Below are 72,089 nucleotides of genomic sequence, written 5' to 3'. Positions count from 1 at the left end.
CGGATTTAGTTACTTTTTTTTGTTACTTTATTTCAGTTTTAGGGTTATGTTATTTAATTCTTTTGGGGGAGCCAGCCCCCTAGGGTTCGAGGGGTCAAACCCCCCAAAATGCATAGAAAACTATGCATACCTATAACACAATACAAACACAATGATCTTACACCTGCATTAGGCTACTACATCACATTGTATATCAGCATGTTCAAATCGGATAGGTGGGCACTAGGGACTCTGGGCACCTCGATGTACAATTGGCATTTCTACGTCCAAAATGTTAAAAAATAAATATTTGAAAAATGGTATTAAGTAATGCAAAGTATACATGATGTGAACATGCACGGTACATCATTATTAGACTTAATGTTATCCTTCAACCAACCATTTCCCCAGCATTTTCCCATCAATCAGCTGACACTCACACACACACACACACACACACACACACACACACACACACACACACACACACACACACACACACACACACACACACACACACACACACACACACACACACACACACACACACACACACACACACACACACACACACACACACACACACACACGTTCTCACTCCCATCCCGTCATATATTGACGGACGGTCAGGCTGACATGCCACACAAACAATGATGCCGCGCCCGCGGCCCACCAGAGAAAATCTCACATACACATGTGCGAGCATTGTGCCTGCCCTGTCAACTGAGCGGTCCTAGCGCCCTTCTCATAGAGCACACAAACACACAGGCACGCAGCCAGACACACTGCATTGCGCGCAAACAGAAAAATATATATTTTTTTCCCTTTACACGGGAGTCCGGGACAAACAATGTCCCATACGGGACACGCCCCTTTTGGCTCAAATACGGGACGGTTGGCAACCCTATACTGATCATACAGTCAATAACGTTGTTGTTATTAGCATCTGGTTAGCTAGCTATGCTAACGAATATAAGAAGCTTGTTCTCCAACCAGTGAGGTAAAGGCACATCTTTATATGAACATTATAGTTAGAATAAAGTAAACAGGTATACAATACTATATGACAGTAAACAAAAGTTGTTATTAATAAACAAGAATACATTTTGAAAGGAGAGTGATTTGTAAAATATCCATAAAGAAAAAGTAAATCTGCTTACAGTTCTGTTTCATATGGGTGTTGAAAGATGTATCCATAGATCTCTTCATTTTGCTCTCAAAGTGCACCAGATTGATGCTTTTAACTTCAACATTTAAGAAAAAAAAAATCTTCCCGGGGGAGCATGCCCCCCGTACCCCCCTAGAGGAGGTTAGGTCCCCCCCCCCCACTTAAATCATGTCCACATGGATAGGAAACTAAATACATTTGCACACATCTTGTGTCCATATCTTTCTGTTTGGTGGTCATACCCAACACACTCTCACTCCCTAAGCGTCCAATAGTGACGTTTGGTCAGTGTCCGTGGCGTCCAATTGTGACGCTCCTAGGCTCCTTCAGCGTCATAAAGGGACGCAAATAGCTTTCAACTGATTGCAATGTATTCCCATCTGCGTCGGGATTTGACGCTCATGGAAGCACGGCATTCGTTTATGCCGGCTGCCCTTAAAGGCAATGTGAGCGTCCATTCCCATTGGATAACGGAGAATTGTACACCCGGAAGTAAGTATTCCCCTTACTGTCTATTGATTTTACAGTGATATCTGCACTACTCATCGACTAAATAACACCAGATTATCCTTGTTAATTACACAACATTGATTGGTTTAAATTGTGTGCAATGCTTTTGTATTTTTCCCCTTCGATTCGGAGAAACACTATTTTTTCTGAGTAAAGGATGGCAGAAGACACTACACTACGCTATCATTTGGACTACACCATGTGCTCTGTTTGACAAACCCCGTTTTTTTCACCATTCATTCCGATGGCTGGCGTCTATGTCACATGATCTTCAAATTTCTCCCTGCAGAAAAAGAAAACATGGCCGAAATTCGTTTTATTCTCAGTAGAAAATGCCTATTTTAAAGTTAGTTTGGCCATTAAAATGCGTTTTGATGTCATTTGATGCGAAAAATATGAGTTGTTATTTCAGATTATGTGTGCAGTGGATGTACATGATCTTTAGTTTGCTAGTTATTACGAAGATTACTTCAGGAAATCGCGACGTTTTCATTGTTACCAAGGTGGTTGCTAGGGACGCTGCTATCGATATTATTTCTGTTATGTTGTGTAACTGTTTAATGGTGTTATCTTTATTGCTACCCCCTTCCCCGTCAATGTATAGTGTTGGTCCACAGCCTAAACATATTAGTTTAACAAAATCCGCATCTAAAGATAGCCTACGTTATTTTCCCCCTGTGCAATTCCAGTCTCACATCTCATCATTTAAAAAAATAAATAATAATACCTTATTCCGAGTGTGCTTGCTTTTCTCTTTGAAAGTCATCACATAACGGCATTGTAATACACGGTTCGGCTGCATTACATATTACATATCTGCTGTAGTTCTGTATTTATAGAGCCCTGATGAGAAGACAAACATGAGGAACTGAAAACGTGACGTGGATCATAAATATATCAGCCATTAAACAACATCTTACATTTCTTTTTACACAATACGTCTCCTTGCAGTATCAACACTAATTCGGCTCACTTTTATATTTGATCCAATTGGTAGATAGGCTGTATTTACACCATAAAGGTGCACAGCTGATATAAAGGGACACCTGGTGGTTAAAGCATGTTATTGAATTTAATTATTTTAATTATTAGATATTAATACGATCCCTATAAAGTATATTCATTACTCGTTATTATCTACTAATAGTTAATTAAAGACTGTATGTAATGACTATTTTGCACATCCCTTTCAAGATTTCAAGATTTTCTAAGGTTTATTGACATATCATATAGGCCTACACAACTATGGTGTAGTTCTGCACTGAATGAAAAACTTGGGTTGCAGGTTCCTCAATAGTGCATTACAAGACATCTATCAATATTTGTGCATACCTCCAGCAATGTTAACTATGTTGAAGCACTTATTTTAACTGATATTATACATAATGTATTATACTCTTATAGATGTATGTAGATATTTCATCTCCGGCCTTGTCAGGTATTGAACAATCAATAAATAAAGAACACCGAATTGTTGAATATAAAACACAGAATTTGTGTGATTATACTAAATGATTTTCAAATAAACACAACTGCATATTTAACTGCTACACATGCTGATGTAACGCAAATGTTCCAACTTGGGATCAATAAAGTATATCTTATCTTAAGCTGATCGATGGCTACTGCCATATTTGCAAAATGTGCCTCTGAACCTTGACAAGTGCATGTTTCAGGCTTATCAATTAATGTAATGTAATGTTATCACAGGGGTCACACACATAAGACCAGCTGTTAAATAAAGCTCTTCTGACCTTAGCTGGCATGTGGGTATATATATTAATACTGCCCAATGCCCACAAGCAATTTTCACCCATTTATTAATTATATGTTTTAAATGTGAGTGTTTCCTGTCCCCTAAACCTCCAGGGATGTACACAGTTTAATACTGGCAACTTCTTATTATGGGAAATACGAAAACGTCTTTTAAAACTACAACTTCCAGTAGAGACGTGCCATAGAGAACATGTTGCGAAACAGAATAGCCAGCATGTGTAGTTCTGGGGACGGGGTGGGGGCGGGGGGACGCGGTGGACCCGTTCAAATCCAGTTTTGGACAGTCTGCCGTGGTTCCATCCCATTTCAAGTGCTGTTCGAGAATCGGCTTAACCCTCGGAGCACACTCGGACGCAGATGGGAATACATTGCAATCAGTTGAAAGCTATTTGCGTCCCTTTATGACGCTGAAGGAGCCTAGGAGCGTTACAATTGGACGCCACGGACACTGACCAAACGACGCTATTGGACGCTTAGGGAGTGAGAGTGTGTTGTCATACCACACCTTGCACGTGCATGCATGCATGAGTCATGGCAAAATATCTGGATTAAGAGGTTGCTTTTTCTTTGCACAGCATGAAAGAAAGGCCAAATGAATGGGCTGTGATTTTTAAGCAGAGGTCATTAATTTGTACGGCCCTTGGAGGATGTTGAAAAAATTGAAATGGCCCTTGAGAGGAAAAAGGTTCCCCACCCCTGGACTAAGGGATTACTGCCTGACCTCAGCTTCATTCCACAGTAATACATAACAAATCATGAATCGGTCATTTTGATCATTATGGTTCCTTAAAAGGTTGTTTTCTAATACAAATATAGTTGCAAAATTCAAAGGAGATATGCTTTCTTTGCTCTAATCTCTCTATGAATCCGTTTTATGTCCCTTTTTATTCTCTCCACTTCTCTCTTGACTAATGTCTATTCATCTTCCTCTCTTTCCTGGAGTGATAGCTCAATTACCAATCCTCCCCCTCACGCTGTGAGCAAATGAAGCAGGATTTCTTGGCCGTGTAAAAAGACACACTTTTAATTTCTCATTCCTCGCCCTCTCTGTCTGTCAGAGTTCACTGTGCTCATTAGTGAATTGTGACACTTTTAATTTAAGGTGTTTCTGGCTTTTTAACGATTCAGTGAACTTAGTACTTAACAACAGAGGAGGGAACAACTACTGAATAAATGTATGAGGGAATCAATAACTCATAAACTTTGCTTCATATCAAAATTGATATTTACAATGCAATATCATGCGAGCTGGTTTGTATTAAAACATATTTTCAGCTGGTTTCAGCAGTACTAAATAATGGAACGTTAATTAAGCCCAACCTTTCTATGCATATTTTCCAGCTGCATGTTCTTCCTCTGCTCCACTCCTTATGTCTGAAGTCCTTCTTTCTCTTTCCCTTAATCCTCTCTTCCCCTAAGTGCTAGCTCCCAGCCTGGAGCCTCAGGGATCCACACAACTTGATTGTGTTTTGATGTTCTTGTGAAACCTACAAGTGCACTCAGCACTCAAGACCCATAACATACATTTTCAAGACCGTTCACCCAGAGGAAAAGAGACAGTGGGGAAGGGAAGAGTATTTACCATTATCCCTGTCAGTGCAGCGTACACACTCGCAGATTCATATATATACTCAATATCCTGTATTGCCATACATGTGAGGGCAACATAAAACATGTTGTTGGATGTTGTATGAACCGTAAATCCTCAATACTTCACTTCATATCATGACCACTGACCTGGAATGACTAAACGATATGCCCATTGTAATTCCTGTCGTGTTATCCATTTATTTTACTGTGTTTGGTAGCTTGAATTGAAACGTAATAAAACCTTTACTGGCTAATTATCGTTTTAGTCAGATGAATGTTGGGAGATGTCACCAGACTTTATGTGATAGCAAGAATTACATTTGTGTAGGCGCGAAACAAGGGTTAGGGAGGTGTCAATCAAGCACAGTTGGTACAAGCCCACAGCCCTGAGAGGAAGTTCAATTAGGCAACATAAGTGGAAACACTTGTGTGGGTTGGTGAGTCTATGTAGGGCTTTTAAAATGATTGACAGCCACTAAGCATTGCCACTGACTTAAACATTAAACCCAATTAAATAACACAATGTAAAGATTAGTAAATATTAACAATAAATAGTTATTAAACTCCACTGATGAGCAAATCTTATGTTGACTCAAGTAGCCCTCAAGTAAAACAGTGATTTCTTTATTTCTACTGGTGTTTTTGTAGATTTGACCATAATTTCTACCATTTTTAATATGTATTTATTTAATTTATATTCACCAAAAGAAAAGCCGTATTAAAGCAGATATCATGCCAAAAAACTTGAACAATGGCTTAAGCGATGTCAGTGTGACAGTGAGCCAGCATAAACACTATTAGGACCTTTTTAGAAACCATTCAATGAACTCAAGTGTTTAAATGAACACTGCTCTAAATGCTTAACCCTAACTGATTGTTCATTTAAGTAAAGTAATATTACTAAAATACTAACACATTTACAAACTAACACTCATTTGAAGGATAGATTGACTTTTTTTTTTAAAGGTCTCCTATTATACTGTTTTTCATCAATATATTATAGGTCTCGGATATATACAAAACATGTCTCTGAAGTGTTTGGCTCCAAATACCAAACAGATCACCCATTGTAGCATCCCATAAACCCCTCTGTTTCAGCCCTGTTTCAAAAGTGCTGATTCTCTGTCTGTTAATTTAGATGAAAAGAAGGAGCCACTCCCCACGCCCCTCTGAGAGATATGTGGTTAAAAAACACACAATAGGCACGTTCACACCGGAGTACTTTTACCCGTATTTTTCCCATTTAGTTCCGTTAGTGCCTGGAATTTTGCGGTCACACCAAAAAAGAGAACTTAGTTCCGAGAACTTTTACCCCCATTTTTAGTGCCCCCCCCCCCCCCCCATTGGCTGGGCGAATTGCAAACCACGCCCCGTAAAACTCTGAAAAGTGTTGTGAAGCCGCCATTGTATTTGCTGGCATTAGCATTATTAGCATTAGCATTAGCCCCGCGCACCAACGGAGAGAGAATAACTTATGGCAACACAAAATAAAACATGGGAGCGGTGGAGATGAGGAGGTGTCGGCGCTCTGGCGATTTACTCGGAAGGCTACTGAAGTCAGTCCCCAACTCCGGGGATTTCCGGCCAGGAACTTCAGGTGGCAGTATACGCCGTGAAGAGGTTTGCGGCCTGCGGGCTGCCAGTAAACGCAAAGCAGAAGAAGAAGAAGTGACGTCAGCGGCTTCATTTGCGTAATCTTCCCTCAGGGAACTTATTCCGGTGTGAACGTGATCTTTACTTAGTTACATGGGGGTATTACTAAGGGCTGGCACTAAGTAGGCCTACTGGGCACTAAGTACCGCAAAGTACTTGGAGTGAAAGCGGCTATTTTTGCTTTAGGAGGATATTAAGGTGATAAGGTGGGCGGGGGTTACCTTGGTTGGTCATTTGCTAATGGTTACAAGCCAAAAAATCGTTATGACATCATAAAGTGGCCAAAATCTGATCAGCTCATTTTCAGACAGGTTTTTATATAAATGGATCAGGACAAAAAGTGAGCTAATCTTTTTTCCTGAAACTTTCAGAATCTCTTTACAGAGGGGACACGTTTATAAATAAAAGACACGATAAAGTGGATTTTGCATAATAGGTGACTTTTAAGGACCATCTCAGGGTTAATTACTCACATGCATATGTGCAGTTTGCTGAACAGTTATATTGTTCTGTGTAAAAATGTATTCTAAAGTTCAGCTGAATACGATAATAGGCTTGAGCAGAAGTAGTTAGAGAAATGTATCCAGTATCTTCCATAGCCGTCCACTTTAGTGCATAGAGTCTATGCTGAGAAGACAGAAAGGAGGTGTTTGTGTTTTCATATTTCTCTTTCCTGGAGGTGGATTGCATCGATGTGACAGGCGGCTGTTGGCCAGAATATCAAAGCTGGACTGAACGAAGTTTTCTTTGTTGTACTCCTTGAAATCAATGAGTACTATATTTGAGAAATAAGGCTTCGGAAATTCAATATACTGCAGTGATATTTAATAAATCTTGTAATGGAGCGACTTTTAATGATTTTCTGGGAGTTTTATTTTGCTATTTACATTGTGTATTTCTGCTATGTAAATCAACATACAAACACAACATGGCTGATTGAGGCATGTTAGGTGCACTTGTTTCCTTGTTAACAAGCAGCAGGAGACTAACTGTTTGGGTTAATAAGGAGAATCATGACAGAATATTAACTGATCTACCGACCGTGAAACAGAAACAAATGTTTCATTTTCTAATGTCTCAGAGGGTATTTTTCGTCAATCTGTTGTGTGGTGTGTTAGACACATCACACACACGTATGCACCTTTGCTTATTAGGTTCAATGTATTGCTTTGAAACCAACCTAATTCCGTTATATGAAATTTGATGACATAATACATTTAATTAAAGTCAACGTTTCAGTTTTGACTTTAATTAAATGTATTATGTATGTATGGCAATTGAGTGACATTCCTTTTGTTTAACTCTTAAAGGTGGAGTAGGTAAGTTTGAGAAACCGGCTCGAGATACACTTTTTTATATTCCATGGAATGCTCTTAACATCCCGATAGCAATGAATATCTTAAGTGCTTTGACAACAAATCCATAAAAAATATCATCTGTGGAAGCCATAGTAGTACTGTAAAAAGCACGACCAATCATTTTAGCCGGCCCGGCTAAAATAACTGGATGGCCTACCTGCCTGTCAGCCTTCCATCTGTGCACAGACTTATCTCGTGCCCTCATTGGTCATGTTCGTGTGTGTTGGAGGAGGGGCTCTGTAAGGAAGTGGCAGATTTTTTCCCGGCTGTGTATTTTCAAATTCTAGCACACTCGAGCTGGTTTCTCCAAAATTACCTACCCCACCTTTAACTGATGAAAGAATGTGTGTTTATTATTTTAATAATATCAGTTAAAATATTCCAACTGCAAAGAAACGTGAATGTCAAAGCCTTGGAGGCAAAAACATAGGTCAAAGTGTGAAAACATAAAGAGTCTTTTGTGTTATTGCTGCTTTGCCACATTCATTATGCACAGCGAGTTTAAATGAATAATGCAGGTGACTAAATGGTTCGACAGAAGTAGTTCAATTATCACCATGAATTATAAATGTATTATTAAAAAGGTGCTCGGAGATTTTAGTCACACAGTGAGGCGGTGCATAATCACTTTGCCAGATTTGAGTGTAAAAAAAACTCCTCTTCAACATGACCTCATCGCAAACAACAACAACACAATATCTGTACTCAGGCCGAGAGAACCACTTCACAATATCGATATCAAGTATTTAATTTGAACAGAAAATAAATTCCCACTTGCTCAAGGTAACTGATGCCTCTTGATTGTTTACAATCAGAATTAGATCAAATTATCTCAAGAAGAAAATGGGACAACTGAAGAGTCATCAGTATGACAAACAAAACTCACATCTTTCCACTTGTGAAAAACTGTTATTCTTCATTTTCTTTTCACCAACTCTTCCTCTCCTAGTCTAATGGTCTGATAAAAATCTATCATTTCTACATTTTCTCCCTTCACCCCTTGTCCCCGGCCACGTTTCATCCACATGGATAACCATCATTCATCAGCTATACCAAGGAAATTACAGCGGAATTCAATTATTAATGTGCTTTAAGATCCAAATTAAGCCTTAAAGAGCCTGTGACAGCCTCCCAACAACTGTTGTGCAATGAAATATTGGGCTACTAGTCATCTCGAACCGTCAGTTTAAAAAAGAAGGTGCGATACCGTTCCGATAAATATCAATAATTTTGAACATCGCGGGGAAATTCATTTGACTCATTTTTAAGTTTTGGGGGAAGCCGGAAGTGACGTCAATGCGGGAACGCTTCACTGTGCGGCGAGAGAGCTAAACACGGACAAAGTGTGTTGTCATGCGTATAAATGGTGAATTACTGAGTGTAGGCACGTTAATAACGTTGTAATGAAGTTGACTACAGTATATTCATATTTGTCAGTGCTTTCATGTCAATTCGGCGAACATAAACATAAATGATCGTGGTGAAGATGATGATTACATTAGGATTAAAAATCGGTACTGAGAGCTGCTGAATTTCCTCCCGTGGGATGTGATATAAAAACAAATCGATTATTTTTGTAGTTGTAAACTCAAGTGGATGACACTACATTTATTAGTGCTTTCATGTCAATTAGGCGAACATATGATACATTAAATTATCGTGAGGATGATGATTTAAAAATCGTTTGTTTGAGCCGGTCTGCATTTCCTGATGAGAAAACAAACCGATGCTTTTTGTAGTTGTACACCAACATGGATTAAACGTGGTTTTTTTACCACAATGTTAGGAAAATTAATGGATAAAATGCACGGATTATTATTATTCCCACTCCGATCGGGACACTAGGCAAGGCAAGGCAAGGCAAGTTTATTTATATAGCACTTTTCAACACAAGGCAATTCAAAGTGCTTTACAAAAAACGAAAGACATTAAGAAAATGGCATTTAAAATCAGTCATTAAAAAGAAAATATAATAAGATAAACATTAAAAGAAAAAATACATTGATAAAAGTTAAAGTGCAATCTAAGATATGAATAGTTCAATTAAAAGCAGCGACAAAAAGAAAAGTCTTCAGCCTGGATTTAAAAGTAGTAAGAGTTGCAGCGGACCTGCAGGTTTCTGGGAGTTTGTTCCAGATATTTGGAGCATAATAACTGAACGCTGCTTCTCCATGTTTAGTTCTGACTCTGGGGACAGAAAGCTGACCAGTCCCTGAAGACCTGAGAGATCTGGATGGTTCATAATTTAGCAGGAGGTCAGAAATGTATTTTGGGCCTAAACCATTCAGTGCTTTATAAACCAGCAGCAGTATTTTGAAATCTATTCTTTGACACACAGGAAGCCAGTGTAAAGACTTCAGAACAGGAGTGATGTGATCCACTTTCTTAGTGTTAGTGAGGACTCGAGCAGCAGCGTTCTGAATCAGCTGCAGCTTTCACTAGGTCCACCGTTTCCCCGCAGCGAGGCTCCCCCGTTGACAGTTTACGTGGGCTGGGCTGGGTGCAGTGGCGGACTGGCCATCGGGACGAATCCCGATGGGCCGGTACCGAAGTGGGCCGGTCGGATAAGTCACTAGCACTTCCCCCAATCCCCCCGTTGACAATTTACTAGCGGTACCGAAGTGGGCCGGTCGAGAGTCCCGGGCTGATTTTTAGTCCCAGTCCACCACTGGCTACATGACCGTATTATCGCCCATATTGACGCACCTAATTCCTAAACTTCTAACAGATACAACATAAACCGATCCTTCAGCCTCATATGAGTTCTCAGACACGTTCAACATTAAACTGTCATCGCTGTCTGAGCTTGCTGCTGTGTGCACCATCGTGTGTTTACATGCAGAAGCTGGGATCCTGAACGGTGCAGCTGGAGCGCTGTGCCCGCAATGACGTCACACATAATTTGACGGGACTTGAAAAATCCCGAGAAGATCCAGAATATGGTCAACATTGAAGGGCAGATTAATGGTTATCAAAGGACAAATATCCAAAATCAGTTCAGTAACGATTTTCAAGGGGACAATATTTACTCAAATTGATGGGTTTGGATGATGGGGGAAACTCGTGTCACAGGCTCTTTAATATACACTTCAGATTTCCATCCATCCATCTTTATAACATACTGTACCTGCCATACATTCAGTGTCAGATCTGCAATGGTGCCCCTCTCTCTGCATTTGGTTAAAGAAAAGGGAAAACCCTTGTCATGCCATAGCCACGTCAAATTTCCAAACATATTTTTATTATTCAGATGAATCGACTTCATGACAGCTACATGCTTGAATTCTTTAAGAAATTACCAGAGTCTACACAGGGTCCGAGAAATCTGGTGTTAAACATGTCTGTGAGCCAGGATATTAACAAATAAACCAGAAAGATTCATAGTAAATGCAACAGTAAACTTTTTTTAAATTAAAAAGAGAATATAAAATATAAATGAAAACAATTACTTTCTTTTCTATAACACTTCTTGAAGAAAATGTGTAGGAAAGAAAGGTTAAGTATGTAGACTGAAAGGTAATGAAGTGAAGATCCATTGGAGATTGAATAACTGGCAGGAAGTATAAACACACAGCAGGTCAGATGAGGCTCTATCCCTTAATAGGATCAATGAGTCATAACTTGGAAAGTGAGAAAAAGGCATTAATTGGAATGAAGTCAGATCCAGTGTTGTAGTCAAGTCACCAACTCACAAGTCCAAGTCACTCTCGAGTCCCCACTTTTCGAGTCCAAGTCTGAGTCACCTAGGGAGAGTCGGATTCGAGTCCGAGTCATCATTACCTGTGTTCAGTGTTGGGCAAGTTACTTCCAAAATGTAATTTATTACATATGACTTATTACTGTCTTTTGAAAGTAATAAGTCACATTACAATATTACTGTCTCTGAAATGTAATGAGTTACACTACTTTCACCAAAATAACCGCAAAAGAATGGCTAGGTATTTTAAATGCTAAAATGTAGTTTAGTGCAGCTCATTATACATCCAGTGAAGGGCAATGTGGTATAGCATAACAACTGTGTAGGCCATTAAGGCTACTAACAACTTGTATAACACGGCTTAGTTGAATACTCAATTCTGATTGTAAATTCTTAACATGTGACACGTTGTTAATACAGTACAGACCACTGTCAAGGACTATAATGAAGGTTGCTAAGGAGGATCAAGAAAGAGAAAGGAAAAGAGGTTAAAAGACGGAGCGCTGGACGTCAGATGAATCACCAGAAGAAGGCAGAGAGGAAGTGAATAATAACAGGACACGGAATGGGCTCTGTAGTGTGTTTAGTATATGGCCGTGTACAGGCCCGGTTCCAGAACAAAATGACTTGGGGTGCATCTGAGATTACAGGGGGCGCAGCAGTAGTAGGTTTACATGAGCAATAGTGGCCGGCAACAGCAATGAAAAATAGCATTGATGGTCCCCAATGAACAGATTATGGCCTTTGTTATGTTTTGAAACCAAGCAAGTGAGAACATTTAAAGTGTGTTAAAAGTGCAATCCTGAAATATCTCATATAGTTCAAAGTGGACTATGGCAAAGCACAAAAGCTTCAAAACTGTAGGCTACTGATAAAACAAATGAGAACATATTGTAAATCAAGGCAAATATTATTTGAACCATGCTCATGGTTTGAAATGGCAAACATTGAAAAGCAAAAGTATTATTAAAACCATGTACTAAACATCACCTTGGCTTGGTCCCATCATATACTCTGGGAAGAGAATATTTACTGTGCTTGAAAACTGGCATCACATCATCATGTGAGGTTGACTTTGTGACCTGGAGATCATTTCAGCTGCAACATCAGCTCGTTGATAAGCTTGGGATATGAGATCTTTTTGTAGCCATTCGTGGTGAAGGCATCTGTGCTATTGTATGCATTATTTTTGACCCAACATTTCTACAGGCATGGCCGAATATGGCACTATTTTCACATGAATATTCTCGCCATTGTCTATTTTTATACCACGAAATGACCGCCTAACCCCACTGTACAGGCGGGTACTTGTTTAGATATACCTGGGCAGGCTCTGTTTTGCTGTGGTATCCTGACACCTGCGGGCCGCAGAGGGGCGGCGTAGTTTCGGATGACGAAGACTGCTGCTCCGGGGGCGAGGGTGGCGAGTCAGGCGGGAGTAAGCTAGTGTCCACGACGGAAGGTAACGTGATGTCCCCATCTGACCTGTTGCTACTGTCTGCAGTAGATGCAGTGTTGCTGGCGTTTAGTGATGGTTGCTTTAACCATTTTCGTATAAATGATTATCCACAGATCAGATGTGTGTCACTGCTGTGGAAGCACTTTGGAAATGATGCACGCGCAGCGGAGCAGGTCACGCGCAGCTGACACAATTTGTTGTTTGTATTTTCGCTCCGTTCTCTTTTTTGAATAAGTTGCATAACATTCAACTGCCCCGAAGCTCCCGACGCGAAGTCTGAAGGGTAAACACACCAGGTTTACTAATCTACCCGCACAATTTGTCTCTGGTGTCGGAATGTCTCGCTATGTTAGTACATTTTTAAAAAACAAAACACCATTTAATTTTGGGTTAAAATGTGTTGTAACTGCGTTACTGAGCATTGTAACGGGTAATATATTACCCACATTTCATTAGTAATGCGTTACATTACTTTGTTACAGCAAAAAGTAATATATTACTGTAACTCCGTTGTAAGGTTTCAGCGTTAGAGTCTGTGAGCTTATTGTTTTGTGTTTATTCTGGTGGCCTTGCAGTTTTATTTTGATGTTGACTCTGTCCTCTCGTTTCAGGTGTCATCACTTCCTGTGGTGGTGTGTCACTTGTCAGCTTGATAGTGATCTCCTGTTCTGGATTGTTTGCACCTGTGCCTCATTAACTGTTGTGTATATGTAGCCCTGTTTTCCTGTTGTCTTTTGTCGGTTCGTCTTGTCTCAACACTAAGTCCATGTCTGTATTTCCTCGTGTAACTTTGAGCAACCTAGTCGAACCTAGTGAACTTTCGAGTGGACTGCCCAGATCTGGGAACTTTAAACTGGCGTCAGATAGGGACAGTGTCACTTCTTCTAAACATTCTGACTTTCCTGACTTATCCAAAGTGCCAGAGTGTTACCTTGACATTAAGGAGGTGTTTAACAAGACACGAGCTACTTCCTTGCCTCCCCATAGACCGTATGATTGCCCCATAGACCTTCTCTCGGGCTCTACTATCCCCAAAGGACGGTTGTATTCTCTCTCTGGTCCTGAAAGGGAGGCCATGGAAGAGTATATCGGATCATCACTCAAAGCTGGCTTGATTCGGCCATCATCATCCCCAGCAGCAGCAGGTTTCTTTTTTGTAGGGAAAAAGGACGGTTCATTAAGGCCCTGTATTGATTACAGTCCACTTAATCAGATCACAGTTAAGAACAGATATCCCCTTCCACTCATCTCTACGGCATTCGATCTGTTACAGGGAGCCAAGATATTCACCAAGCTTGACTTAAGGAATGCATATCATCTTGTGCGCATCCGGGAGGGGGATGAGTGGAAAACGGGTTTCAATACACCTACGGGACATTATGAATATTTGGTAATGCCTTTTGGACTTTGCAATGCACCTGCTGTTTTCCAAGCCCTCATTAATGATGTGTTACGAGATTTCCTGAATGTTTTCTGTTTTGTGTATCTCGATGATATTCTCATCTTTTCCCCAGATAAGAAAACTCATGTTAACCATGTTCACCTTGTTCTTCAGAGACTCCTGGCTAACCATTTGTTTGTAAAGGCCGAAAAATGCGAGTTTCATGTGAACTCTGTGGCATTTTTGGGCTTTGTGATTTCCCCTAACAAGGTGGAAATGGACCCAGCTAAGGTCAGTGACGTGGCTAATTGGCCCACGCCAGACTCTAGAAAGAAAGTTCAGCAATTCCTGGGGTTTGCTAACTTTTACAGACGGTTCATACGCAATTTCAGTGCTATTGCCTCTCCTCTCCATGCCCTTACCTCTCCCCATGTTCAGTTTGTGTGGAATCCACAGGCAGAGAAATCTTTCCTGGAACTGAAGATGAGGTTCACCACAGCTCCCATCCTGACGGTACCTGATCGCCACCGACAGTTTGTGGTGGAAGTGGACGCCTCCAACGACGGCGTTGGAGCTATTCTGTCTCAGAGGTCAGCGGGGGACAACAAGCTTCATCCATGTGCATATCTCTCCCGTAAGCTATCTTCTGCTGAGAGGAATTACGACGTGGGAAATCGGGAACTGTTGGCGGTGAAGATTGCTTTGGAGGAGTGGCGGCACTGGTTGGAGGGAGCGGAGCAGGATTTCCTGGTCTGGACGGATCATAAAAACCTGCAATACATCAGGAAGGTCAAACGTCTGAACTCTAGGCAGGCCAGATGGGCTTTGTTCTTTAACAGATTTAGGTTCACTCTGTCATATCGACCTGGTTCGCAGAATGGAAAGCCTGATGCACTCTCCAGGATGTTTGATCCTGAGCCAGTCCCCAAGAGTCCAGATCCCATTCTGCGGCCAGACCGAGTGATAGGGAGGGTGACCTGGCCCATTGAAGCCAAGGTCAAACAGGCAAACGTTGGAAATCCTGTCCCAAGAGGGTGTCCTCAGAATCGCTTGTTTGTGCCGGAGCAACTTCGATCTCAAGTTGTTCATTGGGCCCATACGTCTGTACTTACCTGTCATCCTGGAAACAAGAGGACCCTGTTCATGGTGAGACACAGATTCTGGTGGCCGGGGATGTGGAAGGATGTTGCAGAATATGTGGCGGCATGTCCTGTGTGCGCCAGGAACAAAACTTCTCGGCAAGCTGCGGCAGGTCTTCTCCAACCTCTGCCCATTCCCAACAGACCATGGTCTCACATTGCGTTGGATTTTGTGACGGGATTACCAACATCGGCAGGTAATACCACCATACTCACTGTGATTGATCGTTTTTCTAAAATGGCACACTTTGTCGCCATGCCCAAGTTACCTAATGCCAAAGAAACAGCAGAGGCCATGTTGTCCCATGTGTTCAGGATCCATGGTTTCCCCAGTGATGTCGTTTCAGACCGAGGCCCTCAGTTCGTGTCACGATTTTGGAAGGAGTTTTGTCACCTAATCCAAGCCACTGTTAGTCTGACCTCCGGATACCACCCACAGTCGAATGGACAAGCGGAGAGGATGAATCAGGATTTGGAGACCTGTTTGAGATGTCTAGCGTCCGAGAAACCTACCACCTGGAGTAAGAGTCTGATTTGGGTGGATTATGCGCACAACACTTTACCCACATCAGCCACTGGTATCTCCCCGTTTCAATGTGTCCATGGGTACCAACCTCCATTGTTTCCGGAGCTCGAGAAGGAGGTCACCATACCATCAGCCCATGCTCTGGTTCGCCGCTGCCGTCGGGTCTGGGCGGGAGTTCGCCATATGTTGCAGAGGAGTGCCGTTCGCATGAAGGTATTGGCCGACCGGAAACGACGTCCAGCCCCCAAGTACCAGGCCGGACAACGAGTGTGGCTATCTACCAAGGATCTTCCTCTCCAGGTCGCCTCCAGGAAGCTGGCTCCCCGGTTCGTTGGTCCTTTTCCGATAGCCAAAGTGATTAACCCTGTTGCTGTCCGTTTATGTCTTCCAAAGTCCATCAAGGTCCACCCCACGTTTCATGTCAGCAAGTTGAAACCAGTCAAAGAGAGCAGACTGGTCCCCGCCTCCACGCCCCCTCCACCTCCCCGGATTGTCGACGGGGGTCAAGTATACACTGTGGACAAAATACTGTCTGAAAGGAAGAGGGGCAGAGGTAGACAGTTCCTGGTCGACTGGGTAGGGTACGGATTAGAGGAGAGGTGCTGGATCCCAGGCAGCTTCATTGTGGACAAGACCCTTATATCGGACTTCGATAGAGAACAGTCTCAGGCTTCAGGGACATCTGGAGCCGTCCGTAAGAGAGGGGGTACTGTAAGGTTTCAGCGTTAGAGTCCGTGAGCTTATTGTTTTGTGTTTATTCTGGTGGCCTTGCAGTTTTATTTTGATGTTGACTCTGTCCTCTCGTTTCAGGTGTCATCACTTCCTGTGGTGGTGTGTCACTTGTCAGCTTGATAGTGATCTCCTGTTCTGGATTGTTTGCACCTGTGCCTCATTAACTGTTGTGTATATGTAGCCCTGTTTTCCTGTTGTCTTTTGTCGGTTCGTCTTGTCTCAACACTAAGTCCATGTCTGTATTTCCTTGTGTAACTTTGAGCAACCTAGTCGAACCTAGTGAACTTTTGAGTATCCTAGTAGATCCTAGATACCTTTTTACTTTGAGAAGTCTTTTTTATATTAAAAGATAGTTCTGAAGTCAAGAAAGAATCGTGCATCTGAGTTCTTGTGAATCCACCGTGTCATCCGTAACGCGTTACCAGAGTTGGGTGTAACGCGGTTGTAACGCGTTACTGTAATAATATTACTTTGTCGGTAACGGAGTAGTGTAACGCGCTACTTTTATAATCCAGTAATCACACTACAGTTACTAACATTGCCCCGACACGCGTTACTTCGTTACTTTCTAAAATCAGTCATAATCAAACCTCAACAAACACCTGCAAAGAACACATGCTAGGTGAAGCTAACGCACATAGCTGTTGTTTATTTATATCACACACACGTAGTTCTTCTTCTCTGTTTTCCGGTTGTTGCTTGTTTGAATGACGAATACACACTACCGCTGCCTGCTGGTAAGGAGAGTTATTGCCACTCACGCATGCGCAGTTCGTACGTGCTCGGCTGAAGTCTGGCTCCAGTGCAACACATGGCCAACACGCAGGAGAACACGCTGACGCAACAGCGTGAGCAGAGATAGACTGCGCAAAATATACAGATAGCAGGAGACAGAGGACAGCCACGGTCAGATAGCAGGAGACAGAGGACAGCCACGGTCAGATAGCAGGAGACAGAGGACAGCCATGGTCAGATAGGAAAACATTCAGGAGCTATCTGGATCAGTCTTATGCGACAATGGAAACTGAACTAAAGAGAACATTTGAAACTTTAGCAGTCTGCGTGATCTGCCTGTAGGGAGGGGCGGGCCGGCCCTGCGAGTAAAGTAACGAGTAAAGTAACTAATTACTTTATGTAGAGAGTAACGAAGTAGTGTAATATATTACTTTTTTTTAAAGTAATATGTAATATGTAATATATTACTTTTTTTTAGTAACGACCCCATCTCTGCGCGTTACACCCAACACTGCCTGTGTTCGAGTCTGAGTCCAAGTCCGAGTCATCATTACCTGTGTTCGAGTCCGAGACCAAGTCCGAGTCACCCAAGAAGAGACCAAGTCAAGTCCGAGTCACAAGTCTTCATGTATTAATCTTAGTGGATATATTGAAATGTAGCTGCTCCTCTTCATTGCTTTTATCCTGTCATTTTATACTAATTTGTCTATTGAACTGCTGTGAAGCGAGTTTGGCTACAATTCTTGTATAAAAGGTGCTATACAAATATAAAACGTATTAATAATTTAAATATTTATTATTATTATTATTTATTTTTGTATTATTGTAAATGACCTTTAATATGTCTAACTATATTTAAAATGAGTTACCTTTTAGAGAAGTGATTATATATGTATGCCAATATTTTCTTCTGGTAAAGTTCTCGTTTTCCACTTTTATTTTGATAGTAATAAGATCATGACTCTTCTTTTTGAAGGAACTATTATCGGAAGTCAATGGACAACGGAGCAGTGTAAACAGACGACGAGTCTCCTGGATCTCTGGATCTGCTGCTGGTAGAACCGGCCCTACCATTTATTGCTCTTCTTTCAATGAAAACACACGTGACGCTACATTTCTAATATAACTATATGATATGTGCTACTGCTGCATCCACCCTAACTTCTTGCAGATGCTATTATTGTTTAGTTTCTTCGTGTCCCCTCAAACTCCCAAACCATGGCTGTGAGTGCCAGCAGCTCCTTTGATTGGTCGGACGCGGGCTGCTTCCCTTTATATACAGTCTATGGCTGCTCCACAACGTTCACAACACAAACACATTAGGCCTACTTGAATCCTGACAAGATTCAGATTATTTTGTGATCCACTGATTCTGCTAGATTCCAGCTGCAAAGTAAACTCTGGCCGCTCCAGTTGGATTTCAAAGTGTGGAAGTGGTGAGCAGAATTCTTGCTACTTCTAGTGGAGCGCTTTGGTCCACAACATGAGTCATAAAAAAATCAAAGATTTCACTCTTTGACTGATATGATTTGTAAATATTCATAACCATTCTTGATCAAACATTTGTACAAAGTAAGTCACTATTTAATGTTTAAAATTGCAAACATAATACAAATACTTTATATAAACTTTATTTACTCTATCAAAATCATATTGGAGTTTTCTTACTGCCAAAAAACGTAAGAAAAAAAGCCTTCAAACATGTTAATAAAACAATCAACACTATTCTTTGAATAACAGGATATCTAAAAACAATCCACATTATTCTTTGAATATCAGGATATCTAAAAATAATTCAGATTGTTTTTTAAATTGCTAAATATTTAAAAATAATCCCCATAATTTGTTCAGTTGCTAGATATTTAAAATAGTCAATAACAGTATTGTTTAAATTGCTGGTTAGTGCAGTTAATACAGTTGTAATGGCCATGAACAGCCAACAGACAGAGGCAATGCCAGAGCTCAGAGTGACTCTGTTTCCTATTGTTGAGCCCTTTGTTAAAGGGGTGACAGGAGATCAGTGGCTTCTATTAAGGTCAGGCAAACCTGATGGTGCCACCTTAATCGTGGTGGCAGACCTTGTTCTCGAGGTTGTAACGTCCCTAACTAAGGCCATTTTGGCTGCTTGTACGGGCATGAAGACGTCTGTCTCTGAGGAGAGCATCAGGTCCAGCCTGGGGGACGCGCTCTCCCAGAGTATCGCCCAAGCTCTGGACGTTGCGAGCCAGGTGGAGGACGACAGCGTGGAGCTTTGTGCAGCTGTCATTAGCAAAGAGGTGGCAGAGAGCGTGAACTCTGCCCTCTCTACCCCGATGTACACTGCTGAGCGCGTCGTTCGCCCCCGCAGGCTCAATGTTATGGTGGGGCACACCTGCACAATGCTGATGGCCTTTGCAGGAAAAATTAGAATTGGGAGATGCCAACGTAGAACATGTCAGAGAAAATTAAGTCCCGCCCCCCTGGAGAAACCATTCGTGGATAACGAGGAGTCCAGAGCTGAGTAACCGGTCTCAGTGGTTTACTAGGAGTCCAGGAGCAGATTTCGTCAGGGGACTCAGTGATTGACATCCGCAAACAAAAATCCGTCGAAGAACTCATTGACCAGGAGCTGAGAAAAATCACCGATCCTGTCCTGGACGATTTGCCTGACCAGGTTTATGCTCTGCTGCAAGAGGAGTGCTCTCTGGAGATCGCCAACACCGCGATGGGCATCACAGCCCTTCTGACCCAGCAGGAGGAGAATCAGGAGAGGACGCATGTTGGCAACTCCACCAGTCAACAAAAACAGAAGACCAAATGCAAGCAGCGCGTAAAGCTGAGGGTGAAGAACTGCTTGGCAAAGCGTTTTGCCAAAGCTTGGATTCATTGCATGGTGTTAAAGCTTAAAAATAAATTCCACCCAGAGCCCAAAGCTGAAACTACGAAGTCCATGATGTCACTGATGAGCAGCGTAAGTGCTCTTCTCATGACTGAGGGAGGTGAAAAGGGAGGGAAAGAAATTAGTGTCTTTAAAAGGTTCAAGGACTTCTCCAGTGTCAAGCATTTAGTATTTATTGAGGCACTCACCGACATGTTGTACAGACACATTGCTAGTGGTATGTCGCACAGTGACTTCCCAGAGCCTGTCAGGCACTCGTCCGTCAGGACGTTGCTCGTTCCTCAGGTGCATATCAACATGTACGCGGAGATCCGCAAACAGGCGTGGCATTTTGGGGCGCTGATGAGCTGGTTTGTGAACACTCAGGTCGCCACCCAGAGTCAAAGGGTCCAACAGGCCATAATGGGGCCTGAGGCTCTGTTTCAGTCAGAGGCCTTGGTGGAGAGGGGCGAGGCTTTGGAGCAAGCCACGCTTTGTGAGAAGAGAACTGCCAGTTCTTTGGAGGAGGATGCAAACAGGCAGCGGGATTTGAATAGAGTCTGCATTCAGATTTTTGTGGAGAAGCTGGTCACGCTGGCCTTCAAGAAATCTAAAGTGGGGCGCACTATTGTGGACGACAGGGACATCATTAAGAGCCTCTTTGATAGAGTTTGGGCTGAGGTGCAGCACTGGGACTTTTACACCACCCCAACAACCTTCAATGACCTTGACAAGATTGTTTACCAGCGCTTGTGCAAGATTGCGGGCTCTCAAGATATGGTCCTGGCCGGTTTGATTTTAAAGGACCCAGGACTTGGAGCTTATATAGTCGGGTCCGTCGATGATCGCCTGCTCAACCCACCTCAGAAACATAGAACCATCTGCAGATTCTTTAGGTCTGTTGGAAAAGCCTTCTCCAACATCTGGAGGAGCGGTCACTAAGTGAACTGTGCCGCAGGGTTCCTCCAGGGTTTCCCGCATTTTCGCATTTAACTGCAAATGAAAAACCTGTAGCGTGCAATATTTAGGGGAATATTAAGGGTAGATCTCCACGGGTCTTTGTCCTTCTAAATCCACACGGGTTTCCTCCGAGTGAAAAATGTGCTTCGGTTTTCCCAACTGATTCCTGAAATCAAGTAAAAAAAACTTTAAGAGTGGACAGCCACTTTGAAGGAACAAATGTCCAGGGGTATTTTTCCGTTCAAAATAGAGGCGGGGTTACTCCAATTTCCCCACATTGATTACATTAAAAAAAAACTCTTACATTTCTTAAAATGAACAATAAAAGCAATCGGAGACAAATGTCTCGAGGACAAAATCATGGAAATTAGCAACATTTAAAGAGAAAGAATATTAATGATAATGATATTGTTAAGAATACTGTATTAAGCATTAACAGTATGCACATTCATTCAATACAAAAATATTGTAGCTGATTCAATCAATTAAAATCAATAAATAATTATAATCTATTCATCTCGGTATATTTTACATCTTTATTCTAAAGGTTATGTTCATATATAATTTATAGCCTAATTTGAATTTTTTCATGCATCTTATTCATATTTAAAAACATTGATACTCAGTGGAACAGATATTTGTTTCTTACAAGAAGCAATATGCTCATCTTTAAGTCAATAAAATCATTTAAAATTGATATTGTGAGTCAAGGTTTCGTTTATTTAGCTTTCCTGCTGTCGTCGCGTCAACTTGACCCAATCTCAAAAGTTTTGATGTGATAAAAAGGGGTGATTATCTCATTGCCACATAAATTACATGGATGGTTCCCTGTTATGTTCTTTGCAAGAAAACATTATGAGCACTACTTTAATTGAATTATGGGTATTTTAAAGTCAAAGTATTTGTGCTATCCAGCTGATTAAAATACACACACACACACACACACACACACACACACACACACACACACACACACACACACACACACACACACACACACACACACACACACACACACACATTGATTTTACATCAACAGCTTCATGAAAATCGCAATTTCTCGTTCAAACCAAATTTGATGGTGGTTTGTAATTCCACTCGGACTCCTAAGATGCATCTCAGTCCAAACAGTCTTTGTGCCAGATGGTTTGTGACAAACAAGCAACTTAGAACACATCAGTGGCAACTAGAAAATCAATACTGAATACATATTTACTGTGAATGTGTGCAAAAATGTATGGCATATAGCTGTCTAACAGAAGTTAAATTCATTTCTCACTTATTCTGACAATGTACTTAACCCCAAATAAAAGAACCCAATAAAAAGAGTTGTTAAATAATAGTGAAGTCACGTTGTAATAACAATAACTCATCTCTCTCGAGTTTTCCTTTTGAGCTTTGCCAAAAGCCACTGTGTCCTACTTGGGTTGCCTTCCGGCGTTGTCCAATATGGCACATGCGCACTGCAGATCGGGCAGAGCTGCAGATCTGGTAGTGACTGTCACTACCCGATCCGTCCCCCTGCCCGATCGGTACTGCGCATGTGCGAGATGGTCCGCCATATTGGACAACTCCGGACGGCAACCCAAGCTGGACATTTGACACAGTGGCTTTTAGAAAAGCTCAAAAAGAAAACTCGAGAGAGATGAGTTATTGTTATTACAACGTGACTTCACTATTATTTAACAACTCTTTTTATTGGGTTCTTTTATTTGGGGTTAAGTACATTGTCAGAATAAGTGAGAAATGAATTTAAATGAAGCTTAGCGCAAGTTCAGACAGGAAGACCTAACACTCCGTATTGCTCGTCATGGCAATACTTGCTCCCTGCATCTAAATGACAGGGAGCGCCTCTCCTCAGCTAAACCTATCACGCCCCTCCATTTACAAGCCTAATCATCGCACCTGTTAATCCCTCTATATATGCTCTCCCCTGTTCTATCAGCTGTCTTCCAGGTGTCAACGCGCAAGCAGCAGCAGGGCTTCGTCCCAGCTCCAGACATTATTCATCAGCTCCGTAGTCTGGCGGATTAAGCTACAGGCGGCGTTCCCCAGTCGGCTAGCGGTTCCAGCCGGCCGCCCCGCAAACCCGGACGCGGGAGGAAAAGACAAGGAAATCGGGCTCCACGGAAGTTCCTCCGGCTTAATGGAAACGGGCTACTTCACCCAAACAATTGACGCACGCCTTCAGTCTCTCAAGAGGGTATCACTGGCTTCAGGGCCGCTCAAATGCGGCGCTTCCGGCTTCACACGGAACGGGTCCTCATCGCATGCGAAGCTTTACCAATTCTGGCTTCAACCACAACCCCTCCTGCAGGCAGGCAGGGCTCAAGCTACATCCCATTGAAGCTACTTCCTCCTGCGCCTCACTCTAAAATAGGCGTTTGAGTAGCGCTGGCAAGAGGGGTAAGGTGAGTTCCAGGCAGTGTTGGGTGTAACGCGTTACAGTATGGAGTTTCAGTAACGTATTACTTGCATTACTAATGCAGTCGGGTAATTACTACCCATTACAATGCTCAGTAACTAACGCAGTTTCAAGCTTCAACACAGCTTTACCTGAAATGAATGGTGCCAACTCATTTCTAATATGCAAAAGACAAACAAATGCGTCTATGATGTATTTTCGATCAGACGAGATCTCTCTCCCGGTCTGCGTGCGAGGGGGCGGGGCAGTTTACACACACGCAGCTGCTACATGCAGCGGAGCACTCTGCGGAGGTGGCGGAGAGAACGCGCTCCGAGGCGTGGTTAAACTTTACCCGTCTCGACGTGGAGAATGCTCGTTGCCAAAAGTGCAATAAGAGTTTAGCTTTTGTCTAAACATTTATCAAAAGTGCAGCACATTCAGACAGAGGAATGCACCGTTTTCGACAGCTCTGTAGCCCCATCCACGAGTAACGTTTCCACGTCAGGTGTCATGTATGCTGGCAGCAACACACAGAGTTCACTAAATTATATAAACATGGGTTAATGATTAGAGGTAACTGAGTATTTTATTTTGTTGGGCTAGAGTCTTTCCCATGCTGTTTTCCGGGAATAATAGTCAAAGCCGTCAGGTGCAGCATAGGCAAGACGACAAGATTTGTCATAACTTTAACGAAAACGTCTGCTACCACCCATATCGTACATTCCTCCACATCTGCAGTCCTGCAAGGACGCTCATCCGAGGTCTGTATGCCCCAGGTGCAACGCAACTTTGCCGGTACCTCGCGCCAGGAACCACATGGAAAATAATCTTTCAAACCCCCCCCCCACCCGCATTAACGCCACACATTAGCAGCGGCGTATCTACTCACTCAGACACTCAATGAGTCTTCGTTTTTATTCACGGATGCTGCCCATCCGTGGGGTTTTGGGGAGTTTCTTCAGGGAGAAAGAGAAGTTCACGTAAGATGATAGAAGACAGTCTAATCACCCAATCAAGTGCATCTATGTCTCACCGTGGCGTAATTAAACTGCTAATTAAGCTAGGCCCATATCATGGGTCATGTTTCAGTATTTACCTAAGCATACATCATTTTATGCTGCGCATATTGTCTCATTTATATATATTGGTTCATGCTCACATGGCTTACGATAAGCCAGGGTATAACATTCATGTATCATCGTACTCAAGCTAACAGCTGCATTACATTGTCTACATCTCCCTCTTCCCCCGGACATCGACTCGTGCCGGCTATCCTAGATCTCTCAGTTTACCTATGGTAAACATGCATATAACTGGTGGTGGTGTCTTAATAGCATTTCAGGGCTTCGTCCAGGATAGGTGCAGCAACCCTGCCACAATCAAGGTAATTATTCCTCATCCCTACAACAACCAGACGGCCATCCAAGATCTCTCCTCCCTGGTATTTATACATTTAGTGGTAGTGTTCATCTGTGCATGTTTAACCCTGCATCGCAGGTCATCGACCATCGTGTCGGCAATGTTTAGTGGTAGTGTTCACGTAAGCCCGGCGCTGATTCCGGCCGTCGACTTCCGAGTCAGCATCCTATGATGTACAGTAAGCCCGGCAGCGATTCCGGCCGTTGTTTAGTGGTAGTACGTAAGCCCGGCCTGATTCCGGCCGGTGGCTCTCGGGTCAAGCATCTTATGATGTACAGTAAGCCCAGCAGAGAACAGTAAGCCCGGCAGCGATTCCGGCCGTTGTTTAGTGGTAGTGTTCTTGTAAGTCCGGCGCTGATTCCGGCCGTCGACCTTCGGGTCAGCATCTTATGATGTACAGTAAGCCCGGCAGTGATTCCGGCCGATTGTTTAATCCACATGTTAATTTCTCATTTCATCCATAGATCACCGCAGTCAGCCCACAAGACGTTCCGGAACCTCTGTCCAGGAGCCAGCGCTCAATCCGTCAGGATTCCTCCCCTGCATTTCCTCTCTTTCTCTTAAATAGAAGCCCCCTAGAAGGCACCTCGAATCAGCAGGTTTATGAGGAAGGGCTTAGCGCGTCCACCCTCAAAACATATGATTCGCTTGGAGAACGTTGCGACGTTTTGCTTTTCCGTAGGCATCACACTTAAAACTGTTCTCATTTCCACCGTGTGTGCCTTCATGTGCTACTGCGCCACTGATCGCCACCTCAAACCTCAATACATCCGGGGCCTCTTAGCGGGAATTCAGTTTAACCTTCGCTGTTCCGATCCCGGCTTTCCCAGCCTGTTCACAAACCAGTCAGTCAAACTCATCCTCAAAGGTCTCATTAAAACTCTCCCCCCGTTTTAGACCGGAGACGCCCTATTACACTCTCCACTTTACTCCTCATGCTCTCCAAGCTTAGAAGCGGGGTATTCTCCCCTTATATCGATGCACTACTCGACGCTCTATTTCTCCTAGCTTTTATGCCTTTCTCAGACCAGGCGAATTTACCACCGCTTCCCTTACTTTCGATTCCAATCGAGACGTCAGCTTTTCTGACTTATCCTTTCACGCTAGCCATTTTAGTTTATATCTTAAACACTCCAAATGCGGCGGCGCCTGCTCCGTCATCGCCGCCCGCATCGACTCCCAGTTCTGCCCTTATAAGGCCATGATCAAGTTCCTACGGCTTAGACCTACCTCTAATCCTCTCTCGCCATTATTTCTTATCTCAGGGAATTTTCCTTTAACACAACGACAGTTCAAAGTCTACTTAAAACAAGTCCTCATTAAATCCGGGTTATCACCCCTTCTATACACGGGGCACTCCTTCAGAATAGGCGCAGCTACTTCCGCTGCCAATCAAGGCGTCTCATCCTCATCCCTGCAACAACTCGGACGGTGGTCCTCCTCCGCTTTCTCATCCTACATTCGCCCTGACCTCAATGCCGTGCTGGCTATCCAAAGGTCTCTCCAACCTTAAACAAATTGGTACGTATGCATATAACTGGTGGTGGTTCTTATTATGTCAGCACGTATGTCGCCCCACGGCTCATGTTTAATTCTGCATATTTAAACCTGTATGTCCAGGCTGTAAAACCTTCGGGTCTGTATAACGTGTCCCTGCTAAAGCAGGTTGCCCCGCAAAAGAAAAGGTTCGGGAAGCCTCGCACGTTCCGGGCACCCGGGGCACTGGTCGGGTCGCTCGGTGCGTCCAGGTAGTCCCCGCTCACCCGGGATGCCCCGTACGTCCGGGACGCCCTGTACGGCCAGGATGCCCCCTCCGGGATGCCCCGTACGTCCGGGACGCCCTGTATGGATGCCCTGTATGTCCAGGATGCCCTGTACGGCCAGGATGCCCCGTATGTCCGGGTTGCCCTGTACGTCCAGGATGCCCCGTACGTCCGGGAAGCCCCGTATGTCCAGGTCGTGAAACCTCCGGTCCGTATTATGTTTCCCTGCTAAAGTCAGGTTACCCCGCACATTCGGGAAGCCTCGCACGTTCCGGGCACCCGGGGCACTGGTCGGGTCGCTCGGTGCGTCCGGGTAGTCCCCGCTCACCCGGGATGCCCCGTACGTCCGGGACGCCCTGTACGGCCAGGATGCCCCCTCCGGGATGCCCCGTACGGCCGGGAAGCCCTGTACGTCCAGGAAGGATGCCCGGGAGGCATCAGTCGCTTAAATCCTCACATGTATTAACCTCTCCTTTCCATCCATAGATTTCCGCTGCATCCCACAAGGTAAGATTATTCACATTCAGTACTTCATACTTCATTCTTTTTTGGGGGTTCATCGGAAACGGTTCTTCCCTTCCCGATTGATATCCTACAAAAACCTGGGCCTAATCGCCAAAACAACATTTCATTCATTTGTGATGAACTGTCATCATTATGTTTCATTGATATAATGTGACCGATAATAAATATGTATTCCATACATCATGTCTCTCCTGATTGAACTTCTGTTAGACTATCATACTGAAGATTTTCCAGCGTAGCTGACCGGCCGCCATCTTGCCACAGTCAACAGTTACTCTGATTCGCGTTATGATTGCGGTCAAGCCAGCCTCCACTCGGGAAAACCTAGTCAAGCCAGCCCGCACGTGATATTGCGGTGCGCGAATATCCTATGCATTACGGTAGAGTCCTGGAAACACTGCCTCTGTGTTTAGATGAGAATAAAACAACAACTGTCCAGTATCAAAGACTCATTTCACTTCAGGGTGATAGCAGAACATCCCATCTAGTCACTTAGAAAAAATCAGGACATTCTGATGTACAGTTTCAAAATAAAATACTTTTGAAGTCTCAAATATGAGCTATCATCCCTGTTTTTAGATGAGAATAAAACAAAAACTGTCCAGTATCAAAGACTCATCTCACTCCAGGGTGATAGCAGGACACCCCATCTAGTCACTCAGAAAAAAATCATGACATTCTGATGTACAGTTTCAAAAATGAAAGATCTTTGAAGTCCCAGAAGCTCCTCGCCGCAAGGAATTTCTAAAATATAGGATGAATCCTATTTTTGACGCGGCGCAGCGCAGGCAGGAAGTGGAACGTTCATCCAACAACTGCGAGGCTGCACACACGACGCTCCGCTTCCGCAATGTTTTGAAACGCGCCTGGTGGGTTATGACGCAGGAGGAGGGCGCAGCGCGGCGCTTCCGCAGAGCAGCGCAGACGCTTCCGGTGGGATCAGGGGGTAACGGCCCGTCTACACTACAGGCATCGAAAAATGCTTCTACGTCACCCCATTCAAATGAATGGGGTGACGTAGAAGATTTTTAAACTTCACCGAACTGCATTGTGGGGAGCATGGCATGGCTTTGCAAGCATCATGAGCATCTATCGGCATCAGCCAATCAAATCCCGCGTATGCAAATCTGACAGTACAAGCGCTCGCCAATCAAACCGCGTGTATGCTGGGAGAGACTACGCAGGTAATTTCCTCATATTCAACAAATGGAGGGAAAATTCATTATAGCGGTAGTGAATCACCCGGTGCTGTATGATCAGTCTCTGTTCATCTACCGGGATACAAACCGGAGGAGCGAGGCATGGAGGGAGGTGGCAGAGACAGTGGATGAAACTGGTAGGTTTTCGCCTGTTTGGGGATTTTATATCCAGTTTACTTCGTTTTAACATTGCTATTGCTTTGTATGCCGGGGGCGGTTGGGAGATTCTTGATTGGTTGTTGGTCGCCTTGGGCGCGAGAAATCGCCAAGCCTCAGACACGCCCAGCTTCAAGATTTTTTGATGCCTGTAGTGTAGACGGGCCGTTAGGTGCATTCACACCGCAGTACTTTTCCCACAAAGGTTCATGAGAACTTAGTTCATGAGAACTCTTTAGTTCTCATGAACTAAGTACAGATCGCGTTCACACTGGAATAAGTCCCTGGGGGTGGATTAGGCAAATGAAGCCGCTGAAGTCACTTCTTCTTCTTCTGCTTTGGGTTTACTGGCAGGCCGCAAACCACTTCACGGCGTATACTGCCGCCCAAAGTCCCCGGCCGGAAGTCCCCGGAGTTGGGGACTGGCTTCAGTAGAAGCTGCTGGGACTCCCAGCAGCTTCTACTGAAGCCTTCCGAGTAAATCGCCAGAACGCTGACACCTCCTCATCTCCACCGCTCCCATGTTTTATTTTGTGTTGCCATAGTCTCTCTGCGTTTCTGCGCTGGGCTAATGCTAATGCTAATAATGCTAATGCGAGGATAATAAAATGGCGGCTTCACAAAACTTTTTGGGAGTTTTACGGGGCGTGGTTTGCAATCCGCCCAGCCAATCAGAAATATAGCTCTTTTCTCACAAGAGAGCCGCATGAAAGTCCCTGCTTTACACAATTATTTAATGTTTCTTTTGGACACCTTTTTTATTACTCTTAGTGTGGTTGTCTTATTCTTAAAGTATACATACATACCAAAAATATGATAATTTCGGTGTGTATTTTTGTCCTTACCCTTAATGTTAAAGGAAAGAAGGGAGGGAAATGTTGACAATAATTTATATATCTGGCTACCTTTCTCATGTTTTTAAGGTTTCCCAAAACCGAAGAGAGGAGGAGGCAGTGGGAACTTGCCCTAAGAAGAGACGGTTTTGTATTATGTATTTATTAAATCTTCATGTTCCATGAGACGCAGCACTATGTTCCCCACATATGTTTATGTTTGCTCAGTCTAATAAACCCATAACATGGTTGTGACAGAATACCAAAGCTGAGGCTGGACGATGATTGATTGTTGGTGTGCCATGTGTCACCGTGTGTCTTATTGGTTTTGTGTTATACTGTATTTTATTGTGTGCAGCTGGTCCTTATCTCCAAGACACATTTAAAACAAATAACCTTGAACCTTGAAGCCCCATCTCTCCCCACCTGCTCCTGCTTCCTACATCCCCTCCACACCACACCAAGTTGTTCTTCTGAATAATAATAATACATTTATTTTGGGGGGCCGCCTTTCATAACACCCAAGGACACCTTACAGGGGCATAGGGGCAATATAGGGAACAATTTAAACAGTGGATGTTGTGATATATCAGCCGGGGTGAGACAAGACAAACCACAAATGGACTACAGAAGGACACAAAAGGACACATGGTACAGTTTATATTATTCTTGGTCTTTTTTCAATAACATATTTCAAAGGTTCTGGATTTGTTTACAAATCTAGAAACTAAATACAAAACTAGGATGATATGAAGATCTCATGTCAAAAATAATTGTGATAAATTAGACAGAACTGGCTTGTCTGTGAGCACATTTTATGTTGGTTTGGTTCTTCTGATAAAGGTGTGAATATCTAAATAATATACCAACATATGCTATTGTCATTAGTTGTGTCCCTGTTCTTTAAGCTAAGGCATTGCTAAATTAACAACTCTTGGCTTACAGAGTGGTAACATGAGACCGATTTTTATATATAAAATATAAATGTATTTTAATTTTATAATTTATTGATAATTTATTTTTAAATATTAACAATATAATAAAATAAATGGAAATATATACACCGGCAAATATTTAATATAAATACCTTGTGTGTGTGTATAGCTATTGCTTTATCTGATTAATGTTATTTTCATATGAAAGTCCATGATTATAAGTATGCAGTATCATAACTACATCTTTGAAGTTTATAAAAAACCAAACCGTTTGAAAATTGGTTGAAAATTGAGCAAGCTATGGTTATTTAAATAGTAAACCATAATGTTATGAATGAGAGAACTGCCTGTGGCAAGATGGCGGCCAAGTGGCAACGTCGGTCTCCATTGGCCAGCAGCGCGGGTGAGTCATCTAGTGTTTATATATCTATGGCGCTGTATCCAGAGCCATATAATAGAAGAGTGACGACATCTCCGTTCACTCCAATGGACCACTTTTTTACAGCAATGGCGGATCGTGGAGCCTCTCAATCGTTCCCCGGAAGTTAGCGCCAAGGCTAGCAGAGCTGTAGAGTTGCAGCATAATAGACCGTTCGTGACGGACTTTTAAAGGTAAGAAGAAGTTTAAAGATTTATATTGCGGATATTATCAGTACATCTGATTTAAATTAACATGTGTATTAAAGGATGTCAGTGGATTATCCCTAAATTAGTAGATTTAGGGAACGTTTACAGATAACAGATTAAGCTAGGATACCGAAGCAAGTTAGCAACACACGTTGAACAGCCTTTTAATTATAAATTCAGTTCTCTTAATGTCTATTTGGTCCAACGTTGTTGAATTAGAGAAGAGGGGCTTCTAAACGGGATTGTATGCGGGGGTGGAGGGAGTTAAATATTAGATAAATATAACTTTGGTGCGTGTAAGAGTGAGTGTTTTTAGCAGAGCCATATTGTGTCCTTGTGATTATGTTGATTATTACCTGTCTGTATAATGTTGCAGCTCAGCTGATTTTGGATTGATGGCAAAGGGAGAGGGACTTAAGTGAGAGTGAAAACACAAGGTAAGTTTAATACTACTGTTTTATATAAGTAAGCATACTAACCATGTATTATATCACTGTATTATATAAGTAATCTTGTTAGTAACTTACTGTATGGCAGGTGGAGGGGCAGTGATGTTACAGGTGGAGGAGCAAAACTGCAAGACTGCAAACTCACAAGACAGAGAAATCAATGTTTGTTCTCCAGAGAAGAGGTTGATTTCACTTCAATTTTTTATTTCATATTTTCTAAAGATGTGGAAATGGCACAAAAAAAAACTTGAGAGCTGTAACCAAGACAACTGTAACAACATGAGTAGAGAACCGCCAAGGTTTTTCAAGTCCCTCTCTTACTCCATTTTTACCAGATGTGGGACATCAGGCATGAAATAAAGCTGCCTGTCTGGTGTTGCTGGATGTGGCACCGATGTTTTATTTTGGTCCACCCCAAAGGATTTCCACATGGCTCGGTTAGGGCTACCCATGTCGGTGGTGACATCAAGCCCATGTAGCCCTATGGATGCTGCCCTCTGTATTATATCAATAATGATTGGCCTGTACTCTGCTCCATTGGTAGAATTGCCAATGTAATGATATGCCACTACTTGCTTCCACCGTGTTGTGTTTCCAGCCAACATAAACACACAAGCATGTGTTGCCACCCCTGTGTGACCTGGTAAAGTCACATCACCGTACAGTTTGCCTGTAATCATGTCTAACTCCACACTTGGTGTGATTGCCATTTCATCCAAGTTCAAAACACACTCCCTTTCAAGGTCTGTCAATCAATCTGCCTTCAATTTTAGGAAATCAAAGACCTCTGTCAACACACCAGGCTCAATCTTAACACATTGCATCCTTCTTTGCAGTGTCCTTATTCCTGGAAGGGGAATCTTCAATTCCTGCAGAGTTTTGTAACCCGTTGGTCCGCACCCAAAGCGAATTTTTAAAGTCTTCTTAATTGTCTCATTGCTCCATTTCATCCCCTTTGTGGTGAGTCTGCCTAATGCCTTAAGTTGGTCTTTTGAAAACGTTTTCTTATATTTCTTGTCCCTAATTTTCATTGTTTTCTTGAGAGCTGCATTTTTCTTCCTGATTTTTCTTAGTGCAGCCTTTGCTTTTTTGGTGATTCCTTCTTGGCTCTTTAATTTTCTCTTTAATTGTTTTAATAGATCTGTTTGACTGGCTGCTGGTTCCCTCGTATGCTGACTGGCTGCTGGTTCCCTTGTATGCTGACTGGCTGCTGGCTGAGTGGGTGGTGTCCGCCCTCCCTGTCTCTCCTCACTAGCCATGTCCTCTCTATCTTCACCCTCACTTTCCTTTCTCTCAGTCTCCTCATCCCTTCTTCCCTCAATCGTTGAGACTAATGTAAGTAGAAGACATGGCACTGTACATTTTCGAACATTTTAAATATTCTACCACTTAAAAATAAGAAATATTACTTTTGTTACTAAGAGTTCATACTTATTATACCTGTGTCACCTTTCACACTATAGCTGTGATCATGAGCTATGGGCTTTGTAGATACAGGTCCCGGGGTGAATCGTGGTGCAGGGGCCCTTCTCTTTTTGACCACAGGGCGATGCACGAAGAATGGTGGGTATAGCCTCTGCTCTCAGCCTAGTCTTACCCTTTTTTGTCTTGACAAACTGGTCTGCATCAAAATGTGCCTGCGGAGTGACTTGAGGTTACTTCACACACAGAACAACTCAGTTTTGTCTGCCCACATACATATTCCATAGTGGTTGAATACACAGTATTAGAAAACACTTTATACTTACTGGACATGTTATACTCATTACATACTGTCTATAAAATATGACCAAGAATGTGAGACAACTTTATAGACATTCATATCACATCTGTTACTGATGCCATTTGTCATACTTTGTTAAACTCACAAATAATAAAGTTCCATAACTTCAGTTGGGAACAAAGACCACACCTTATCTCCCCAAGGCAATTTCCCATCCAATAGGTGTGCTATATAGGTGTGTATAACCCTTTCTCCTGTCTGTTACTCCCTCTTTCAGCACAAGAACCAGAGGGGGATTCAATGGAGCCTGAATACCTGCACTGAGACCCTCACCCTGCACCCTGAGTCTCAACTCTCAGTGTTTTTCAAGCCTTTCCCTGTTTTTTTGTATTAAACAAAACATTAAGCTTTCCCAATGGTGTGGTTTTCGTTTGGTGAAAAAGTGCAAATGCAGTGTTTGTATATAATTACATCACATATTTGTTTGCTGTTGGTCGTGAATTTGCTCCTGCTGACTTGAGCCAGCCATTTTTTCCTCCGCTCTGTGTCAGTGGGGAAGCCGTACATTCGTATTCCTTTCTCGGAGCGATTTGAGCATCCCCAGGCAGCACAGCAAACCATGGTGGCGACTAGGAGGCAGCACAGCAAACCAGGACAACACAGAGGAAAAGGCACAGACAAACTGCATGATATGCTATTCAATGTTTATTGAATTCCATGTATTTGCAATGGATGTTCCTAAAACAACACATTTAACATCATCATCATGCTGCTGCTGCTAGTCCTTTGATAGTCACCTGTCGGTCTCCTGTCCTTTCTGAAAGCCATAAAGATGACATTAGTCATTTAGATAACTTGTGTCCTCAATTACCAGGGGATTACTGAAACTACCATGAATTTAAGAAAATGGTAGAAATTAATCTAATCTGAATTTTAAAGCATTACTTTAGATCCCCTCCCTCTAAATATATCAATAAACATTAGAGAGTGATGCTCCTGACTACCATACAAGTTTAAGAAGATACTATTGGTTTTAAAGAATTCAAAGCTATAAATAAACAGCAACAGTCTCTTTAACCAAGGCACTGTTAGCCTAACATGTAAACTAGTTGTTCACACTAATCCTAATATTATCACTTAATATTAGCAAATTATATTTTATTTTTTAAAACCTATTGATGTAAATACATACACATATCGATTTGTTGTATAAATATTGCAAATCAAAACCTTTATTCACTAATAATTACCAAAAATCGTATTTCTATCTCCTGTTATCAATGCATTCCATTGCCCGCCATGAACTTCCGGGGAACGATCCTCGTCTACATGAACCACGTGACGATAACCGTTTTTGGACTTCCGTTGTCGTAACTCTTCTATTATATGGCTCTGGGGTAGGCTACAGCCATACCAAGAAATGGCTCAGCCCCACCTTAGCCGCACCATGAACAATGATGTTAAAGTAAGTAAAATAATGTCCGCCAACTCGCGCGGAGTAAATTGCACAGACAGCAGTTAGTAAGATTGATTTCAGTAGCCACTTGTCTGGAAATACCGAAGACCAGAAACGGTTTTGAAAACTTTTGTCACGTAGTGATCGTCTTCTCAATAGAACATCTTTGATAATGTCTTCTGGCCAATCAGAATCACGATAACGGCGTGGTGTTGTTGCAGGAAATCCCGACGGAGAATACTTTTGCTGTAGTACATCTCTATATACATCGATACAACAACAAAGACCCCACGGTTTGATGATTGATTGGTGTGTGGGCTGTCTTTCATTTTGACACACAGAACAATGGGGGCTATCCACATCCACCCTTATCCACAATGTAAAGTAATTCACACAGCCTCTTCCCTCTTCTCTCTGTGAGGAGCAGCAGGTTCAGCTTTCAGAACAAAGTAACAAAAAACTAAAATGGAATTAATTTTTATAAATATGTCGTGGAGTAATAGATTTATTTATTTTTCTTCTCAAGAGAGTACCAGAATGTGTATTTTATGTTAGTATTTCAAAAAATCTCCTGGGGGAGAATCACCCCAGACCCCGCTGCAGGGGTTGGGTTTTCAGCATGTCAATGCTTTCACCTGTGGATAAATTGCAGGATTGGCTCCAGGTCGCCCTTTTTATTTACTACAAGACAAATGTGCCTTTTTATTTCATACAGTTCAATTTGGATTGAGACAGGGAAATAATCTAAACCTCACACGTGGCGTTTCACTGTCAAGGGGGGCGTGTATGTAATTACATTGCAAATACTGACTTGAGCCAACCACTGTATGGGTTAGCCCTACCATAGATTACCCAACACAAATACTCTGGCGCCACCACTGTTTGCAGTCTACAATGACAGAGAAGAGCCTGTCAAGTTTGGCTGTACTCAGCATTGAATCAAAACGCACCATAGCTTTAAATCGTTTGTGAGGCGTTTTGCTGATCAAGATGGTAATCACCACATTCAGCTGTTATAGGCATGCCAACTTGATGCTCTGCTCACGGATGAGTCGATGAGAATAATAAATTGTTAAGATGATGACCTTACGTGTGTAAATATATTTTTCTTCTTCTGCCCCCAAAAAACAGTTTCAAGTCCTGAGAAAGTCAAATAAGACGGTGTGTAAAACTTCACTGCCAAGCCAAAAGAAAGTAACCACTTTGATTTAACTAGGCCAGTAGGACTTTCCACTGGATAATAACTGCAGCGATGTTTATGTTTTAGCTGAATACACGTTTTTTTTAACCCTAACTGATGTAGTTAGTCACTTCTTTAATGTTTGTTCTTTCTGATGTAAAGTCAAGGTTGTAACTGTTTGCAGTAAAGTTGTGGGGCGCTGAACTGTTCTTTTGATTCTTTTGATTTATGATGGTAATTACTTGTCTTTCAAATTTGAAGGAGGGTGAGCAAGCATCTTGAGGAACATTCATCATTAACTCCTCCAAAAAATATAGTTTATTTAATAATAACACTGAATATGTGAATCATAAAAGGGATTGACAGCTGATAGGAATGATATGATTGTTAATATTATCATATTCATACAGACACACATCGATGAGACAGTTAATTCATGTACTTATTGCAGCAGTCTGCATAGATTTGGTACCCCTGCTGGTCTAAGAGTGAAACCAATCATTCAGTTAAAATTCATTACATTATGTCTGCCACCTTATATATTTATATTTAAGGCTTTACTGATGTGCCACAATAATGTCACCTAATGTTATTGAGTTAAAATATCAATATTGTGGCTTTCCAAGTTAACAATGATTGATATGACTGCAATTAAATCAGCATATACTTCTGCCAGGGGATGCCACCCCTCAAATTCTCATCTCATGAATATTTTTCTAGATCCGCCCCTGACTCCATGTCATTTCGCTACTAAATTCACCTCTATAGGAAATGGTATATTAGCCACATGCTAAATGCTAACCGGAGATTAAGGATTTTCAGAATAAAAGCTTCACAACCGGTTGTGCACAAGAATGTCTGGTTTTTCAGCATAAAACAGCATTTAAACTGACGGTATGTTTAAGCTATTATACCATCAAAACATTGATTTTAATTTCTAACAGTTAGCATGTAAGCGAGTGGTAGCTACATCGGTGCTAACGATAATAATCGTAGCCTCCAAGTTAAAATCATAGACTGTATATATAAAGGTTAAAACGAAATAGACAAGTGTTAAGCGTTAAGTGGGATAATACTGTTGAACAAACGGCTTCTGTTTGAGGTTGATAAAATAAGGTTACATCCTCGTAACTTAGAGAGATATTTTATTATGTAGGTAGGAACTGTATGCATCGCTACGGTTAATTTAAATTGGCTATGCTCAAGTATGTAGACAAGCTAATGTCGAAGTAGTGTATGTGAAATCAACCTCACAATAAGATGTGTGTATATTACAATTATTAATGTCATATTTCAAGATTACTTAGATATTATAATATGGTTAGTTGATCTGGAGTTCATTATCAAGCTTACACGTTAACGTCACAGTCATCTGAAGAACGAACCCAAACCTTGTTGTTTTTATTAATTGCATTACCAAATGGGTATCAAATAAACAGTAAGCATTGGTAACACAACTTCCAAAGTTACAGTAAAATAAAATGGACCCTAACTCGGACAATACACAATCCAACATGTTCAACAGAAGAGAATCAGTTATATTGTTTGTACACATGGTACTTTAAATATATATCTGTTTGTTTAAGGTGTCCAGGTGATGCAGACAGGCTGGAACAGAGAGTGAGAGACAGAACTGGACTCCTCACAGCAGTGAACTTCAGCACAGGTACAAAGACTCTTTTTCTCATACTGTACAAATAATCAAGAAAGATATTGGTTTAAATGAATTAAGTATTGACTTGAATACACTGATATACATTACACAATACTAAATACTAGATCACCTACACATCAGTGAAGTTGAGGGTTTTTTCCATGCAAAAAGTTACATTTAGATGTTAACAAGCACTATGATTTTGTCAGCTTTCTAATTTAATGTATTGAAGGCAAAGATATTTAACACATAGTGAGAACTGCTACTATTTATCTCTCAATATTGTCTGAAAAAACGTGGTAAAAGTTATTCTTTCAGTGAGACAACAGAGCAAGCTTCTACAGTTGCACTACGTTTTGATAACAGTTAAATATTATTTTGATAATAACATATATTTATGTTGATAAACTTCATACTGTTCATTCATAATCTGATTGTCTTTGTAGCTCACTGTTGAAATAAAAAAAAAACATTACAATTACAAAATAATTATATCTACAGCCCCTAAACACACAAACACACTGCTTTCATAAATAACACACTTGTTCTGGAATAATATGTTTTATGTTTCCTGTCATTTTTGTTAGGAAAGGACATGCCCGAAAGACACGACATGTTCTCCTTCTCTGAGGGTCAAGAAGAACATCCAAGAGGAACATTAAAAGCTGATGTTATGAGATTGTAAGACCAGTACAGGACATTCACTAAGAAACTACTTTTATTGTGAAAACACAGTCAGCTGATCGAATGCACCTATTTCCACATCTACACTCCATCAGCTGATTATTTCTATTTGCCTCACTTTATGAGCTTCACATCGCTTGTGCCTTGTACCGCAGAGTTTGCAACGTCACAAATAAATGGGGCCAATCTTCAGTCAGATGTGAATGTGTAATCTAACATTTTCAGTAAGAATAATGGACAAAAGGAGTGCAAATACAAATACAATTTATTGAAATGTGAACCAAAAGTGAATCAAATGTTTTAAATAAAAAGCACATATGGACAGAAGGTGTAAACCTATTAAATGTATAAGTGAACACATTTAGTCAAATAAAGTGACAGACTAGGCATGTGCAGTTGGTATCAGCTTTGCCCAGCATGGGCTCCTCCATCAGGCCTGGTCCTCCTCGCAGAGGAAAGACCCTCAGTCCTCTCCAAACCAACAGACAGGACGTCCATCACACGGAGGTTTCTCCCTGAAGTCTCTGCAGCTCTCTGGACACCACACTGTCTCAATCCGTCCACACTGAATATGAGAGGGGGAAAATGAAAATAATAAATGCTTTAGACGATAAGAAATATAAAGTTGACTGTTGAGTTGCTCAGTTTTTTTAGATTGTCAATACTATTACTGTATAACTGATATCTCAGGTTAAGAGGCACATTCAAATAAAGATTGGTTTTTAAATACATGTTGTCTTTTGAATTGTTTGTCTAAAGTCAAGGATCTAGAACTGGTACTTAGTTTTAATGATACAGTCTGGTTATTATGCTGTTTGGAGGAGGCATCACAGGTAAGAGCACTAACTAGCTACCATCACATGTACCTTAGCTTGACTTAAATGTATTAAACATATTGTTAAGTGATATTAAAATATAAATAACTAATGTCATGCAAACATTAATATTTGCTTGATTCCAGTGTTGAATTTAGCACAATTGCATACAAACGTTAAGGGATATTAAGATTCTGAAGTATTATGCTAAAAACTCAATAACTTAGATTATTATTTATAGTTTTGCTGAATAGTTTCATGTCCGCTTACCTTAAGATAAGATAAGATGAACCTTTATTAATCCCCGAGGGGAAATTCAGTTGTACAAAGCAGCAACAGGGTAAGCGTGAAAAAAACAGTACAGCAAAGATTCACACAAATCAATAAAATCTAAAATAAATAATAAATAACATAAAATCAAGGAAATAATGATAATAATAATAAAAGACTATGAAAATAGGAGATGAATAAAAATAAGAGTAAAATAACTGTCAGCATACATATTTGGTCATCATCTAAGTTATAAAGTGCGGAATAGGTTAAAGTGACAAGTTAACATGGGTTGCGGAAACAGTGTATATTTATGACCACTGACCAGTGATTTAATTTTATTTCTTTTTCATATTTAACCCCTTATTGTGCAGCCTGATGGCTACAGGCACAAAGGACTGTCCGAGGCGCTTGGTGCGTTGTCGTGGAGGGATGAGTCTGTGGCTTAACGTGCTCCTCATCTTCACTAGCTCTGCGTGGAGTGGGTGGGAGGGGTTCTCTAGGATGCTGTCGAGCTTCCTCCTCGTCCTCCCCTCTGCCACCTCCTCCAGATTGTCCAGTTGTACTCCCACTACAGAGCTAGCCTTCCTCACAAGCTTGTTCAACCTGCCAGTGTCCCTAGTGTTTGTGTTACCACCCCAGAACACCACGGCAAAGAAGAGCACACTGGCCACCACAGACTGGTAGAACATCTGCAGCAGCCTCGTGCACACGCTGAAGGACCTGAGCCTCCTCAGGAAGAACAGCTTACTCTGTCCCTTCCTGAAGAGAGCATCAGTGTTGTCTGACCAGTCCAGTTTATTGTTCAAGTGCACTCCCAGGAACTTGTAGCTCTTCACCACCTCCACATCCTTCCCCCTGATGGTGATGGGGGTCAGAGGCCTCTTCCTGCTCCGCCTGAAGTCCACCACCAGCTCCTTAGTCTTGCTGATGTTGAGCTGGAGGTGATTGTTGTCACACCAGCCTACAAAGTTCTCCACCAGGGGCCTGTACTCCTCCTCGTTGTCATCTGTGATGCAGCTGACAATGGAGGAGTCGTCAGAGAACTTCTGTAGGTGGCATGAGCCGGAGTTGAAGCGGAAGTCGGAGGTGTAGAGAGTAGGGGTGTAACGGTACACGTACCGTACCGAAATTATTCGGTACGGGCCCTTCGGTTCGGTATACGTGTGTACCGAAGTGTACCGAACGAATATAACGTTAAACGTAAAAAATTGAGAACGTGAACAACTTCTTGGAAGTAATCTCAGGTGCTGCGTCGCAGCATTCAGAGTAATTTGCACCCATTGTGATCAACGCGTCATAGAGCGAGCAAGTCATTTCATTGGACGAGCTGGTCAGAGGGATGCGTTCAAATGTAGTCAGTAATTTGAGGAACTGTCGAAATGGCGAACGCAGATAAAGTTGAGCTCGAAAATCCTCCAGCATCATTGAAGTCTCCGGTTTGGGAACATTTTGGTTTCGCAGTTACGTACAAGGATGACGGACAAAGACAGGTGGACCGAACCAAAGCTGTTGGTCGGCATTGTTCAACTAAAATTAGTTACGCGGCTGGCAATACATCAAACTTGCACACTCATTTGAAAAGGCATCACCCGAACGTGAATATCACCGGTACCAAAAGACTGAAGTGCAAACCCAACTCCCACTAGCATTTAAGCCTCCACCAAAAACTTCAGACCGAGCCAAAGCTATTACAAACGGCAAATATCCTTATGTTGCCATGTTAGCAAAGCGCTACCTGGCTGTATCTGCTACTACCTCTGTCCCTAGCGCAGGGTTGCCAACTCTCACGCATCTGGCGTGTGACACACGCTTTCACTCTCAATCTCACGCTCTCACGCTGCCCAAACTATTCTCACGCCAAAACAAGAATACCGAAGACTAGAAACGGTTTTGAAAACTGTTGTCACGTAGTGATCGTCTTCTCAATAGAACATCTTTGATAATGTCTTCTGGCCAATCAGAATCAAGATAACGGCGTGGTGTTATTGCAGGAAGTCCCGACGGAGAATACTTTTGCTGTAGTACATCTCTATATACATCGATACAACATTACGTGTTGATAGAAATCAACACGTAATGAAATAAGACCACACGGTTTGATGATTGATAGGTGTGTGGGCTGTCTTTCATTTTAACACACAGAACAATGGGGGCTATCCACTCTTATCCACCATGTAAAGTAATTCACACTCTCTTCCCTCTTCTCTCTGTGAGGAGCAGCAGGTTCAGCTTTCAGAACAAAGTAACACAAAACTAAAGTGGCATTAATTTTTTTAAATATGTCGTGGAGTAATAGATTTATTTATTTTTCTTCTCAAGAGAGTACCAGAATGTGTGCAGGGGTTGGGTTTTCAGCATGTCAACTCTTTCACCTGTGGGGAAGTTGCAGGATTGGCTCCAGGTCGCCCTTTTTATTTACTACAAGACAAATGTGCCTTTTTGTTTCATACAGTTCAATTTGGATTGAGACAGGGAAATAATCTAAACCTCACGCGTGGCGTTTCACTGTCAAGGGGGCGATATAGCGTGTATGTAATTACATTGCAAATACTGACTTGAGCCCCACCACTGTATGGGTTAGCCCTACCATAGATTACCCAACAAAAATACTCCGGAGCCGATAAGTCAATGAATTGCTTATCGCGACAGGCACACAATAAAACAGTGGAAACAAACATGTGTTTGACTTTCATTAGTGAAGGAAACTGTGTGCCCTTTATAGTCTGTGTCCAATATTGTGTGTATATATTGTATATCCTATATATATGCTAAGGTCCCGCTACTGACACGATAGCAGTCATTTCGTGCGCATATGTGTAATTAAACCCATGATATCAAAATCTCACTCCAGCCAGGTACCCAAAGTTGGCAACCCTGCCCTAGCGAGAGGGTGTTCTCCACGGCAGGAGACATTGTTAGTGCCAGCTGATCTGCCCTTTCGGCAAGCAATGTGGACAAGTTCATCTTTCTTTAAAAAAACATGAAATGACAAGCAAGTCCTAATGTCAAACTGGCTGCTTAGGTACTAGTACAGTACAGTACAAATACAGATTATTTCAGTTCATCGAAAAGCTGCACCTTAATGTTTATTTTATTATATTTTATATTTATTTGAGTGAATATTCATAGTTTAATAATAATTAAAAACCCAAAACTAATATTTTATGTTTTGTGAGTACTAGTACAGTAAAGTTCAAATACAGATAATTTCAGTTCATCGAAATGCTGCACCTTAATGTTTATTTTATTATATTTTGTATTTATTTGAGTGAATACATTATTCACAGTTTAATAATAATTAAAAAAAAATATGTCATGTTTTGTGATAATTTTTTCTGCTGTACCGGAAACGTACCAAACCGAACCGTGACCTAAAAACCGAGGTACGTACCGAACCGAAATGTTTGTGAACCGTTACACCCCTAGTAGAGAGTGAACAGAAAAGGTGACAGCACAGTTCCTTGGGGGGCTCCGGTGTTGCTCAGCAGCACATCAGACACGCTGCCCTGCAGTCTGCCACGGCATTGTGCAGATGGGGAGCATGTTAGCTTAGCTTGGTAGCTTCAGCTAGCTCTGGAACTACCAGCTCGGTGGAGTTGAATTCTGACGTCACTGTCGAGCCGTTAGTGGCCGACTCCGCCTACTAAGGGCTTCTCGGCAACTGCAGAATCCTATGGGTGACGTCACGGACCGTACGTCCATTTATACAGTCTATGTGTTCAACGTAAATTACATTTCAGTAATGTCGTCATGACCGCAGCAAATCTGGATCAGCTCTGTTGTACCCCCGTTTTTAGAGATGTGGGTAAGGAGGGAAAGAGAGAGGGTTATATTTTTGGATACTTTGTGAGTCTCCTTACACACCGGTGACACTGATATTTATGTATAAAAGACATGAAAAAGTGCATTTTGCATAATAGGTGACCTTTAATACAAATGTTTTCCACAGAGCACAGCTTTCACATCTATTTGAAGTGCTATTTTGTCATTACATTATCATGTCATAGATTTGTTTACAATTGTGGATAGTTATTTCAAATAGCAGTGTGTCAGACCTGTAGTTATAAAACACCTTTGAAGGGCATGAAGCCTTTGACATCCCTTAATCACAGAGAGGATTCAACATCCCACTGGGCCTCTTTGACACAGCTTCAATCCAAATTCCGAACCAGAAATCTGCGCTTCCCCTCCTGCCACTGAGATCGATCCTATAACAACAGGCGTTCACAGGTGTTCCAATGTGCTCATGCATCGACTGAATGTCTTTCTCAGCTTTAGAAGAAAGACAATCAGATCAGTGGGCAGTGGGAGGGAGGGGGGTCGCAGTTTATGTGATGTCCTCTATGTTTGATATGTCACCTTCCCTTTGTACTGTAGATGTAGAGTTGAATACCTAAAACGTCCTCTGACTTGAAACATCGGATTAACTGTTAAATTGATTTTTCGTTACAATGACCAGTAGCTCTCCCTGATCAACATTTTTAGATCCTCTTTCAGGGTGGCAAGCATGCCAATGTGTCATATAAATGGGTGGTAAACTAGCTCTATTTTAACATGTAAAAGCAGTGTCTATGTTTTTAGAATTTCACCATGAAATGGCCATCTGATTAAAGGTGGTTTTTACTCTTTGCTAGAAGAGTGCGTTGAGCCTTTCTTCTTCTTTATTATTATTTTATATCTTACTTTTGTGTTCCATACTGAAGAACACTTTCAATAAAAGTTGACTTTTCAAAAACAATTGTATGCGATTTGTTAAAAAAAGGGTTATAACTTCTGTTATAACTTTGAGATATTTTTTTATGTGATAATGATGGTGACTCATGAAGGGTGCCCTGTTTTTAATGTCTCAGATATTTTAATGTATGTTATTTTTATCTAGTGTTTATCTTTTTGTCTCCTTTCTTTATTTTCACGGCTCCTTGGGATCAAAACTAAACATTAACAAAATGTAAATGTAGCTTTTGACTGAAATTAAACCTCTCCCTGAGGGCATATACAGTTTATCAATCAAACACTACATGCTTGCAAAAGAACAAGCTCGCAATGGATATTAAACTTAACATACACACATCATTTTCATATGAACCATTTTCCCGTTCAATGCACACTGTTCCTTTATAGCAGGGGTGTCAAACTCAAGGCCCGGGGGCCACATTCGGCCCGCGACTTCATTTTATGTGGCCCCACAACTTGGCCACAAGAGCTTGCAAAGAATATAATATGTTTATTATACGGTTACAGAAGCACGTTGCCCATAAACTACATGTCCCACAATGCATCTCAAATATGACTTTTTTCTCAGAATTTGCCTTTTTTTCTTCAAAATATGCATTTTTTCATAGAATTCCTTTTTTCTCAGAATTAGATTTGTATTTCAAAATGTCATTTCTATTTATTTTTTCTCCAGAATGTGGCTTTTCTTTTTAAATCATTTTGGGACATACGCACTGAAAAGACTTGCAATTATTTGCCCTAGACTTCTGCTTTCAGACGTAGTTAATTATGAAGTCATAATCCTATCCGATGATAATCCAATGCAGAGGCAATGATGTAATATAATACATTATTTTATATATATGATATATTTATATATGTATTTTTATATAGTCTTAAAGTTACAACCGGCCCTTTGAGTGCAACCATAATGCCGATGTGGCCCGCGATGAAATTGAGTTTGACACCCCTGCTTTATAGCAATGAACTTGTGGTTAATAGTCACAGTAGGTGTGGGCTTAGTCCACTGGACTGTAATGTTAATGAGGTTGTTTACTGCTGACTTCACAAGTTTGAAGCTGTTGTGTTTTAAGGTAGATTACGTCTTCAGTTTTATACGCACAGTTATTGAAAATCCAAATCCATATTTTTCAAGCATGTCAATAATAATGCTTCTTGGAAGGAGTGGATGCTAATTGGGAAGGCCAGCTTGTGTAAAACTGATAGCCCTTCATGTGAGCTTTAGATTTGTTGGTAGGCATCTTTTTTCTGCTTTGAAGGTTAGCCAGGATAGCTACCTGTCTTTATGCTAAGCTAAGCTACATCTTATTGCATTATAGCTTCTGCTTTATATTCTGAGCTAAATTCTCAGCATGTTCTACATTTTAGTTTATTGCATGGTTAGCCTGGTTACATTTGCCAAGTAGCACTAAATATAAAGTACATCTGGCCACGTCATATGACCAAAGCCGCGCTCCGGGTAATGGCCAAAGGGACTGCAATCTGGTTTGTATAGAAACCACCTCATTTAATTATGCCTCCCCACAATTTGTCATGAATTGATGGTTGCGTCAGCAAACTTCTAACAAGTCCATGCATAGTACATTTCAGAATCACTTAGTGGAAAATGAAACCAGCCAATCTAAATGCATTATAAATCCTATGAGAAATTATTATTACAGAGCCAGTCAGTACTGAGCTTAACCTATTCCCTCCCATTCACACACTTTCTAAATTAATGTACTGTCTATTCCCTCTACCATCAATACTCTGCCCACTTTTACTCTAATCATAGCCAATAAAACACCATTACTGTAAGTGTCTCTGTCTCAGCTTCCCCAATATCTCACTTTTGTGTCCTTCTCTCTGTACAGAGCTGTCCTCCTTCCTCTAGCTGCGCTTCCTCTCTCTCTCCCCCTGTCCTCGCTCTTCTGCATGACCAGTTCCATGTCAGCCCTTAATTGTGTTTTGATGTTCCTCCAGACCTGCAATTGAGCTCCATTCTCGCCAGCCAAAACAGAGCAGACATTGTCAATGCACAGGCAGCGTGAGATTCCCCACTCTCCACACATGTTCTGCTGTTACCCTCCATTTTATCTCCTTATCCTTCATTTCTTCTGTCCTACTGTTATCCATTCTCCCCTTGTTTATCCTCCCTGTCTGTATGTCTGTCTGTCTGTCTGTCTTTCCTAGATGACTTCAGAGATTGTGCAATGGAGCAGTTACATCATTGTAGAAAGAGACCAAAGACCTCCTTTCCCCTCTGGGCCCATGATGCCACATGTAATCACTGTTACTTAAACACAATTGCACATTTTCATGCACACGCACACACATACAAACACATCCACACAGATAGTCTGTCCTAACATTGAACTATGCTCAGCTCAGAGTAAATATTTGTGAAATATTTGCACTGTGCAAGCTCTAGACAGGCAGGAAGGCTCTTCACCTAAGCACTGTGCCACCAAATCATGAAATATTCACAGAGAGAGAGAGATGGGAGAAGGGGAGAGAGAAGAAGTGAGTAAGATGACCAAAGAGAGAGAGAGGTCAAAAATAGCAGCGTGGGTAGGTAGCTCGATGCTAGAGCAGAATACCAGGAGGAGAGGAATGGGTTGTTTGTGGAGAGGAAGAGGAGGAAATGCAGAGGAGGTGTTGAGGGCAGGTCAAAGAATAAGGAGAGAGAGAGGATAACCCAAGAGAGAGTGTGACAGGACAGAGAGGAGCAGGGATGGCTGCTGTAAATGTAGAGGGAAAGTAAAAATGTAGACTGACAGGCAGACAAAATCAAGAATTATCAGGCAGCACAATCTGAGGTGTCCTACAGCAGGGGAGATGTGTAAGAGTTAATGGAAACTAGAGAATGCCTGAAGAAATTGCTAGTGGGAATGCTTTATCCTGAAAAGCTGACACTAAACTGCTATGCTGAAATGTAATGTGTAAGAAGAAAGTGAAGAATTTAGATTGAAATGATACATGAACACTGGGGGCTTGAATGTGTGATGAGAGAAGAAAATAAATTAAAAAGGCTTGGAAAAGCAGCAGAATATTTGAACTGCAAACTTTTGAACTAACTTGATGGCGAATGATCTGTCGCCATGGTAACAACATTTGATGACACCCCATAATATGCTTAGATGTGTTGATGGCTGCATCGTTACCAAACCTGTGAAGTTTTGGGCCATTTCGAGCATTTGAACTGAAGTTGTGAGAAAACTGTGTTTCATAGTGAGCATTGTGTTGCCAAGGCAACGGCATTTGAAGAAATGTTAAAACTGTCAAATAGATGTCTTCACGGCTGGACTGTTAGCACACATGTGAAGTTTGAGCACTTTTTGACCATTTTCATAGGAGTTATAGCAATATCGTGTTTTACGGCGAGGGATGTGTTGCCATGGCAACAGCTTTTGGGGGAAACTCACTAATGGCACATAGCCATGTTGAAGGCTGGACCATTAACCATTATCTGAAGTCTGCTGCTCTGAGCATGTCAGTTGGAGTTATGACATCATCGTGTTCCATGACACAGGTGTTTATATTTGAGCTAACGAGGTGTCCAGAGATCAAAGGTTTCCATGGTAATGTGCAGTAATCAGTGAGAGAAGAGCATTTGTATTGTTCTGAATGAGAGATAAACCTCTTACATGTGAACGTTTTGTTGAAGAACCGTAACAGATATCGGTGACATTTCAAAGTGTGAAGCATCTCAAGAACTCTGAGCATCTGAAGTGCAGTGTTTGTGTACTATCGGGTTAATAATGTGGCCTTTTTGGCAGATTAACTAAAGGTGTACGGCTGCTGTGGTGGGGAAAGATAAGGCTGAACTTACAATGGGGTTTAATGGAGACATGTTGAAAGTTGTTGTAGGCATTTTGTTTAATTTTTTTGCTTATTTTTTTTTTCATTTTTCAAGCTACTGTATGAGATGTTCTCCTACGTTTCTCATGAAAAATTATGTCTCGGGAGTGTAGGGTTTGGGAATTATGGCAGGTTTAAAAAGATATATGAAGGAAAATTGCAAGCTCTAGCCTTAACGAGCTGTGTAATACACACTAATGTTACAATCTGAAGAAGGCCTCTTTACCAAGGTCTGCACGATGTTTAATATCTCTAAAAGTATGAATCTGATTTAAGTTGTTAAATATGAATAATGTCAGAAAGATGCGTAACATTTTAAAGTTGGAATGAGATTTCTGAGTGAAAGTATGAAGTAGCAGTTAGCAGTTGTAGTTGCATGAAGATTGCTAAAGTCTGAAGAGTTTCTCCATTGACTTCCATGTTAAAAATGTGATGAATTATGGGATGTATCTCTGGAATTATGAAAAGTAATAGCAATCGATTCCTGACCGAGCTGAACGTTTTGCCGCAGCTCGTTAACTCTAGAGTGCTTTGATCTCAAAGCAGAGTGCAGGACAGCTCAAAATTCTCCCCCAAAAATATTTTAAACTTGCCATAATTCCCAAACTCTACACTCCTCAGACATATTTTTTCATGAAAAACGTAGGAAAACCTCTCCTAGGTTGTAAAATAAAAAAAGAATAATAACAACAATTAAACAAAAAGTCCAGCTAGCTCCCAATGGATTCCCATGTTAAATTGTTCTGGATCTTTCTTCAGAGCAGGGAGAAGTACACTTTAGACAAACTGCTCCCATCTCCACATTGTACACACAAAACCCAAAAAAACAACATATTTCAGTTCATTGGGGTTCCCTGACGCTCACGGCCTGGTCATTTTTTTATAAGAGCCATAGTTTTTGAACAGGTGGCAAAATTGTCAGATATAATCCTCAATGCATTCTTAAGGGACTCAGTGCCGCAGTTGGTTGTCATGGTGTTGCTGGGCAGATTGGAGCCACACACACGTGACACGTGACATCATCAGAGCAGACACCATGGAAACCTTTGATCTTTGGGTTTACACACACAGGTGTTTGTAAACATTCAATCACTACTACTTACATTTGATATCTTTATTTAACTCCTTCAGCCTAATTTCAGCTGCAGGAACCATTCAAATATCAAACTATTCAGCCTTTTCAACACATGATGGGAAACTTTCAACTTTTTCAAAATATGTTATACTTTTTAAAATATTCAGCTTTTTAAAGTCTTTTTTAACATGGAAGTTATTGCAATGCATTTGAGCTGTAACACACACACACACACACACACACACACACACACACACACACACACACACACACACACACACACACACACACACACACACACACACACACACACACACACACACACACACACACACACACACACACACACACACACACACACACACACACACACACACACACACACACACACACACACACACACACACACACACACACACACACACACACACACACTGTCTCTCTCACACAGACACACACTGATGATGATGAATGATCAAGAGAAGAGAGAGAGAAGAGAGAGGGCGATCAAGAGAAGAGAGAGAGGGCGATCAAGAGAAGAGAGAGAGTAATGTAACCTCCTAATGTAATGTCTAACTCCTATGAAAATGTTCAAAAAGTGCTCAAACTTGCAAAAACTTGTTTTGCAAAACACTGCTTAGCATCTGCATTTTGTGTGATATCAATGATACATGGTATACTGTTGTAGAGAAATGGTTTTCTGTTTCGATGGTTGTGCTGTTAGTTTGATAAAAGGAATTTTGATTCTAAATAGTGGGTTTAGCGATTGAGAAAAACTGTAATACAAATTCATTCACTACTATACATCTGATATTTAACTCCTTCAGCCTATTTTTAAAAGCAGCTACCATTCAGCTAATAACATATTCAGCTTTTTCTGCATTTTCAGCTAAATTCAGCCATAAATGTTCACAGTTTACAGCATTCGCACGCATTTTCTGCAGGAAATGCATTTTCTAGTTTCAGTTGCTTCACTTTGTGCACCTCAACACCCTCACACATGTCCATGCAACCCTCACCCTGCATTTACACTACTGACACCACTGACATCCACACCTCATGCTTTACTTACTTTGCACTGAATTCATTTGGTTAATTTGATTTACTTGCTTAAATAAACATATTTTGTTAATCGTTGATATGGTGTGTCTCCTCTTTGTTGTGGCCTTTTGAGCCAGGTCATAACAGTCAACCTCAAACCATCTCTGGAACTTTCTGATACAGCCACCATGAATTGTCCAGAAAAAAGTAAATATGGACTGTTATGCCCATTTGAATTATTATTGCGTCTTGCACCCCTCTATGACAGCAGGCTTTTCACCCCCAGTTTGAGTGAAGCCATTTGGAACAGCTATAAACACTTTGGCCATCAGACAGGGTTGGATGTCACGCTGTTTATTGTTCGTTTGTTTTAAGCATAACTCTGCCTTTGTTTTTCTGATAGTCTGTGTCTCACATCTCACATAAGTGCTACATAACACTCAAGTAGAACATGTTGTATATATTTCCATCTTAAGTGAAGTGTGCAAGAGCTAGAGGGCTTTTGAAGACCCAAAATATATAAGAGGAAGCCGGTTCTATAGGCTCAAGGCTTGTATTGGTCATATGTGCATAGCTACAGTGTAGTTATGACGATAAATCGTAGGTCACAGGCTCCTCCAACAGTGCAACACAACACAATACAATATTAATAATAATATAAATAAAATATATTTCAGTGTCTGGAGCAACAAGCTGTGTCCATTTTCAATCAGAAGAAGCACGAGGACTGAAGTTATTCTGGTGGCTGGATTTAACCTATTTGTTGACAGGAAAGAGGAAAAATAGATCTGGCTGTGTTGAGATATTGCTGGTTGTGAACAGAGCGTTTGCACAGTTTTTTTTTGTATCTGTGGGCTTTCTATGACAAATGCACTTTATTAAATGTATATTTAAGATCTGAATATGCATTTTTCCCCTCACAAATAATAAACACATTTGAGAAATTAAAGAATCCAATTGTGTTTTCATTTCATGTTAATTTGTTATGAGCATGGGCAATGAGAAAAGGTATTTTGGCCAAATTTAACTTATAATATATTAGGGCTGTCAAACGATTACAATTGTTAATCAGATTAATCACAGTTTAAAAATTAATTAATCATGATTAATCACCATTCGAACTATGTCAAAAATATGCCATTTATTTATGTATATTGTTGTGGGAATGGAAAGATAAATGAAAGAAGGCGGATATATCCATTTAACATACAGTATCTATGTTTATTATAAAAAAATTCTGCGTGTCAAAATGAAAGACAGCCCACACACCTATCAATCATCAAACCATGGGGTCTTAATTCATTACGTGTTGATTTCTATCAACGGGGGAGTACTTCAGGAAAGTCGACAGGGGGGGGGGGGGGGCGCGCTAGTGGAGTGTGAACATTGTGATCAGCTGTTCTAGCGCAGTTCTCCAGTGAAGGGTGGAGTCTCCCTCCGCAGCCGGTTGGCGTAGTTTTGGCACAATTCCGTTGTACAGACCGATGTTAACAGCAGCCCTGTCTGTGCACACGGAGACCGACTCTGTCGTCCGGTGATCTAACCGCCTTCTGGAAAAGCTTCACAAGTATGTCGGTACGCAAATGCGCTTTGTGACACAAGTGACGGTACGCATTTCAGATTACGCACATAACCTGCGTAGGCCTACCAGTTATGTGCACCCCTGTACTAAAGCAAAAGTATTCTCCGTCGGGACTTCCTGCAACAACACCACGCCGTTATCTTGATTCTGATTGGCCAGAAGACATTATCAAAGATGTTCTATTGAGAAGACGATCACTACGTGACAAAAGTTTTCAAAACCGTTTCTGGTCTTCGGTATTTCCAGAGAAGTGGCTACTGAAATCAATCTTACTAACTACTGTCTGTGCAATTTACTCCGCGCGAGTTGGCGGACTTTATTTTGCTTACTTTAACATCATTTTTCATGGTGGGGCTAAGCCATTTCTTGTTATGGCTGTAGCCTACCCCAGCCATATGGGGATGTATGGGGCGGGCCATTCTGCACATGCGTTAAATGCGTTAAATATTTTAACGCAATTAATTCAAAAAATTAATTACCGCCGTTAACGCGATAATTTTGACAGCATTAATTTATATATAAAAAAAACAAGAATATTCAAACAATCTTTCATTAACACTTGTTCACCTTCAAGCTTTTATTATTTTTGATACCACTCGTTGACACAAATATAATTATAGACGTTGATTGAAAGACAGTGGGGGCTGTAGCCCTTCACTCAGCATCATTCATTAGAATAATTGATTGTTAGTCAGCGCATGATGCAGCTGCTGAGCATTATGCGTGTTAGCCTCGTCTCTTCATGGCCCCTCAGCAAGAATCCATGATATCCTTTTACATTATGCATTATAGATATTGTAACGTTCACAAGGTGAGTTGGAAACAGGCTTCTCGTTATTAGGCTTTAATAACTCTTGTTCTTTACAGATGATCACAGGTAAATGTACACTTTGTGGGTTCTACCTCACACTAACCTAACTCCTACCCCTACACATATATATATAGCAGTGTCTACGTCACAACTCCCCGCCCTCCCCCGTCCGCTCCCCCAACCACAGGCCCGCACCCCAACCAGCATCACTGTGCAGCTCCATGATTGGCAGAGAGACGGGGGATGCCTGAGTGACACCCTGGACATCCTATGCAGGGTCGCTACACTACCCCCCCACTACAAAGTTCCTCGCCCATGAGGAACAAATAAACACAGCACAACACTACAACTACACACTGTACTTTGACTAGGAAGGTCTGGGTGGACTACCATCCCTTCCAGTGAGACCAGGGTGCATTCTTGCCCTCTACAGGAACTGAGGGGTCTCACTATAACTTTACTACCAAACAAAGTCTCTGAAGCGACCCGGGGGTCGTGTCTGCCTTCTCGGCAGGGGGACTGGGGTCAGGAGGACCGGGGTTGCCGGATCTGGCCCAGGCGGCGAAAAAATGGGGAGACTCTCAGTCCCTGATGGGGAACTGCTGCTCTATTCGCCGGGGGGCCTGAGTGGGGATGTCGAGGGGACGGCTGTGGGCCCCGATGTTCCTTGGGTCTGTGGGGAAGCGACTCCTCTGTACGGAGCCAACCTGTCTCTGTGGAGCACCACTTTTCTCTCCTTTGGTGGCAGCTGCACCCTGTAGACCACCTCCCCCACCCTCTCCAGTACTCTGCAGGGACCAACCCACTGACTGTCCAGTTTTGGGCACCGGCCTTTCCTTCGTTGTGGGCTGTATACCCAAACCAGCTCCCCGGCCCGGAAATGCTGCCCTCTGGTCCTGGTGTCGTAGTTCCGCTTCTGTCTCACCGCAGCACTTTTCTGCTGATCGCGGGCAAAGGCGTGAGCGGAATCAAGGCGGTCCTGAAGTCTCCTGGCGTACTCAGGACCTGGAGGCGTGTCTAGGGAATCTGGTGGCCGACCAAACGCCAACACAGCAGGGGTTCGAAGCTCTCTCCCCAACATGAGGAGGGCAGGCGAACAGGCTGAGGACTTCTGGACTGCAGACCGACATGCCATGAGCACAAGGGGCAGATGCTCGTCCCAGTCGCGCTGATGCTGAGACGTGAGGATGGCCAGCTGCTGTCCCATGGTGTGATGGAATCTCTCGACTAGTCCGTCGCTCTGTGGTCGCAAGGGGGAGGTGCGTGTTTTGTGCATGCCCAGTTGTGAGCACATGGAGGCGAACACCCGGGACTCGGATTTCTCCCCTGGTCACTGTGCAGGGCCTCCGGCACTCCAAACGGCTGAACATGCCGGCCACCGGCATCTGCGACTGTCTCTGCTTCTTGATCAGGGAGAGCATACACCTCTGGCCACTTTGTGAAGTAGTCTATGGCTGTGAGAACGTAGCGGTTACCCCTGTTTGACAAGGGTAGAGGCCCCACCACATCAACCGCTACTCTCTCCATCGGGGCCCCGGCGGGAAACTGTTGCAGCAGAGGATGGGAACGACCAGGGGGGCCCTTCCGCGCCATACACAGATCACAGCGGCGACAGAAGTCTTCGACATCCCTCCTGCACTGCCCCCAGTAGCAGCCCTGACGAAGGCGCCGGAGAGTCTTAGTGACGCCAAAGTGCCCACAGCCTGCCGTTCCATGCATGGCCTTGAGTACGACCTCTTGCAGACCCCTCGGGACCACCACTTGCCACCTCTTCTCCCCCGTTGCTGGCTCCTTCCACGCCCGCTGTAGTACGCCCTGACACAGACGTAGAGTCTCAAACTGAGACCACAGACCCTTGGTTGCTTTGGAGAGCACTGCCACTTCCTCCCACGGTGGCCGCTGCTGCGACTCAACCCACTGCAGTACAGGCTGTAGAACGGCGTCCCGCTCTTACTGTTGCTTCCACTCTGTCACATCCACTGTCTGGAGCTCCCGGCAGATAACCTCTTCCACTTTCTGCGCTGCCACACACAGACGATGTCCTCCTCCAGCAGCTCCTTTTCACAAGTCTCTCTCTTCTCGCAGTAGTGGCATCCGCCGGCGGCACACGGGCGGCGGGAGAGAGCGTCTGCATTTGTGTGCCGCAGCCCAGCCCGGTGATCCACCCTGAAGTCGAAAGCTTGGAGCTCTTCTAGCCACCTGGCGACCTGCCCTTCTGGCTCTTTGAACGTCATGAGCTACTGTAATGCAGAGTGATCCGTCCTCACATGAACGCCTGCCCGCACAGGTAGTACTTAAAGTGCCTGATGGACAGCACCACTGCCAAAAGTTCCCTGCGGGTGACGCAGTATCGTCCGGCTGAAGTATGCCACCACCCGCTCCCCCTCTGGTGTAGTCTGGGAGAGCACTCCGCCTACCCCAACGCCGCTAGCATCTGTGTCCAGGGTGAACGGCAGCCTGGGGTTGGCTGGGGCGAGAACCGGGGATTCACTCAAGGCACGCCGAAGGCCGTCAAACGCTGCTTGACATTGCTCAGACCACAGGAAATCCCTGTCCTTCTGCAGCAGCTGGAACAGGGGTGCGGCAGTGCAAGCAAAACCCCGTACAAACTTCCTGTAGTACGAGGCCAGGCCCAGGAAACTCTTCAGCTGTTTCTGGTTGCGAGGATTTGGCCAGCCTGTGACCGCCTGCACTTTCTCGTGCAGGGTGCCTATGCCCTCCCCCCCCACTTTGTGTCCCAGGAAAGTGACCTCTCTCTGCAGGAAATGACACTTATCTGGATGTAGCTTCAAACCAGCAGCTCTGATCCTCTCCAGCACCACTCTCAGAGATCCCAGGGCCGCCTCAAACGAGCTGCCATGCACCAGGATGTCGTCCAGGTAAACCAAACACTGTTGGCGGGGAATCCCAGACAGCACCCTGTCCATCAAACGCACAAAGGTGGCCGGGGCATTACACAGCCCAAAACTGAGGACCTTGAACTGCCATAGTCCCCGGCCGGTGCAGAAAGCCGTTTTTGGTCTGGCCTCTGGGGCAAGAGGGACTTGGTAATACCCACTGCGGAGGTCCAAGGAAGAGAACCACGACGACCCTGCGACCAGGTCCAGGGACTCATCGATGCGGGGAAGGGGGTATGAATCCTTCTTGGTGACCACGTTCACCGGTCTGTAGTCTGAGCACAGCCGCCAGCCACCTGTCTTCTTCGGGACCATGACTACAGGTGCTGCCGGAGGGCTCGATGATGTCTGCCTGCAGCATGCTCTGCACTGCCTCGTCGCAAGCCTGCTGACGAGCCAGGGGAAGTCGGCGCGGGCGACACCTGATGGGCCGCGAGTCCCCCGTATCAATCTCGTGTTCCACCAGATGCGTTCGGCCCACCTCCTCCTCCTTCATGGCAAAACTGCCCTGGAACTCTAGCAGAAGCTGCCCCAATTGCTCTTGCTGCTCGGGATTTAGGCCGCCACAGTTCTTTCTCCACAGCTCCAATACTGCAGACTGAGCCTCTTCTACCTCCGTCTGGGGTAACTGGGGGGGGGCTGTGCTCGGGTGGCGCCGTCCGGGGGTGACAATTGTCCTGAGTGGGCGTCACCGGGGATACAGGAACGGAGGGAGGGTTTTCCTCGGTTTCTAGGGTACTCACGGTGGGTGTAGGGGGTCTCCCCGCAGGCTCAGCAGGGTTGTGGATATGGGTCATAGTAATCACAGGCCCCCCCGGAAACTCACTGTGCCTCCTTGAAGATCCAGGAGGCAGCCCGTCGCCTTCAAAAAGTCCAAACCCAGAATACACGGGTCCTGTACATCCGCTATCCACACGGGGTGCCGCACTTCCACTCCCCCCACCGACACAGACAGCACGCCTCTTCCTTTCATAGCTGCCAACACTCCTGTGACTGTGCGTAGACGTACCGATGTCGGCTCGAACATAGTCCCACTGGGCAACACATCTGCTCTCACCAGGGTTACTGTAGAGCCTGTGTCCACCAGTGCAGCGCAGGGCACGCCTTCCACATCGACAGGGACATAGCAGGAGTCCCCACCAGCACGGCCCACCGCGACGACAGGCTCCACGCCTGTGCTGTCATCTTCTTCAGGAGGGCGTAGAGTCTGGCTCCCCCCGCTGTGCTGTCGGGCTCCTTCCTCGGATGTCTGAGTCGGTGGCAATAGAGCTGTGGTTTGGTTGGGGAGTCTTTGGGCTTGGTTCCACATATTCTCCTTTATGCGGGCCCCCCGTCGTTTCCCGGGGCCCGGGGTGCCTTGGGGCAGTCTCTGGCCAAATGTCCTGGCTGACCACACCCCCAGCAGACCCTGGTACTTGGTCTGTGTGTTGGCTGCAGAGAAACAGCCCTTATCATTTCCGTCATCTCGGTAACCCATGCACCCTCCCTGCAGCTCCTCACAGCCGGTGCTGCCGGCATTCCGCCGCTCCTAGCAGCTCCACTCCACACGTTCTCTCTCTCCACAGCCATCTCCAAGGCCGCCTGCAAGGACTGTGGATGCTGCAGCTGTACCTCGACCCTCAAGTCCGCAGGGCGGAGAGCCCTGATGAATTGATCACGTGCCAGCTCACTCTGCACTCCGGGTGGCATGTGTGCATACGCCCGCCGCGTCAGGCTCTCCACGTTGTTAGCCAACGCACGCAGCGTCTCTCCAAACTCCCTACAGCGGTTACTCAACTCGTTCCGGAGCAGCTCTGGCGGGAAACACTGTCCAAACCGCCTCTTCAAAGCCCCCGCTAACGCTTCATAGCTGAGTCGGTCCACAGGGCTAAGTAGTAGCAGACATGAAAGAGCCTCGTCTGTGAGGCACAAAGCTAGCTGTAGTGCTTTAGTCTCTATTGACCACCCCCCGGCATGTGCAAGTAGTTCAAATTGGGCATGGAAAGCCTCCCAGTCTGCCTTACCCGAGTATTTGGGTGTTTTCACGGACCCGGCGGCGGCTGCTGCTGGTTGATGGGCGCTGCCATTGTTGTTTACATCCAGCTTGGAAATGGCGCGAAATGCCGCTGAAGACAGCGACATTCCCGCGTCTCTAGCCATCTTCACCGCCGACTCTCTCAGGCGCTCTCTCGCCTCCTGTGCGCTCATGAACTCTCTACTCATGTCCTTCGACCACCCGCATGCTCCATCTTCCTCTTCATCACTACTTTCCTGCTTCCCATCTTGCTGAACTTTTCCATCTCCGCTAGCTTCCCGGCTAGCTCCGTGACGCAGTTACGGACTCCCGTCAGGATAGACGTCCTCCGTTCGAAAAGTCACTTCTGTCACCAATGTAACGTTCACAAGGTGAGTCGGAAACAGGCTTCTCGTTATTAGGCTTTAATAACTTTACAGATGATCACAGGTACATGTACACTTTGTGGGTTCTACCTCACACTAACCTAACTCCTACCCCTACACATATATATATAGCAGTGTCTACGTCACAACTCCCCGCCCTCCCCCGTCCGCTTCCCCAACCACAGGCCCGCACCCCAACCAGCATCACTGTGCAGCTCCATGATTGGCAGAGAGACGGGGGATGCCTGAGTGACACCCTGGACATCCTATGCAGGGTCGCTACAATATAATACATTGGAGAATAGAAAAATCTCATCCAAGATGATTTTGCATTTCTAACAAATCTTTATCCAGTACTAGCCATTACTGTATGCGTTCAAAAGTACAGCTATGAGCTACAGGTCATGTTTTTACAATTGTACTTTTTAGTGTTTAAAATTAATTCTCTGTGGAGCGCAAATGCACTCAGTATATTTTGTTTAAATATGTAAATGAGAGTGTGATATCTCTAAAGGTTGTATCATCTATGCAACAAAACCAGAGATATCACCTTTTTTATTCAACACATTTTCCCTTAAAAACCTTCTGCCAACATTACCCATGATATAATCTCTGACCACCAACAGATGGATGGACCAGAGATGCTGTAGCAGCTAATGTAGCTTAGAGTCGCAAGCCTCAACACTGGCCGTTTCTCAATGTCGAGTAAACCTGCTGCAGAGCCACTATTTCAAGTATAATACGTCACAGAGTGGCGCTGAAGGACTGTTTAAATGCATGTTAAATGCCCAGCATTCGGCGCCACTCGATGACGTAGTATACTTGAAATAGTGGCTCTGCAGCAGGTATACTCGACATTGAGAAACGGCCACTGAGTCTCTTTTTCAAGTGACGTCATGAGGTAATTTCTCAACAAAAACTTTAGCAAACATAAAATGGGCTAATCGCTAAGACATGTAACAACAGCAGTAAGTCAATACATATACGGAGGCATATGGTGCAGTGGATAGAGCCTTGGTGTTGGGATCAGGGGGTCACGGGTTCAAACACCACTGCAGTCAGCATGTCGTTGTGTCCCTGGGCAAGACACTTCACCCCAAATTGCTCCTGTGGGGATTGTCCACAGTATTGAGTATGTAAGTCGCTTTGGATAAAAGTGTCTAACATGTAATGTAATGCAATCCTTTATAAATTCCAGAGGAAAGTTTGGCCTGAAATTGAAGCTATGCCATTGGTCAGATAGTCACCTAAAACAGAGTCAGGATCTTCTTGAAAATGAATACCTACAACACTGTTTGTTGAAATTCAGCCACTTTTGAAACTGCACAAATAGCAAATTATCTTGCAGGAAATGTTAATAATATTCAAACCAAAGTCTGTGTAACTACCTTTGTTAAGATATCATGCTTTGAAAAAATGTGTTGCTTGGACAGATGGACAGACTATTGGAATTCACAGCCTGTGGACCGCTTGTTGTGCAAAAGTGAAATTATGAAACTATAGAAAGCTGTTATGCTCCTTTTACTCTGTAGAGAGGTAAATGGTTTACAATTGACCATTATAATCAATAGCCACATAGAGTCTCTCAAACAGCAGTTAGAATTTGAGGATAAAGCAGAGGAAGACAAGACTTACAACATAAAATCATAAAAACAAAAAGGGCCTTCATCCCAATCGTGCCAAACAAAAGTAATTGGAAGATTATGGTGATTATTAGTTATCGTACGTTATTGTACCAACAACTCATACGACCAAATAGGACAATTGTTCAAGCCCTTATTACGACCAAATAGGTTGTTTGTTCAAGCGCTTAGTACGACCTATAATCCAGGGTTGCCAACTCTCACGCATCTGGCGTGTGACACACGCTTTCACTCTCAATCTCACGCTCTCACACTGCCCAAACTATTCTCACGCCAAAAACAAGATGAACCAGAGATCGTTTTTGGTTGGTTATTTACAATGTTGAGTTGACAGCTGCTCAAGCTGTGGATCCGCTCCCTCCCCACCCCCACCACTCTTCACAACGTTAACAGACAGCAGAGCAGTGGGAGCCAGTTGGTCAATCCCTGACCCGTATTGCGCATGCGCAGATCTAAGATCTAGTAGAAATGAAAAGTAAAAGTCTGCTGCTTATTGTTCTACAAGGCCAAAATAGAGTCAAAGAGTATATGAGAGTGAGAGTGTGTTAATTAATATATTTGGAAGTTTGGAGTAAGTCTGTAGATTTGTTTGTGTCTGTGTGTTTCATGTATAGGCCTCTCACGATAATTATTTTTGTTGGATACATTTTCCCGGAAATTATTGCGATAAACGATAATATTGTCGGGACCGTTGTATGACCATTTTAGACCACTGACATAATGATAATATATAATATTAGTAATTCAAGTGCATCCTTTCAAACTGCTAGTTACATCCTCATGTAAATGGAAATTTATCGAGTTAAATTGTATTTATCGTACGATAAGTCAATTAATTGCTTATCGCGACAGGCACACAATAAAACAGTGGAAACAAACATGTGTTTGACTTTCATTAGTGAATGAAACTTTGTGCCCTTTATTGTGTATTTGTATATATTGTATATATATATATCCTATATATATGTTAAGGTCCCGCTACTGACACGATAGCAGTCATTTAGTGTGCATATGTGTAATTAAACCCATGATATCAAAATCTCACTCCAGCCAGGTACCCAAAATTGGCAACCCTGCTATAATCACGTTTTAAAGTTTTTGACCTCTAGTGCTCCCGTTTATTGCAAACGTTATAGACAACACACTCTCACTCCCTAAGCGTCCAATAGCGACGTTTGGTCAGTGTCCGTGGCGTCCAATTGTGACGCTCCTAGGCTCCTTCAGCGTCATAAAGGGACGCAAATAGCTTTCAACTGATTGCAATGTATTCCCATCTGCGTCGGGATTTGACGCTCATGGAAGCACGGCATTCGTTTATGTCGGCTGCCCTTAAAGGTAATGTGAGCGTCCATTCCCAGGAGTAAAGGATGGCAGAAGACACTAGACTACCCAGAATCCCCAGCTATCGTTTGGACTACACCATGTGCTCTTGACAAACCCATGATAGTCCTCAAGCTCTGTGATTGGAGAGTGTGCTCCGAGGGTTAAGCCGATTCTCGAACAGCACTTGAAATGGGATGGACAGACTGTACAAAACTGGATTTGAACCGGTCCACCGCGTCCCCCCTCCCCCACCCCGTCCCCAGAACTACACATGCTGGCTATTCTGTTTCGCAACATGTTCTCTATGGCACGTCTCTACTGGGAGTTGTAGTTTTAAAAGACGTTTTCGTATTTCCCATAATAAGAAGTTGCCAGTATTAAACTGTGTACATCCCTGGAGGTTTAGGGGACAGGAAACACTCACATTTAAAACATATAATTAATAAATGGGTGAAAATTGCTTGTGCCCATTATGGGCAGTATTAATATATATACCCACATGCCAGCTAAGGTCAGAAGAGCTTTATTTAACAGCTGGTCTTATGTGTGTGACCCCTGTGATAACATTACATTACATTAATTGATAAGCCTGAAACATGCACTTGTCAAGGTTCAGAGGCACATTTTGCAAATATGGCAGTAGCCATCGATCAGCTTAAGATAAGATATACTTTATTGATCCCAAGTTAGAACATTTGCGTTACATCAGCATGTGTAACAGTTAAATATGCAGTTGTGTTTATTTGAAAATCATTTAGTATAATCACACAAATTCTGTGTTTTATATTTAATAATACTGTGTTCTTTATTTATTGATTGTTCAATACCTGACAAGGCCGGAGATGAAATATCTACATACATCTTCTAAGAGTATAATACATTATGTATAATATCAGTTAAAATAAGTGCTTCAAAATAGTTAACATTGCTGGAGGTATGCACAAATATTGATAGATGTCTTGTAATGCACTATTGAGGAACCTGCAACCCAAGTTTTTCATTCAGTGCAGAACTACACCACAGTTGTGTAGGCCTGATATGTCAATAAACCTTAGGAAATCTTGAAAGGGATGTGCAAAATAGTCATTACATACAGTCTTTAATTAACAATTAGTAGTGAATAACGAGTAATGAATATACTTTATAGGGATCGTATTAATATCTAATAATACAAATATTGAAATTCAATAACATGCTTTAACCACCAGGTGTGCCTTTATATCATCTGTGCACCTTTATGGTGTAAATACAGCCTATCTACCAATTGGATCAAATATAAAAGTGAGCCGAATTAGTGTTGATACTGCAAGGAGACGTATTGTGTGAAAAGAAATGTAAGATGTTGTTTAATGGCTGATATATTTATGATCCACGTCATGTTTTCAGTTCCTCATGTTTGTCTTCTCATCAGGGCTCTATAAATACAGAACTACGGCAGATATGTAATATGTAATGCAGCCGAACCGTGTATTACAATGCCGTTATGTGATGACTTTCAAAGAGAAAAGCAAGCACACTCGGAATAAGGTATTATTATTATTTTGGTCTGTTTCCGGTATTTGTTAATGACGATGTGCTCTGAGATGTGAGACTGGAATTGCACAGGGGGGAAATAACGTAGGCTATCTTTAGATGCGGATTTTGTTAAACTAATATGTTTAGGCTGTGGACCAACACTATACATTGACGGGGAAGGGGGTAGCAATAAAGATAACACCATTAAATAGTTACACAACATAACAGAAATAATATCGATAGCAGCGTCCCTAGCAACCACCTTGGTAACAATGAAAACGTCGCGATTTCCTGAAGTAATCTTCGTAATAACTAGCAAACTAAAGATCATGTACATCCACTGCACACATAATCTGAAATAACAACTCATATTTCTCGCATCAAATGACATCAAAACGCATTTTAATGGCCAAACTAACTTTAAAATAGGCATTTTCTACCGAGAATAAAACGAATTTCGGCCATGTTTTCTTCTTCTGCAGGGAGAAATTTGAAGATCACGTGACATAGACGCCAGCCATCGGAATGAATGGTGAAAAAAACGGGGTTTGTCAAACAGAGCACATGGTGTAGGCCAAACGATAGCTGGGGATTCTGGGTAGTGTAGTGTCTTCTGCCATCCTTTACTCAGAAAACATATTTGTTTCTCCGAATCGAAGGGGAAAAATACAAAAGCATTGCACACAATTTAAACCAATCAATGTTGTGTAATTAACAAGGATAATCTGGTGTTTTTTAGTCGATGAGTAGTGCAGATATCACTGTAAAATCAATCGACAGTAAGAGGAGTACTTACTTCCGGGTGTAAAATTCTCCGTTATCCAATGGGAATGGATGCTCACATTGCCTTTAAGGGCAGCCGGCATAAACGAATGCCGTGCTTCCATGAGCGTCAAATCCCGACGCAGATGGGAATACATTGCAATCAGTTGAAAGCTATTTGCGTCCCTTTATGACGCTGAAGGAGCCTAGGAGCATCACAATTGGACGCCACGGACACTGACCAAACGTCGCTATTGGACGCTTAGGGAGTGAGAGTGTGTTGTTATAGAGGGTCGTTTATTCACAAATAACCCTGACCATTGTAGGATAGTTTGGCCAATAAAATGCTTTTTGATTAGATTTCTAGCGAGAGGTGTATATTGTATTTTTAGAATCCACGTCCAGTGGATGTGTAGGATCTATAGTTTGATAGATATTACGAAGATTATTTGAGATTTCGCCAGGAGAACATGTATATGCGGCAGCTTCCATGTAAAGTTAGCGTCAACCACCACCACGGGGTGAAAACAGTGTTTCCGGTCTCGAAGTTTTCATAATAAAACCAATGACCAAATGATTTAACAGTGATATCTGCAGTGCTCATCCACTAAAAAACATCAGTTTATCCTTGTTAATTACACGACATTAATTGGTTTAATTGTGTATAATGCTTTTGTGTTTTTCCCATAGGTTTCCCATTTATTTTTTCAGAGGTTTTGATAGGCTAAAACATCAAACTACCCATAATCCTGGATGTTTTATCCGCAATGCACGTTGGGATATGGTATTTATGCGATATGAAATCGGAAAACATTTAAAAAAAATTAAATAATACTTTATTCCGAGTGTTCTTGCTTTTCTCTTTAGAGGACATCACATAACAGCATTGTAATATACGGTTTGGCTGCATTAAATATTACACATCTGCCGTAGTTCTTTATTTATAGAGCCCTGATGAAAAGACTTCTGAACAAACAGGAAGAAATGCCGCCGAAACTGAATACGTGACGTGGAACATAAATATATCAGCAATTACACAACATCTTCCATTTCTTTTCACACAAAACGTCTCCTTGCAGTATCAACACTAATTCGGCTGACTTTTATATTCAATTGGTAGATAGGCTGTATTTACCCCATAACGGTGCACAGCTGATATAAAAGGACTTGTAGTTTGTAAAGATATTACTGATTTTCTTTGAATTAAAGAATGTAATATACTGAGTTGAGAGAATAGTCAGGGGTTTTGGGTGATGGGAGACACATCTATGGAATCAGAATTCCAATAGCTGATATTATTATGTTTTATTAACTAGACCAGGGGTTCTCAACCTTTATTGTGCCAAGGACCGGCAGATACATTTAAAAAAAATAGCGGATCGGCTGTCAATTTTAACTGATTTTAATATTTACTCACCAGCAGGTAGCAACAGAGGCAAATTGTATGTAACAGCCTGAACAAATACTAGAACAATATGCATCCAAAACATATTAACAACGTTTAAAAAAGAACCGGTATCGTTTTTTGGTTTTTCTGAAAAACGGAAAACCAAAAAACCGACGTTATTTAGTTTCCCAAAACGGGAAAACAGATAAATCAACGTTTTGGTTTTGTTTGTAGGATTTACGGATAATCCAGTGAATGCTGGGAAAACGAGGAGAAGGCGCATCATGAAGGAGATGTCCGGTCGCCAGGGTGTGTGTGTCTGTGTGTGTCTGTGTGACACTGGCATTTGTTTTCAGAAGATATTATGATACTGTCGTTCGCTCCGGTGCACTCCGACAGCATTTAGCACTACATCGAGATTAAGATTAAACTAATTTATTTTGGGAACACCCGCATATAGGCTATGGACAGATGTGTAAATTACTGTTCATGGTCATTTGAAAACAAATGCCGGTGTCGGACTCACGCAGAGCCACACACACACACACACACACACACACACACACACACACACACACACACACACACACACACACACACACACACACACACACACACACACACACACACACACACACACACACACACACACACACACACACACACACACACACACACACACACACACACACACACACACACACACACACACACACACACACACACACACACACACACACACACACACACACACACACACACACACACACACACACACACACACGCCTTGGTGACTGCATGGACATCTCCTTCATACAATTAATAAAAGGGGGAGTAATCGGGCAGTTTGATGTGTGTAGAGATGTGTGTAGAAGTGTGTGTGGTTAACACTTAGCAGCCTGCAGTCAAGCTGTTCTGATGAAGGTAAACACAGCGAAGGCGGTGCGTAAAAAGGCACAGCTCTCGGTGCGCTGGTGCTGCACTTCTCAGAGGCGGAGTTATCACCTTCCCTGAATTTGACTCAGGTGTAACTACTGTAAAGTCTGATTTAAGGGTTGTTTATATTTCACATCATTAATCAGAATCTGCAAAGTAACACAAATAAATATAGTGGAGTAAAAATACCAGGTTAACCTCTGAATTGTAGTGGAGTAGAACAAAGTAGTACATGCTGCTGTATCAAGATTTTATCTTAAGATGATCGATGGCTACTATCATATTTGCAAAATTTGTCTCTGAACCTTGACAAGTGCATGTTTCAGGCTTATCAATGAACAACAGGATGGGTCACATACATAAGACCAGCTGTTAAATAAAGCTCTTCTGACCTTAGCTGTCATGCAGGTATATTAATGCTGCCCATTATGGACACAAGCTATTTTCACCCATTTATTAATTATATGTTTTAAATTTGATAACACCAATGTGTTTTGTATCCCCTAAACCTCCAGGGGTGTACAATTCCCAGTAGAGACGTGCCATAGAACATGTTGCACAACACACAATAGCCAGCATGTGTAGTTCTGGGGGGGAGCTGGTTTATTTATTTGATTTATTAGCTTATTAATACATATTTGAATATTTACTAGGAAATCGTGTTTATAATAAAAAAAAAACAAAAAAAGTATTTTCTTTGCAGATGGTGCACAAATACTTTCCTGAACACACTATGGGTGTTTCTCAATGTCGAGGAAGGCTGCTCCAGAGCCACTATTTCAAGCATACTACGTCATCGAGTGCCGCCGAAGGACTGTTCTACCGAAGAATTCTACTTCGTAGCGAGACATTTCGAGGCTGCACATGTGTAGTTTCCGCGGTCTTAAAATCCCCACAATGCTTTGCGCACGGACCCATTTCCAAATCTTTGGCGGAAATCACACTCCATTTAAGGCAGGGCCTCGCATATGACGCACACCTGCACACCTGTTAGCCTGTTCCACAATTCTTCGTTTTCCAAGGCTAGGAAGGATTCTTGCCTCGCTTCTGAAGCAAGTGACTCGGAAGACATGTGCTACCAAGCAAGCGTCCTCGGCATTGAGAAACACCCCGTGACTTTATTTCAAATCACTCAAGGCAGTCTGGTGTCACTGTCCATGGTGCTGGAATCAGTATTATGCTAGGTTCACACTGAGGTGCATGAACAGAAGAGATGAGCCCATTTCCCTTCATTGGAAGGGGCCTTCTTTACGGGGCACAAGTGGAAGTGAACATTTCTATATAAATAATGACTCTATTTTCAAACCACATGGGTTAAAGGAGAATTCAGCCTAAAAAACACAACTAAAAACCTAATGAAAGCAACAATAATGCTCCAGTCTGTTGCCTATATTTGCTTATGATGCCATATAGGCCAACCCATAAGAGTAACCTTGAACATGTTGGTTGGGCTTCTAGACAATGGTTCATAATGAGCATAACATGAAAACTGTGCATCTGCAACACCATTAATTTGCCCAAAGAAATACTAGAGATGGCTTTTGTTGTCAGCACTAACCGAGAATCACCAGCTAACATTGTTGAACTGCATGCCCTCCCTAATTGCTGCAATCCCATTGTCAATGCAGCCAGCCATTACTTGAGCTATCATTCAAATAGACAATGAGTGACTGATGAAACCCATCAGTCCAAGCAGCACCTTTGTCCTGTGACTCTGGAGTCAAAAGGGTCATCATACTTTCTCCCTCTGGAGTATTAATAATCATCTGCACTCACAGGCCATTAGTCAGGACAGGTAGAAGTGTTTGAAGCGAAAATTAAAAAAGTGTGAGGTAGATTTGTCTTGAGTGAGCAGGAAGCACTGCTGAAACTATCAGCCATTATCTTGCATAAATATGGAATAAGGAAACCATTTTCAGTTTATTTCCTGTTTTTTGGTACAGAGAAAAACACAATGTTGAATAACTGTTCTATCTCACACAGGCTCCGCCCATACTGGACTCTATGGGTAATACTCTCATCAATGATACGCGAGCGTTCACACACTGAAGTTGTATAAACGTAGCCGCCCAATCAGGGCGAGCCTACCTGAATGCGTGTGCAGGCACACAGTATAAGGCGGCTACGCCTCCTGACTGTCATCTTTTTCTCTTCAGCGAGCAGAGAAAAGTAAAACGTTTGAAAGAAGAAGAAAGAAGTTATCATACCTTCGTGGAGTCACCACTTCTAGAGACCCGGGCCTGTCCTTCGTGCCCTGGCTTAAGCTGTTTTGATGAAAGTAAACACAGTGAAGGCAGTGCGTAAAAAGGCACAGCTGTTTGCGCGCTGGTGCTGCACTTCTCAGAGGCGGAGTTGCACATCCCGCTGCCTCCTGATGCTGCAGCCATTTCATGAAGTGAATGAGGTCTTCCTTCTATAAAACAGCTGTGAGAGTACATGAATTCATAGATCAAGGCAGACGGGTTTACAGACTCTCCTGTTTTGCCAATCCGGTGCTTAAACAAATAGCCCTACACTCCTGGCCGACATATCCTTAAAATTAAGTCCGAGTTTGAAATATATCCCAAATAATGTATGCACTGCCATTTCCCCACATAAACACAACAGTCTGCAATGAAACGGTTGTCTCCTGTGCGCTCCTCTTCCTACTTGGCGCACCGGTAACTTTCTCGTGCGCACGAGAGGCTGAGACCTTAGGCTGACCCCTCGATTCCACCGGGTCCGTCTGCGTCGCGTCACGGTTGCGCCACGGTTTTGGTCCGGCCTCCTCCGCAGTCCCATACCTCACCAGCAGGTGGAGTATCTGGGGATTTTGCTCAATGCAGGCAGACTACGTGCCACCCTGTCAGAGCAGACAGGCATCCCTGCTTCAGGCGGTTTGCAGACTGCGAAAGGGGGCAACGGTGACAGCTTTGACCATCATGGAGACTCTGGGTCTCATGGCGGCTGCTCACCTCGTGGTACCGCTGGGGTTACTGCATATACCTGCAGAGGTGGTTTGCCGGCCTTCGTTTAGATCCCAAGAGGCACAAACGACGTCTGGTGACCATCCCCCCTCAGTGGAGGGCAACCTCCGATACTGGGGGTCCCCAAAGCATCTGCGGAGGGGAACTCCACTTGGGCGGGTGACCTACATCACGGTGTTCACAGATGCATCCGTGACAGGATGGGGGGGGACCTGCCTAGAGAGAGCTATATGTGGTGGGTGGCCTCTGACAGAAACTCGGCACATCAACCTTCTAGAGCTACGGGCAGTAGTACTGCTCCTACAGCACTGCAAACCCTTACTACAGAGCAACAACCGCACCACAGAGGCTTACATTAACAGGCAGGACAGAGTCAGCTCCACCGCCTTGTTTAGCGCAGCGGAGAACCTGTGGTTGTGGGCCTCAGATAATGTTTTTATCTCTAAAGGCCCCCCACATTCCGGGACTGGAGAACAGGGGGACCGGCCTCATGTCAAGAGCAGGGCCCCTGCCAGAGGAATGGTGGTTCTCCCTGGCTCGGCAGGACAATCCACCCTTGGGGGTGGACACATTTGCACACGAGCCATGGCCAAGATAGCTGCTCTACGCCTTTCCACCGCAGGTGCAATAGGGGCGTTACCCACCCTGGGCCAACCTCTCCAGGCTTGGCTCCTGAGAGGGACAGGCCGAGAAGGGGTGGACTGTCTGACAATGTTATACAGACTATACAGGCAGCAGGAGTGGGATTCACCACAGCCTGTTACAGGACGAAGTGGTTGGGATTCCAATGTTGGTGTGAGTAGGAGAGTTTAGAGCAGGGGTCTCCAACACGTCGATCGCGAGCTACCGGTAGCTCGCGGGCAGCTTTTCAGTAGCTCGCCGCTCGATTATCGATTATAGCGTAGTAACGTTGCTTCTTGATTTTTCGGCCGCGGCCGGACAATAAAGTGTTTTTATTTTAGAATTGTTTCTGGCACACAAATATAAAATTGGTCCGTGTTGCAGAGATCAAGGAACAGACATGACAGCCGCACAGCGACACCACACATGGAGCAGTCTGCTTTCTCCAGCAGCACCAGTCAAACCAACGGCAGAATGACCCGCTCTGAATCAGGCCGTGTCGCTGCGGCTCAGAGACACACAGGGAGGGATTTGTGTTTTTGAAAAACACTCGTTATCGTCATGTCAGGTTTTTGGTGGATTCAATCAAGTCTTGGATTGCAGAGTATGAATGTCCTGCTATTTTCAGTTGCAAAATACGTGTGTAAAGTTTGTGAAGGCAGGAGGAAAGCTTCCGCAATCACCGTCTCCTCTCCGTTCCTCCAAACCCCGCCCCCTCCCCTAACGGCTGACAGTGACCCGATAGAAACGTTATTATTTACTTAATCACTGATTGAGATATGATGAAGCTAACTTAATCTCATACATTCATGGGATGTATGCAACAGTAAGACAGAGAATGCACCCACATGCCCTATTTTTGTTTTTATAATGCTATCCTTTTTTTAACAGAAGACCGTTGCAAGAAGCTGCTGCTCGACTGCAGAAGCATTAGTTTTTTGTTTTTGAGGATAGAAAAATGTCACACAACAGATATAGGGAGGCTAGACCTATACAATTGATTTATTATGGTTTATAATGTAATGTCAAGACGAAGAAGAAGAAAATATGCCTGAACTGTTCAGTGTCCTGTGGAGATGGAGGTTTATAAATCTCCAAAATCATGGTTCAGCTGAAGTCTCAGAAAACTCACAACATTTATGGAGCCTTGTAGACCCAGACAACTATAAGAACATTCACCAAGCAGCACTAAAAATGTCTGCTTTATTTGGTTCTGTTCTACAGACCTTTGTGAAGCAGCTTTTTCTGACATGAATGAAATCTAAATACAGAACAAGACTGATGAACATGTAAATTACTCTATTAGAGTGAACCTAAGTGGGTACACTCCAGCAGACCCCTCTATGGTGGACTCCATGCAGTGCCATTCATCTCACTGACTGTAAAAAAGAGTGAATGCACTTATTTTACACACATGTGCCATAAGCATACTTGCAAGGTGGTGATTAAGCGATGTACTTACTATGACGGCCATATTAATATCTGAGAAATTGTCGTTTTCTTGGACCTTGATGTGAAGTTAAGATTTTAGATAAGCTTTAGGTATTGCAATTTCACACGTGTACAAAAGTAGCTTAATTCAACTGATGAGTGCTATGTGAATAAATGTAAGCGATGTGATGCAAGTAGCTCTTGGCCACTTTCATTTTTTCAAAGTAGCTCTCAGGTGGAGAAAGGTTGGAGACCCCTGGTCTAGAGCCTCTGTCCCAGTACATTGGGCTCTATTCTGTCCTATTTACATGCTCTACGCCTTTCCACCGCTGAGTGTCATTCTCTCCCTCCTGGAGAGGGTGGAGACGAGAATGATTGTCAGTCGCCGCTTGGCGCTGTGGTACGCAGAGGTGACACAGATGATGGGTGGGGCCAGCCCTGGACGGTTTGGGGGGCGTTGTCTCAGGAAGCAGGTGCAATAGGGGCGTTATCCACTCTGGGCCACCTCTCCAGGCCTTGGTTACTGATGACGGACAGGCTGAGACCGGAGAGACTGTCTGAACAAAGTTATTCAGACTATCCAGGCAGCAGAGTAGAGATCCACCACAGCCTGTTTACAGGACAGAGTGTTGAGATTCCGCTGTGGTGTGAAGAAAGGAGTCCTAGAGCCTCTATAATGTACTCTAGTCTGTCCTATTACAGATATGGTGGACAGGGGGCTTGCTCATTCCACAATTAAGGTGTATGCAGCAGCCATCTCGTCCTACCATGAGGGATTTGGTGGCAGGATCAGCCTTTAAGGTCAACCGCTTATGGCGCGTTTTTTGCAGGGGGTCAGGAGACAAGCGCCCAGTGGTGCATGTCTCCACCCCGCAATGGATCTAAGCTGCACAACACATCCTCCTCCCAAGGTCGGCCTATGTTGACGTTATGTCAAGTCCCCTGTGTCGGCTTTTTCCAACGCAGGGGGGGGGCCTTAGAGTCCATTTTCAACGCAAGTGGGGGCCCTTAGCGTTCCATTTTCAGCTTTCCGGATGTCCATATGCTTCTATGGACGCTCATGAAGCACGGCAATTCGTTTGTGTTGACTGCCCTTAAAGGCAATGTGAGGCGTCCATTCTCATTGGATAACGGAGAATTGTACACCCGGAAGTAAGTAATTCCCTTACTGTCGATTGATTTTACAGTGATATCTGCACTACTCATCGACTAAAAAACACCAAGATTATCCTTGTTAATTACACAACATTGATTGGTTTAAATTGTGTGGCAATGCTTTGTGTATTTTTCCCCTTCGATTCGGAGAAAACAAATATTTTTTCTGAGTAAAGGATGGCAGAAGACACTAACAACTACCCAGAATCCCCAGCTATCGTTTGGACTATATGTGCTCTGTTTGACAAACCCCGTGATCTTAAAATTTCTCCCTGGCAGAAGAAAAAAAAACATGGCCGACTTCGTTTTATTCTCGTAGAAAATGCCTATTTTAAAGTTAGTTGACCATTAAATGCGTTTTGATGTCATTGAT

This window comes from Pseudochaenichthys georgianus, chromosome 3 (assembly GCF_902827115.2).
Source record: "Pseudochaenichthys georgianus chromosome 3, fPseGeo1.2, whole genome shotgun sequence".
In the NCBI taxonomy this organism is placed as follows: domain Eukaryota; kingdom Metazoa; phylum Chordata; class Actinopteri; order Perciformes; family Channichthyidae; genus Pseudochaenichthys; species Pseudochaenichthys georgianus.
The sequence above is the reverse complement of the archived record's forward strand: the minus strand, read 5'-3'. Positions refer to the sequence as shown.